General features: G+C 38.1%; 5 protein-coding genes across 5 annotated transcripts; 1 reads left to right on the top strand and 4 right to left on the bottom strand.

The window, feature by feature from the left end:
* Nucleotides 1–632: 632 nt before the first annotated feature.
* Nucleotides 633–3,175, bottom strand: LOC115923187 (chondroadherin-like). The gene is made up of 4 exons (XM_030983530.1): nucleotides 2,722–3,175; nucleotides 2,194–2,304; nucleotides 1,086–1,485; nucleotides 633–1,011 (listed from the first exon to the last, which is right to left on the bottom strand). The coding sequence occupies exons 1-4, from the start codon at nucleotides 3,173–3,175 to the stop codon at nucleotides 633–635; spliced, it is 1,344 nt and encodes a 447-aa protein (XP_030839390.1).
* Nucleotides 3,176–4,768: 1,593 nt separating this feature from the next.
* LOC115923004 (annexin A5-like) lies at nucleotides 4,769–6,194 on the top strand. Its single transcript, XM_030982948.1, has 2 exons — nucleotides 4,769–4,875; nucleotides 5,962–6,194. Exons 1-2 carry the CDS (start codon nucleotides 4,771–4,773, stop codon nucleotides 6,118–6,120), a joined length of 264 nt encoding a protein of 87 aa, XP_030838808.1. The 5' UTR covers nucleotides 4,769–4,770; the 3' UTR covers nucleotides 6,121–6,194.
* Nucleotides 6,195–14,411: 8,217 nt separating this feature from the next.
* LOC115923186 lies at nucleotides 14,412–22,084 on the bottom strand. The gene is made up of 4 exons (XM_030983529.1): nucleotides 21,918–22,084; nucleotides 19,067–19,235; nucleotides 15,788–16,520; nucleotides 14,412–14,926 (listed from the first exon to the last, which is right to left on the bottom strand). The coding sequence occupies exons 1-4, from the start codon at nucleotides 22,082–22,084 to the stop codon at nucleotides 14,412–14,414; spliced, it is 1,584 nt and encodes a 527-aa protein (XP_030839389.1).
* Nucleotides 22,085–42,658: 20,574 nt separating this feature from the next.
* On the bottom strand, nucleotides 42,659–45,483 carry LOC115923003 (slit homolog 2 protein-like). Its single transcript, XM_030982947.1, has one exon. The coding sequence runs from the start codon at nucleotides 45,351–45,353 to the stop codon at nucleotides 43,284–43,286; it is 2,070 nt and encodes a 689-aa protein (XP_030838807.1). The 5' UTR covers nucleotides 45,354–45,483; the 3' UTR covers nucleotides 42,659–43,283.
* Nucleotides 45,484–48,281: 2,798 nt separating this feature from the next.
* LOC582301 (deleted in malignant brain tumors 1 protein-like) lies at nucleotides 48,282–63,302 on the bottom strand. Its single transcript, XM_030983528.1, has 8 exons — nucleotides 63,299–63,302; nucleotides 62,742–63,062; nucleotides 56,503–56,811; nucleotides 54,502–54,825; nucleotides 51,800–52,120; nucleotides 50,582–50,656; nucleotides 49,404–49,485; nucleotides 48,282–48,501 (listed from the first exon to the last, which is right to left on the bottom strand). Exons 1-8 carry the CDS (start codon nucleotides 63,300–63,302, stop codon nucleotides 48,282–48,284), a joined length of 1,656 nt encoding a protein of 551 aa, XP_030839388.1.
* Between the last annotated feature and the right edge of the window lie 8,787 nt (nucleotides 63,303–72,089).

Raw genomic sequence — 72,089 nt, 5'->3', positions numbered from 1 at the left:
ATATTCAAGAAAAAGATTATAAACACCTGTATGTGAGTATACAACATTTACAACAAAGCACCAGCCATGAGCGCACAAAGAACACTGCGTCAAGCGACACCGTGTCCCTATTCGCACCTAACCCTAACCCAAATGCCCTCACATTCGAAATATCACAATAAACAGCTGAAGGGTTTGGACAATTTAACCTGCCATGCCACATATTTGTGTAATCCCATACACACGATTCCTTGACATGGTATTCAGTGCTAGAGGCTTTCAGCACCTCTGTTCGAATTTCTTATCAGTTGTATGATTTCAAAACCTCACAGTTTACACCAATTGTGTGTGTTACCTCGTATAATTATGATCAACCTTTTTAAATCATGCTAATTGCTTCCGGAAAGTTTAATTCACAATGTAATCTTAGGACCAGAACTCAAGCTTCTTCTTAAACGGGTATAACATTGTTCATTTGCCGGTTTGATCTCATGCTCTTCTGGACCTTTGCCCAAAAGACCTCCTGGCCTTCTTCATCCTCTGTCCACAACAAATAAGGCTTGTTCCGACTCAGCAAGAGTCTAACAAGGTACGGTAGATGGTCATCATCGATGTCTTCAAGGAAAATCAGGATGACCTTCTCCAACTTGGTGTCATTCAGTGTGCTCCACTGCCATACGGAGCTTGGTCATGTACCAGGTATCATCTACAGACTGGTTGCTAAGCAACAACATTGTCTTGTGGCTGTTTTCGATGACGTCATAGATGGCGTTCAAGTAGAACAATCCTGGGTGAAGATCGGCATCACCAAATATGACGCGCTCCAGATGAGGCATCCTCTGCTCCAGAAAAGGTTTCATACAGTCATTTACCCACCATTCATCGTCTTCATGGAACATGAGGTTGAGTTGGAATTCAAAGTCCTCCGGATTTCGATCTTCAGTGATCTCATGGTAACCAACGATGGCCAACTTGAGGAGATACAACTTATAGTTTATCCACCAACGGTTGAGATACACGAGAGGGTTAAAACTAAAATCGGCGCAAAACAGGCGGAAACGATAATCATGGTATTGATCCCACAATATTCATCCGGATCGAACGACCAAATTATTTGATTGACCAACACCTTTAAGGAGCTGCTAGAACAACGGGTTTGATTTTTGGGAGCAAGATCTATTTTTCCTTCGACCTCGTTCAACCATTGTCTAAACCAGGCAAGTTGGCAATCGCAGGTCAAGGGATTGCGTGCAATATTGAATCTAATCAAACTTGACGGCATGAAAGTGTTGGAGGCTACGGTCGAAATGTGATTATTTTGTAAGTACAACTGTTCAAGTTCATTTGTGCCCATAAACAGCCCTTGCTGGATGAATTTAATTAAATTATTCTGCAGCTGCAACACCCTTAAATTGTACAAACCTTGAAAAGCGTCCTTGGGAATACTGGTTAAGTCATTGTCTTGCAGACTAAGCTGACGCAGGGTCGTTAAGTTCGCAAATGTTCCTGAGGCAACTTGTTTTATACAACAACTTGTTAAGTCTAGCTCAATAAGATTTGTAAGCGGGGTAAATATGCCAGGAAGAGCGTGCGTGGTATTTAAAGAGTTTTGCCGTAGTTTAAGAATCCGCAAGGAGACCAAGCCTGAGAACAACGATGTCCCTGTCTCTTTATCAACTAAATCCTTAACTTTGAGATTTGACCGCGACATATTGAGAACCCTTAGCGCATGTGCGTTCGTAAACTGGTCACTTGATAAAATTTTCAACGGGCTATATGACATGTCCAGATTAAGTAGATGTTGCATATTTCTGAACGAACCTGTCATGGTAAATTGTTTCGAATTTGACATGTCGAGGAGTTCTAAGGAACTTACTGAAATGAGGGCGTCCTCTGACATCCGAAAAGGATTTGCATTGCCAGAAAAATTAAGTGCTTTCAAATTCGACAACCCAGTGAAGGTTTCATGATAAAGGAAGCCGAAATTGTTTTTTGTAAGAACAAGACTCTGAAGATTAGTTACCTCCCATGGTCTGAACGTGATGATACGGATGCCACTTTGATCTATCACCAGGCTACGAAGAAACAATGATCCGTCAAACCATTGAGGATCCAATGTCACGAGGTTATTACGTGACAAATCAATTTCCTTGAGGTTTGAGGCGCAAGCGAACGAAGCGCGGGGAAGTGACTGTATGCTATTCAAATACAAACTTAGGTTTTCCAGTGCATGTAGGCCACAAAATGATTCATTATTGATGTAAGATATACGATTTCCTCCAAGGCTCAGGACTTGCAGTTTTTCCAGACCACGCAGAGCAAACCCTGGAATATTTTTTAAGATGTTAAAATCTAAAGAAAGTTCTTTAATCAGTGGCTCATTTTCTTTTCGCATCGATGATATGTTCGCTGGATGAATGTACTTAATGCCTGAAGATTCAATCAGAAGTCGCTCGATTTCAATATTGCCCATGAAATACCCGACGTCGAAAGTAGGTAAGCTGATATTGTTCATGTTTAGAGTACCTAATTTGGGCAAATGTCTAAGCGCCTGAGGTTGAAGAAACGTCACATTGTTATTATCTACATTGAACTTATCGACAGAGCAATTTCTCCAAGGTAAAAAGTCATCCTCATTTATAGTTGTAAGTTTGTTGAAGGATAGATCTACTACCGCCATATTCTGCCATTCATACAAGTTTCCACACATTTGAGTACTCACCAATGTGCTGGAGATGTTACTGATCTTGTTGTGCGATAGATTTATTATGTATAGAAGAGCATTCTTCTGAAGATAATAGATGGGTAGAAAGGTAATCAGGTTATGATCTAGTTCCAATACTTGCAACTGTGGTAGAGTTTCGAATGTTCCACTATCAATGAAAGCAATTACGTTGTGACGAGCATACAGTTTTTCAAGTTGGTTGTAATTCATGAACGACGTGTTTAAAAGTTCTGTTACTTGGTTGTCACGGATGAATAATACCAGCAGTTCATGCGGAAGATCTTGGGGAATCGAGGTAAGATTGAGATGAGCACACTTAGCGATGTAACGATCCTTGACTGGGCATGTATAGTTTGGCTGTTGTGAATTGATTGGCATGTCCACTATAACCTTCTGCACGATACCTCCCAAAAAGATTACCATCGAGATCAAGAGTGTTTGCGTCAAGGAATCCATCGTGATTTGAGCCATTATGATCGTTCTCCACAAGTACACTGAGCTTTTTGTTAAAATAAAATCATCGATAACACTGATTTCCCATACTTGATTTCTGGAAGAGAAGGTATACTGCAGGTGCTAGCTTAGGCAACAGTTCCAGCTTTCGTATTCATAAAGCAAATTGTGTTTGTATTAAGAATGAACACCTTTGTTGGCTTAAAGGCTGCATATATGATTTCAGGCAAAATGGGCGTAAAATTTTGCTTCCAATAAACAACGCAGTTTCTTAAGTACCGTCTGAGGGCTTCTTATGTTTTGTTTGATTTATGTACTAGACTATTTCCTGCATGACCTTCCCGTAAGTTGATACTTGTAAGTTAACACACTCCGTGATTTGGTAAGAGCACTTTATCTCATTTAGACCAGGAAATAACTTGTGTCTTATCTCTCTCTCTCTCTCTCCCTTCCCTCCCCATCTTGCCCCTCCGTCCACCCCCTCTCTCTCTCTCTCTTTATTTATCTCTTTCTCTCTCTCTCTTGCATTCATTATTATTTTTCTCTTTCTTGTTCTATTTATCCCTTCAATTATTTTCTACGTTATATCTTCTTCTTTATATTTTGTGGTCAAGTTGGTTGAATAATCGACTGAAATTGGACAAATGGTGCGAGTGGTGGAGATTTAAAAATTTAATCTACCAGATTCTGGAATAGGTGTGCGCACGCATGTGCCTGTGTGCGTGTGATGATGTGTGCGTTCTGACATATTTAGATACTGATCACCTCATGATTTAGTCAGAATCTTCAATCTTTATTCTTTATTTCTGTACGTTTTTTGTCTTCAGATTTGTTATTTTAAGAAAAGAGATCCAATCACAATCAATTTGTATTCTGACATATTTAGGTATTGATCACCTTATGATTTCGTCATAATCTTCATTCTTTGTTCTTTATTGCTTTCTAATCGATTTTGTTTGCAGCAATTTCAGGCCAACAATTTGAGAAAATTGTACAGGACAGCAAAATGGATAATCTTCAAAAAGCTGCCTTCACGGTTATTTGTGAGTTCTGAATTTACTCGTCGTCTTCTTCTGCTTCTTTTTTTTTTCTTCTTCTTCTTCTTCTGCTTCTTCTTCTTTTTTATTTTTCTTCTTCTTCTTCTTCTTCTTTTTTTCTTCTTTTTTTTTCTTCTTCTTCTTCTTCTTCTTCTTCTCCTTATTCTTCGTGTCTTTCCTTTTTCCTTTCTCTCTCTTTGTATCTTCTTTCTTTCTTTTTTTATTTTTTTTTATTCCGTTATCCCTTTATGAAAATCGCAAAAGTCAATTGTTTATTTAAAGTTGTGATGTTAATTAATCCTTATCTCATGAAAATTGGTATCAAAATGTAAATAATAATTATTTCTTTCATATTATGACCTCAAACTCATGGTGGTTTAAGAATTTCTATATTTCTAAAGTATTCTGACAAATTATTCCATAAAACAGTGTCCGCATATGAATAATTAATATGACAATACCCTATAAGATTTTGTCACAGTTTAAGGGACACAAAGTAAAGACATTTTACTGTAATGTACCGTGTCCGTGACTGAGCTGATCTCATCCCATATGATCATATTTACAGTCAAGAGCATGTGTCAACCTCTTGCGTTCTACGTTGACTCGCTGTACTGGGCCACGAAGGGACTAGCTACCGACGATGAGAAACTCATTCGCATCGTCGTAGGCAGATCAGAGTTATAAAGTTGGTCATACGGGAGGGATGAATATTTAAATCAGAAAATAGTTAACATTCTGTCACTCCCCTCTCTGTATATATATATATCTCTCTCTCTCTATCTCTCTCTCCCTCCCCCTCTCCCTCCCTATGTCTCTGTGTCTTTCTCTCCTTCTCTCTCTCTCTCTCTCTTGCATTTTTTTCCCCCTCTCTTTCTTGTTCTTTTTTTAAAGTCAATCCTCTGTTTCTTTGTAATTTCTTCGTCATGTTTCGTGGTCAAGTTGTTTGAATATTCGACTGCAAAAATGTGGAAGTCGTAGGTTGGACCCCGTATAGGGCTTGCAATTACAAAATCACAACATCTCATTTTCCCTACGTTGCTTCTCTTCATCTCGGTCTATAAAGAGGGTATTCGCGATTCATTTTTTTGTGAGGAGGGGGGGGGGGGGGGGGTTGGAGGGACATAATAAAAAGGCCCCAATGGCGGTAACAATATACGACCACTACGCCATCTACGAGGGAGGCTAGTGACTGAGCGAAGAGGTTCATTTTTGAGGTTTCACCATCTTCAAATTAAATTAGCCCTAAATGTATTTCTTTAATATGGTCTAAATATAATTTATTGGAGCGTGGGACATCGTACAATTGTTTCCTTCCCACCCTTGGTTACATCTCAATTGTTGTTACTTTTTTAATAATTTATATACAGCCTTTTAGTACGTAACGTATAGTGAGCCGTATCGCTCTTGGAAGTGTAAAATGGCCGCAGCGCGTGCGAGCCCACTTCAAGCGCTATCACGGGCGGGAGTGGGCGATGATCCGTCCAGGAGGTAGAGGTCAGTGGTTTGTGCTGGCAATGTTCCAGCGAGCGAAAATGAGACAACCGAAGCAATGTGTTTCACCTTATTTCAACCCACTGCCTACTGGAACCGAGTGGTCCATGTATTAAGCCTATAGTGGTGAGAGAATTCGGTGATAATCGGTCAATAAGAAACTTGATCAGTGACCACCTCGCTTATGATATAGGACATTTTATTTTTTTCCCTTGAATATATTTTGTTTCCCTTTTGAATATATCTTTGGCGTTCTCTCTCTCTCTGACCTAGATCGACCTGGCTTCCATCAAGAAAATGTTCAAAGAGAAATACACCACAACCACCCTGGCCGCCATGGTCGAAGACGATACCAGTGGAGACTACAAGAATGTTCTCATTGGTATCATCAACGCAGATGCTGCACCTACCCCAGCCCCCACCACCACCTAAAGACCGGCTGGAGTCATTCCATTCACCAAGTTAACACAGTATTATAGCTGTACCGTATTATAAAGAAGAAGAACGAATTCTTAACGTTACCAAGATCATAATTACTAAGCCACCTTATGAATAGCCCAGACTAGTAACTTTTGTACTCTCATAACATCACAGGCGCTACAAGCTCTAGGGAAGGAGCCAATAATAAAGGTGGCCACTTTAGACAGGTAGATAAATGACCACTATTGTAGGTACATGCATATGACAACACTCACTGCCTGATGAAGTGGCGGTGTTTCCGTTTACATCTACCTTGATGCCATATCATTCCCATGTGAGGGTTTGGGAGTACATGGTTTACTACTGTGAGCTTTTCATAAGCTGGCTCGGGGTTTATAATCTAGGTACGGATATGACTTGTTTATAATACCGTACAGTATAATATCGTCTGAGATTTGTGAAGCGGGTGCTGGAGTACAATCGCATCAAGCGATATTATATATCTATATTGGGCATGTGCAAACAAATGTTACGTATATAGCTTATCAGATATGATGGTTAAACATCATAAAATCCGTTTCTTTTACTATACATATATATATATATATATATATATATATATATATATATAAGTACTACTACTATACAAACCCTAGCAATTCGTATTATTATAATCATACACAGCATATATGTGTACAAAACTATAAAAAAAAAAAATAGTACATATTGAAGAACTTGCACAGTACATAGAAATCTTTGGTTTTAATGGATAAAAGTAGATGAGTATTTAATATAGATGTAAATTAGAATGCACTGTGGTTTGATCTCATTCCTGTTTGTAATATTTTGAAATATTCTGAGGGTGTTGTAGAGTATTGACCTTTGGAATGTTGTGTAGGATTAGGCAATCACACATCCATGACAATAATATGAACACAAGCTTCATAGAACAGAACTTCTACAACTTTCAATTAAGACCCATTTATTGAGATATATGTATGGTCCAGGGCATCTACGTGATTTCAAGGATAAATAATATAGTACACATTCAATCCGTCAACAACAAAAGAAAATTAAAGAAATTTGTCTAGCTTTACCACCTTTTCGGTGTTTAATTACTCAATTAGAGTGGTGATACAACATCTAAAGTGACGGACAAAATAGAGAACATATGCAAGTGAAGATTAGCATATTCATGAGTTTTCATATCATAATATTCATTACTATACATTTGAAATAGAGAGATGAAGTTTTTTAGTATTATATTGTACAGTACAATGTGTGCAGGGATTTCAAATCTAGTTTCTGTGAGAATTTATCTAATCTAATGGTCAGATATTAAGATTTACATTCTAGAAACAGCATTATTATATTATGGTAACAACATTCTTCATTATAATGGTAAAATATCGTAAACTACATTAGAATACTTAGAACTACACTTTTTTGGTTGCTCAAACAGAAAACAAAAAACGTGAAATTACTGACAAGCTCAAACATTTGCAGCATAATCCTATGGTTTGTATTAAACTACGAGTGATTTATCAGAAATAAAAACCTTCTGATAAGTGACACAATGACAAAGTAACCATGGTAACATTCAATCATTGTAGATGCTGTTATGAGTTTTGTCACGCTTAACGTTTGTACCGCGGTTCATTTGTAAACTTAATGGCAATACTGCACGTTTCGATATGACTTGTTATTCGGATTACAATTAATGAAGAGATGTTTTAAACATTACAAGGAAACCTCCTAGAGTTTTCGATACCATAACAGTGTAACTTATTCCTTTCGTATTTGAATTAAAATCTCAGTTCTTGATTAAATTGGTTGAAGTTATTACCATTTTCTATAACTGGTAATGCTGATCACCCTATTATGAACGTATTCTGGGAGCAGGTTGATTACCTTGAGTATCATTTGATATCCCATAGAAATGATCGGATTAGGTGTTGCGGCACTGTATAATGTTTGCACATTCATTTAAATCGGTAATAAACATGGCTATTAAAATTGACTTAGTTTGATTTCTGTTCTCGAAAGTTCTTTGAGATGGTGTTTTCCTTGAACTTTACCATTGTCATAGTAATTTATCCATACGAAATGTTTTGCTATAAATTTCACACTGATCTTGACAATTGTACTATCAATGAAATCATTATTTCAATGCTTACACCTTATATATCTAATTCATTCAGTCTTTTTAAGTATTTTAGATAAAGACAATATATTTAGTTACTTCAGGAGGTGAAGGGGACGAATCGTAAATTGTCATTGCATTAAAGTAAGAACATAAATCATTTTTCTGATTTCTTTTTGTTTGTTTGCTTTTTGTTGCTTTTTAAAATTATTTTATTTACTTTTTTTCACTGTTCATTCAATTCACACAAAATAACAACAGAATGATAATATATACATAATTTGTCATAATACTACAAGATATTTAAGTTATATGTACATTACTTTAGCATAAATGAAATATACGATTACAAAATCGCACATTCCCATTTTTACATCTCCATATCATATTATTACAAAAAACACGCTTAGTTCCTAATTAGTACAGATATATAATAGCCAGTGGCGTACCTGGGGTACTCCGTCAGGGGGGGGGGGGGCAAGCGACCGAAACAAACAAAAAAGGCGATGCTAATTTTCAATTCCGGCGAGCGAGCGAGCAATAAAAAAATCTTTAAGTAACGTTTGGTATATAAACTGGTATTGTTGCAAGTTGGGGGTGGGAACATTCACTTGTTAGCGACGTTAAAATCATTTTTTTGCAAACGAGTGTAGCGAGCAAAAAAAAAAATCACTTCTTTTTTAAGAATTGCCACTTAAACTTGGTTCAATTTTCCCATGCAGGGCGCGGGAACAATATTGTGTTTAGGGTGATTTTATACCCATTTTAGCTAGCGAGCGAAAATACATCTTTCTCTCAATGAATTGCTACATAAAATTTGTTTCATTGTTGCAGGTAGGGGGCGGGCACAATCGTGTTTAAGGCAATGTCAATCCCATTTTGGCGGGCAGGCAACCCCCTACATTTCTCTTTTTAATGATATTGTAGCAGGTAAGTGGTGGGCACATAATTCCACGAGCTAGCGAGCGTAGCGAGCGAAAAAAAATCACTTCCTTTTATAGGGAAAATATGGTACATAAAACTTGGGTTCATTGTTCCATGTCAGGGACGTGATTATTAAAAGCGGTGTTATTTCTATTTTGGCGAGCGAGCGTAGCGAGCGAGCAAAAAAAATCACTTCTCTTTTATAGGGAAAATATGGTATATAAACTTGGGTTCATTGTTCCATGTCAGGGACGTGATTATTAAAAGCTGTGTTATTTCTATTTTGGCGAGCGAGCGTAGCGAGCGAGCAAAATTTTTGTAATGATAATTGGTTCATAAATTTCAGATTTTTTTGTTGCAGGGCAGGGCTTACACAATCATGTCTAAGGTGATGTTAATTCCGTTTTGGCGAGCACGAGCACACCAAAACTTCTTTGAATAACGTTTGGAACATAATTATTAACTGGTTGTTGCAGGTTGGGGCGGGCACGTTTGCGGTGTCAATTCCATTTTGGCGAGCGAGCATAGCGAGCAAGCAAAAAAATAGAAATTAATAAATAAACTTGTTTTTATTGGTGCAGGTCAGGATGGACGCAATCGCGCGATTCAATTCCTCTTTGGCGAGAGGGCGAAAAAACTCTTCCATTTTTAATGATATTGTTGCAGGTCAAGGGTGGGCACAATTGTTTCCAAAGCAATGTCTTCATTTTATTCGCGAGCGAGTGTAGCGAGCGAGAAAAATGAATTAGTCTCTTTTAGTAACATTTGGTACATATCTTGTGTGTTATTGTTGCCATGGTTGCAGGTCGGGGCCCGTCGGGGCAGGCACAATTGCACTCTAGGCAATACTAATCCTTTTCTTTTTTCAGGGGGACGAGCAAGTGAAAACATTTAATACAAAATAGGCTAGCAAGCAGTTCGCGCCAGCGAAGAGTTTCGAATTTGTTATATCACTTATATGTTCCTATTTTAATTTTTTCAGGGCCGTATGCGGAATATTTTTCTGGTGGGGGAGGGGGAAAGATGCGTTAAAAGTTTTCGAAGAATCTCAAAAGCAAAAGGAGTGAAGGGAGTTCGAGCGACCGAACTGGTCATGAGGGTACTTTTGCATTTTCAAAAGTAGAATTGAAGGATTTGGTATAGGCCTACACTACATTTTCAGGAAAAAACTGTACGTTTTCAAAATATCTGGGGTCAACTGCCCCTCCCCCCTGGTGCGTATGGCCATGGTCTTTTTAAAAAAAATTCCCCCATTTTTATTCCTTTCCTTTTCTTTTCCCTTTTTCTTCCTTTTCTCTTCTTCTTCCTTTTTTCTGTCCTTTTTTTCCATTTTTCTCTTTCTTTCCCTTTTTTTCCCTTTTCCTTTTTTCTTCCATTTTCCTTTTTTCTTTTTCTTTCCTTTCCTTTCTTTTCTTTTCTTTCCCCTTTTTCTTTTTTTCCCCTGGAGCCCGTCAGGGGGGGGGGCACTCTGCCCCCCCCTGCCCCCCCCCCCCATAGGTACGCCAGTGATAATAGCATCATATACAGTTGGAAGTTATTACTCATTTATAACAATATAATATGTTGTGCAATGAATGAATAATATTTCAAAAAAGAGCATCCCCACATACACACGCACACACACCACACACACACACACACACACACACACGCACTCAAACGGACAGACACACATACAATGTTACCCATTCACCCAGGGTGCTACAAGAATTTTTTTCACCACTTGCCCTGTCGGGCAAGTGGGTTTTCAATTTACTTGCCCAAACAATATTTCCACTTGCCCAAAACTTTAAAGCGAAAAAGGACTCGAGGTTAAAGCATTTATTATCTCGTAATGATAAGTTAGTGTTTTAGATAGCAAATTAATGCACATACATGTACAGTGTAACTGTACTGAATAATAACCTAATATGTCAAAGAAAATGGTCAACAAAGGATGGTTGAAGGTTTAAAAAACGCATTTTATTGATTCTCCATAAATAATCAGATTCACATGAATCTCGGCAAGGTAGAATGGTTCAAGCAGGTTTAAGTTTTTAATATTCAGTCATGTAAAAAAGCATAATGACCCTGTTGTAAAAAAATATGATACAAACATGTCATTAATGGTAGCCACATGTACCATGGTGCAACATCACATGTGTGTCTGTGCAAGCCGCTGTCATTTGGAAACGTAGGCTAATTTTCAGCTGTTAATAATTTGGGTCAACTCTTCCATCAAGAAACGTCATGTAAATAATGGGTAATCAACTATTTTAAATAAAGTACGGACATTTTTATTTCATCATTCACTGCTATAAATATCATGCCAAAATTTGTAAATTCTTACTAAATAATAATATTGAAGATATTTTACGATAAATCTCGGATAAGTATGCGAAAACTAGACTAAACAACGTCGCTAAAACCATGAAAACAAAACAACAACGGCTTATATTCTGGGGGTCTCGATACTATTATCATAATGACTCGCTCGGTCGGATCTTGAGACCGCAGTAATAAATTGAAAACGAGACAAAAACATTCATCTGATTTATATGAGCAGCGAGTTTTAAATAATATGTTCACAAATCACAATCATTAACAGTCATTATGAATAAATATCAAACATTTGACTTTTTGTACTTACTAGAAAATCCCTGTTGTTTATTCCATTCCGATTCGCACGTGTTCATTTCCCTAGAATAATGACGTCATATTTGGCGTGATTCAACCAATCGGCAATCAGAGAATAGCAAAGGCCTGTCGGTGCGGCCTGCAGAGCTAGAGAGAGAGAGCGCGAATAAGCTCGCAGCTGGTACGATCGCGCTAGCTGTCTCTAGCTAGCTCACGGCCGGCCGTGCGTGGAGGCGGAGCGGCATTCATGGCTTGAAGTGTCACTGTTGCATGCGCGCTGAGCTAGCTGAGCTGGCTAGCTGTCTGTGAAGTTTTTTCGAAATCGGAACGATCGCTTTTTTGCTTCTGGATTTTGACGACGGGTAAGAAGTTGACGGGTGAATGGTAGAGTTCTTGGACACTAGGAAATTACTGTAAAAGTATCACTTGCCCGAATCGGGCAAGTGATAATTTGATTTACTTGCCCGACGGCTCAATTTGGTTGCCCCGGGACGTCGGGCAAGCGGGTTTGTCGCGCCCTGTTCACCCTCCCTCTACATAACAAAAACTTCCCAAACTCCACAATCCCCTCTCCCTTTCCGAACCCAGCCTCATCTACATAACCGTTGGAAATCCAGTCTCTTCCATGTCCCACTGTCCAAATTATATAAAATGTTTGAGTCTGAGATAGAAATATTTGCAATGTTACCGATACAAAAATGATAAAGCAACATAGGAAAAGATAGTTAGATAGACGGACTAAATTTAGTTACAAGCGCATATTACATGCAGGAAACTGTTAAATTAGAAGATGAAACTCGAAATTCATAAATGAATAACACCTTTTGGAAGTCAAAACTTCAAGAATACATTTAAATGTTAATCAGCAGTTGGCCTACACAAACTTTCCCTTTCACAGGCACATGGCAAGGGAAGTAGGATGCAGGGTGTCCAAAGTTAGTTTACATTTTAATCAAACGAATACTATATTCGATCCACAATTTCTCATTTCATACACAAATTTATTAAGATCAATTAGTACAAATGAACTTTCAAATATTAAACTACAATTAGGTGCAATTGGAAAATGTATCGTCCAAAGAATTTCGCGATCTAAAAATTAGATGTCGGATATAAATGCGCTACAACTAAAGAAAATATCATAAAACAACGGTACCTTAATTAGCACACAAGAGTGTACTCAAGTGATTTATCAAAACATGTGATTCATCAAAGGTGAGGTAATTGCGTAAATTGCAAGTCAATATATCATACAATCATTTATATAATAATAATCTAATAGTCCACTCCAAATTTTATTAAACCGAAACGGAAATTCTTTTTGCCCAATTGATCGTGAGCCCGGCAGCCACTGAGCAGCGCCAGATCGACGTTGGTCTATCCCTTATTGTTGAACGCCAAACAAGGTAGCAACAACTCCCATCTTTTAACATCTTTTAACGTCGTTAGTATCACTTTATACTAACAATTTGATGACATCGTCTCTTAAAATGAAGATTTCCAGACCTTTGTCTGTAAAGTTTGGATGCATAAGACTGCAAAAGATTTGCCGATCTTTTGGCAATATTTTCATAATTTGACACCCATTTTTTTCTCACTAGGTACATTGTAGGTTCATGTTCCTCTTTCCATTGGTGATATCAGAATTTCGAAATTTTACCGATTTTTGTATAGATATAGAACTGTCCGCGAATGAAGGTCACGTGCGAACTATGGTCGAACCACTATACGTTTACAAGAGAAGGTTGAGTTTTGGCAAAGATGAGAAAAACTTTAAAGCTCCCCCGTTTTTTAAAGGTACGATGTCCCTTTTGCAGCCAACCTCCAATTATGTAGAACTTTGCAGGAATTATGAATATGTCATGTATGTCCTATCTGTGAAATTTAAACGTTAGAAGTGTCCTAATATTCAAATTATGCAAAGAAACTTGTTTACTTGCTAGATTTCACTGTCAGACACTATTGATTTTTTTTTTCTTCTTTGGTAATAACATAAATAAAATAAGCTGTAAAGGGTACATGGGCATTTGCCTACATTAAAAACCCACTTCTTGTGATGGCCAAAATTAAACTAATTGAATCTTTGCGCAGCATAAAACGTATGACCATTCGGTATGATGGTCTGAAAATCAAGACTATTACTTATTGACTCTATAGCTCCTAAGTCGATTTGACAACTAATAGTCGTTATTTTCCCACTTGAAGTCATTTTCAAGCCCCACCTTTTTTAGGGAAGTTCTAAATTAGTATTATCTTTCAAATGCCATTGTAATTTAACCTTTTCATTTATTTTGGCCTGCAAATGGGACATAGTACCTTTAAATTCATTTTTGGAAGAATATCATTGTTAGAATTATCCTCCGAAAAGAGATGCTCTTCAAATGCCTTCCCATTCGAAACATCACATTAAATAGCTGAAATGCTGGGGCAACTTAACAGGCCATGCCACATAATTTCGTAGACCCACACACACATTTCTGGGTACATGGTATTCAGTGCTACAGACTTTAAGCACAAATTATGTGTGCTACCTCGAATTTGATCACCGTTTTCTAATCATGTTTGCTCCCGGACAGTTTAATTCACAACGTAATCTTAGGACCAGAACTCAACCTTCTTCTTAAACGGGTATAACATTGTTCATTTGCCGGTTTGATCTCATGCTCTTCTGGATCTTTGCCCAGAAGACCTCCTGACCTTCTTCATCCTCTGTCAACAGCAAATAAGGCTCGTTTCGACTCAGCAAGAGCCTAACAAGGTACGGTAGATGGTCATCATCGATGTCTTCAAGGAAAATCAAGATGACCTTCTCCAACTTGGTGTCATTCATGTGTTCCACTGCCATACGGAGCTTGGTCATGTACCAGGTATCATCTACAGACCGGTTGCTAAGCAACAACATTGTCTTGTGGCTGTTTTCGATGACGTCATAGATGGCATTCAAGTAGAACGATCCTGGGTGAAGATCGGCATCACCAAATATGACGCGCCCCAGATGAGGCATCCTCTGCTCCAGAAAAGGTTTCATGCAGTCATTTACCCACCATTCATCGCCGTCATGGAACATGAGGTTGAGTTGGAATTCATAGTCCTCCGCAGTTCGATCTTCAGTGATCTCATGGTAACCAACGATGGCTAACTTGAGGAGATACAACTTATAGTTTATCCACCAACGGTTCAGATACATGAGTATACCGAGGGTTAAAACTAAAATCGGCGCAAAACATGCGGAAACGATCATCATGGCATTGATCCTACAATATTCATTCGGATGGAACGACCAAATTATTTGATTGACCAACGGTTTTAAGGAACTGCTAGAGCAACGGGTTTCATTTTCTGGAGCGAAATTTATTTTTCCGTCAACCTCGTTCAACCATTGTCTGAACCAGGTGAGTTCGCAATCGCATGATAAGGGATTGTTTGCAATATTTAATCTAGTCAAACTTGACGGCATTACAGTGTTGGAGGCTACGGTCGAAATGTGATTGTTCTGTAAGTACAACTGTACAAGTTCATTTGTGCCCATGAATAGCTCTTGGTCGATGAATTCAATTGAATTATACTGCAGCTGCAACACCTGTAAATTTGGCAATCCATGAAAAGCGTCCTTGGAAATGCTGGTTAATTGATTTTGAGGCAGACGAAGCCGTAGAAGGGTCGTTAAGTTTGCAAATGTTCCTGATGCAACTTGTCCTATACGACAACTTGTTAAGTCTAGCTCAACAAGACTTCCAAGCGGGGTGAATATGCCAGTAAGAGCGTGCAGGGTATCTAAAGAGTTTTCCCGTAGTTTAAGGATCTTCAAGGAGACCAAACCTGAAAACAAGTATGTCCCTGACTGTTTATCAACTAAATCCTCAGCTTTGAGATGTGATCCCGGCATATTGAGAACCCTTAGCGCAGATGTGTTCGTGAACTGGTCAATTGATGACATTTTCAACTTGCTATATGACATATCCAGAAAGAGTAGTTGTTGAATATTTCTAAACGAACCTTTCATAGTAAATTGTCTCAAATCCGTCATGACGAGGGATTCTAAGGAACCAACTGATGTGAGGGCGGCCTTTGACATTTGAAAAAGATTGAAATTGCCAGAAACATCAAGTGTTTTCAAATTTGCCAAGCCATTGAAGGTGTTATGAGAAAGAGAATGGAGATCGTTGTTTTTAAGAACAAGAGTCTGAAGATTAGTTGTCTTCCATGGTCCGACCGTGATGCGACGGATGGCACTTTGATCTATCACCAGGCTACGGAGATACAAGGATCCGTCAAACCATCGTGGATCCAATGTCGCGAGGTTATTATGTGACAAATCGATGTTCGTGAGATTCGAGGCGCAAGCGAACGAGGCACGGGGAAGTGAATTTATTTTATTATAAAACAAACTGAGGTCTACCAGTGCATGTAAGCCACAAAATGATTCATTATTGATGCTCGATATACGATTCCCTTGAAGGTTTAGGACTTGCAGTTTTTCAAAACCACGAAGAGCATACCTAGGAATGTTACTTAAGATGTTAAAATTTAATGTAAGTTCTTTAATCAGTGGCACATTTCCTTTTTGTACCAACGTTGTGTTCACTGGATGAATGTACTTTATGCCTGAAGAATCCATCAGAAGTCTATCGATTTCAACGTGGCCCATGAAATACCCGACGTCGAAGGTAGCTAACTTGATATTGTTCATGTTCAGAGTACCTATTACTGTGGGCAGATTTCCAAACGCCTTAGGTTCAAGAAACGTCACACTGTTATCATTTACATTGAACTTACGTACAGAGCAATTTCTCCAGGGTAAAAAGTCGCCCTCCTTTATAGATGTAAGTTTGTTGAAGGATAGATTAACTTCTGACATATTCCGCCATCCATTACATTGTCCACACTTCTGAGTACTGTCCAATGTAGAAGAGATGTTACTTATCTTGTTGTGTGATAGACTTATTATATATAAAAGAGCATTCTTCCGAAGAAAATACATAGGCGGAACAATAATCAGGTTATAATCTAGTCTCACGACCTGCAATTGTGGTCGAGTTTCAAATGTTCCACTATCAATGAAGGCAATTACGTTGTGACCAGCATACAAGTCTTCAAGTTGGTTGTTATTCATGAACGACGTGTTTAAAAGTTTTGTTAATTGGTTGTCACGGATGGATAATACCAGCAGTTCATGCGGAAGGTCTTGGGGAACTGAGGTTAGATTGAGATGAGCGCACCGAGCGTTGCGACGAACCTGGACATGACATGTATAGTTTGGCTGTTGTGAATTGATTGGCATGTCCACTCTAACCTTCTGTACGATACCTCCCAACAAGATTCCCATGCTTTGTTTCTGGAATAGAAGACACTGAAGGTACTAGTTTTGGCGACATCCTCGCAGGCACGTATGAGTCATATCGGAACTAACGAGTCAGCAAGTACAATACTGTATATACTAGCAGGACCCGCGGAAATCCGCGGGATCCTAGAGGGGGGCGGGGGGTGTAAATAGATATATAGAGACTGTCTAAATTAAAACCACCATGAACTTTATTTGCCATTCAGGCCATTAAGAAATATACATGTTAAGCGTCCCCGCCCGCTTCCTTTTTGGGGGCCGCCTCCTATTTTTTTTTTTGAAATTTTTTATAAAGTTTTTTTTTTTTTTTTTTTTTTTTTTTTTTTTTTGAAAGAAAAAAAAAACAGCGTCCCCGCCTGCTTCCTTTTTGGGGGCCGCCTCCTATTTTATTTTTTTTGAAAGAAAAAAAATATGAAAAGCACTGCTAAAATGTATTTCTGATTTTAAAAAAGAAAAAAAAAATTGTCGGCCGCCATCTTGAAAAATAGCCTGAATGTCAGGAAAAATGTACGGAGCGGCCATTTGAAAGAAAATAAAAAGAAAAAAAAAGGGCCTCCTCCTTCCCATTTTTCGAAAAAACAGGAAGCTAAACATGTTTTTTTTTTTAATTTGGCCTTATATAAAAATAAAAAAAACGATCCAACTGTACCGGTAGTTATTCTTTAAGCCACTGGAACTGCGTAGAGTTCCGTAGTGTGGCGTACCGACTACGCAGAAATTAGGCTGCGTATTAATGGGGAAATAGTCCCTGCGTAGGTTATGCGTAGGCTGGCGAAAAAAATTTAACAGGTTGAACTGTTTTCGTTCATCTTGCGTACCCCTTTCCGTCCCTCAGCATATAGTAACGTAGGCCAGCGTAGTTGTTACGCAACACTACGCAACTCTACGTATTGACCCCACGCCAATTAGTGACCCGCAAGTGTCACAAATAAAGTATTAAAAATATGCTCATCTGACCCTATACGCCTAAAACCCCCGAGCTTTCGGGGGTTTATGGCCCCTTGAAACCCGTGGACCCCACGCCTATATCAATCCGCGGGATTGTAGAGGGGGTGCGCAGGCAAAAAATTAAGTTTTTCATTTCGGGGGCTCTTATTTGCCATTCAGGCCATTAAAAAAATATACTTGTTTATCAACTTTCGGGGGCTCTTTTTTCTGGGGCTACCTTTTCATTAATTCATAAAAAGATAGGCCTACACTTTGTTGAAATTTGTTTAGTAGGCCAAGGTTTCAGGCTTCCTACTTCATAATTGCCTATTTAAAAAAAAAAAACATTTTTCTAGTTCAATAACTAAGTTTTCATGCATTGATTTGATGCAAGAACTGTAACATAATAGACCCTAGATTGTGATTATTTCTGACCATGAATTTCGATAATCATTTTTCAAAGTAAATTTTCACAAGATTTGATGCAAGAACTGTAACATAATAGACCCTAGATTGTGATTATTTCTGACCATGAATTTCGATAATCATTTTTCAAAGTAAATTTTCACAAGAAAATCAGACAGTCGTTTAAAAACGTAGACATTAGTAATACTTTTACTAATTCTAAGCTCAGGTTTCGTAAATCTATTCACGAAACTATATTGAAATCGCGGCAATAATGATGCAAACCAACAGATAACAATTTCAAAGTGTCAAATCTCTTCGACTCAGCTCAGGTGAACTCACACACACTACAGCGTAACTCCAGAGCTCGAACACCGGCGCCGCAGGCGTCGGACGCCTACGGTGCGCGGTGCCGGTTAGGAGCTTCCTGCAAGCTCATTTCAACTCACACACCGCACACAGCAGCATTGCACTGTGTGTTGACTGAAGGCAGCTTGCGACTGAATTGTCAGTCCAATGGTTTTCTTGTGAAAACTTTCCTTTAGAAAATGATAATCAAAATTTAGTTAGCATGGCCGTAATAATCACAAAATAAGCTTTTATTTCATACCTCCATTCACGAAAACTATACACAAATCGCGGCATTCATGACGGAAATGGGTCTCTAAGTTTGGACGTCGACGGGAAGCCCCGCGTATCCCCCTGGCTTGTGCAGCGCTACTATACAAAGGATATCCTATAGAAAGATGCTTTACTCGGGTAATCCCGACCCTGTCCATCGTGCATTTAATACGCAACTTAATGTGAGTGGATGGTCATCGGTCGTGTGTCTACGGATGCAATGTTGAATATCCATGAGGTATCTCTGTCGTCACGCATATCCTGCATTATGCATGTCGCGTCTGTTTTCGCCCTGGACGTCGACACGGAGGAGGACCTCGGGCGGAGTATAGCCAATTCCACAGAGTAGGCTCTCCCGCGGACGATGGCACCGGGCACGGGTACCCCGAGGGGAGGGTTCAGGAGGAGATAGCCGCACCAACTTGGGTCGGCGATCTCATTAAAAAACAATAGAATACAAAGGTTCGCCGAGACGTCGCGCCCCCCGCGGAGCCTTAGCGTATTACTTATATAGATGTATCAAAGTCAATCAAATATACCACAAGCAGTTCAACGTCACATTGTTATTATTTACGTAGAACTTATCGACAGAGCAATTTCTCCAAGGTACAAGGTCCTCCTCATTTATAGAAGTAAGATTGTTGAAGGATAGATTAACTTCCGACATATTCCGCCATCCATAACAGTTTCCACTCTTCTGAGTACTCACCGAAGTGCCGGAGATGGTACTGATCTTGTTGTGTGATAGACTTATTATGTATAGAAGAGCATTCTTCTAAAGAAAATAGATAGGTAGAAAAGTAATCAGGATATGATTTAGTTCCAAGACCTGCAATTGTGGTAGAGGTTTGAACGTTCCCCTATCAATGAAAGCAATGATGTTATGAACAGCATTCAATCTTTCAAGTTGGGTGTAATTCATAAAAGACCTGTTTCCAAGTTCGGTTAATTGGTTATGATGGATGGATAAGACGAGCAGGCCATGCGGAAGGTCTTGGGGAATCGAGGTAAGATTGAGATGAGCGCACCTAGCGATGCAACGATCTTGGACTGTGCATGTATAGTTTGGCTGTTGTGAACTTATTGGCATGTCCACTTTAACCTTCTGCACGATACTTCCCAAAAATATTACTATCAAGATCACGAGTGTTCGCATCAAGGAATCCATCGTGAGACGAGCCATTTTGATCGTTCTCCACAAGTACACTGAGCTGTTTGTTAAAATCAAATTAGCGATGACACTGATTTTCAATGCTTCGTTTCCGAAATAGAAGGTACTACAGCTGGCAATATCCTCGCAGGCGCGGAAATCATATCGGAAAAAATGATTTAGCAAGTAAAATACTGTATATATGTACATCAAAATCAATCAAATACACGACAAGTTCAATTCCAGCTTTCGTATTCATGAAGCAAGTAGGATTTTTATAACGCTATTGGCTTAAAGGCAGTATATATGGTTTCAGGGGAAATGGGCTTCAGATTATTGTTACAAATAAACGATGCATTTTCTCAAGAACCCTCTGTAGGCTTCTTATGACTTTATTGCACAGTCTTATTTAGACCAGGATATAGCTTGTTTCACACACTTGAATTTAATTGATTAGTATAATAAGCTAGTCATTCGTCGGTTTGCAATCGATATGTGATATGGGAATAATTATTACCATTAATCAAGTGAAGTCCTTGAATTTTCTTATTATGTTCTCCTTTTCTTTGTATGATTTCTTTTCTTAATTTCTTTGTTCCTTTATTGCTGAAGTATCAATAAAGTGATGTATGGTAGAAAGTGTATTCATTCACAACACTTGTTGAAATATTCAAGAGGCATGGATTGAAATTCGCAAGCACTTTTTAAGACCTGATGAGAATAAATCGAAAGTGCTTGTGAAGTTTAATCCATGCCTTTTGTGTATACATGTATAATCCATCAAGCGCTGTGAATTGAATTGTTTTTACTATTTTCACTCTGCATCTCGTTGGACAGCTCTTTTAAGCATTTCCAACATACACACACACACACACACACACACACACACACACACACAAGCGCGCGCACACACACGCACACGCATACACACACATATATTCACATTATTAAGAAAAATGGTGGGGGGGGGGGGCGGGGAATGAGCAATAATTTCTTGTTTTCCCGAAATTTGAAAATCGCGCCAATCGTTATTTCGCTCAGTGAGGAGGAGGTGGGTGGGGGGGGGGGGGGGGGGGGGGGGGGGGGGGGGGGGGGGGGTAGTGAGAGCATTTGTGTGTTTTTTACAGCAAAACAAAAAGATGAGGGGGGATTAACCCCCAAAACACCCACTCCTTCCCCCCCCCCCCCCCCCCCCCCCCACTGCGTACGCGCCCGGTAGTAGTAGTAGTAGTCACTATGAATATGACTGACAAAGAAAGCGGACAAAATATACAGTTCCTCAGGTAGACAAAGGAACATCCCTTCACTGCTATTATGTAAAAATGTGTAGAACAGGTGTCACAAGCATATTCACTTTCAGTTAGGCCTAAAAAAAAAAATTGATGACTTGGCGTAACGGGTCACTGAAAATTAGGGGAGGTAGGGCGATTTTTTTTTTTTTTTTTTTTTTTTTTTTTTTTTTGGTTGTTGTTGTTGTTGCTTATATTTGCATGCATGAAATTAGCCATTCATACACATACATACATACAGTGGCGTAGATAGGTCCTCAGACCTTGGGGATGATCTGATGAGAGGGGTAGACCACAATATGTTCAAATAACTCCACGCACACACACACACATATATGGACACACACACTGTGTAATAGTGACACTGTTTCAGACAACAGCAAATCAGAAAACGGATCACAGTTTTCCTTAGATGCCTTGATGTTCTTAACCACAAAATTATCAGCGGCCAGATCTTGAACGATTTCTCCGATTGTTGCTTCAATGTCCACCTTCCGAAGAACGCTGAATATAACGTGAGCACCAAATTTACCCGTGAACTGAACGCCATAGGACGCCATGTTGGGGATACAATCGCCTAGCGGTACTATGGCGTACCTGCCCGCTGCATGCACTCAGCGCGCGAGCTGGCCCAAACACGGCGCGGCAAAGCCCAGAACGAAAGCAACAAACATCCGGGTTTTCCCCACTGCGATATCGATATTTACGCAATCGCAATCGGATCAAAAAAAAATAAAAAAGCGTAGGGTCGGCGATAAAAATAGGGTCGGGCGGGTTACGCCAAGCAGGCGCGGATCCAGGGGGGGGCCGAGCGTGCCTTGGCCCCCCCCCCCCCGCAAAAAAAAAAAAAAAAAAAAAAGGAGAGGAAGAGAAGGAAAAGAAGGGAAAGAGGAGAGAAAGGGAAAAAAGAAGAGGAAGAAGAAAAGAAAAGAGAGAAGAAGGAGATCGGGGGAAGGACTTGCCTCCCCCTCCCCCCCCCCCCCAATAAAAAAATAAAAGAGAAGAAAGGAAAGGGAAAGAATAAAGATAAAGAGGAGATAAAGGGAAGGACAAAATAGGAAGAAGAAAACAAAAGAAGGGGGATATAAGTTGTAATTTTCCCGCCAACAAGGTGTAGATCGGAGGGGGGGGGGGCACTGGCATACTGATAGGGGAGGGGGGGGGGGGTTGGAAAAAATAGAATTCAAACGTGGTTTATTTATAATTCCATAACGGTGGTTTATAACAAATAATGCTGAAATGAGATAATTTTCCTCACTTCATGCGTTTGTTGGAAAATGACAAATTCCTAAATTTACAGCCAGGCAAGAAAATGCTTCTTGAGATGCCTACATATCAGGGCCCGCGGAACGGCGGGTATCGGGATCCTCGAGCCCCTCCCCCACACTTTCTTTGAAAAGGTATATTAAAGAGAAATAGAAAGAAAGAGAGCGAGAAAGGGCTCTGCCCCCTGGATTCCACCTAGGGCCCTAAGGCGGGCCCTTAGATGCTCATATGACGGTCATTTAATGCCTAAAACCCCTGATTTCTGGGGGCTCTGCCCCCTGGACCCCACGCCAAATAGTGTCCTGCTAGTGTCACAAATAATAAGGTATCAAAAATGCTCATCTGACCGTAATTAAACGCCTAAAACCCCTGAGATTCTGGGGGATCTGCCCCCTGGACCCAACCAAGAGCCCTTAGGCGGGCCCCTCGATACTCATCTGACCGTAATTGAGTGCCTAAAACCCTTGAGATTCCGGGGCTCCGCCCCCTGGACCCCAAGCCAATTAGTGACCTGCCATTGTAACAATTAGGTATAAAAAAATGCTCATCTGATCGTAATTAAATGCCTAAACTCCTGAACTTCCGGGGCTCTGCCCCCTGGACCCCGTCTAGGGCGCTAAGGCGGACCCCTGAATGCTAATCTGACCGTAAATTAAAACCTTAAACCCCTGAGCTTCCGGGGCGGACAAGGTATCAACATATGTTCATCTGACAGCAGGCGCGTAGCCAGGGGGGCGGTGGGGTGGTCCCCCAATAAACGCCGGCCAAAAAGAGAGGAGTGAAAAGGAAGAGGACGTAGGAAGAAAAGGGAATAGACAAAGAACATATTTGAAATTCAGACAAGGATTAAGAGTCGAGAACGGTACAACGAATCGTCTTCTTTCTTTAATGAATTAATGAAACGTCCAAGCTTCCGCGCTTCGCGCGGGGGAGGGCAGGGGGAACTTAATTCAGACGAGGATAATTTTCGGGAACGGTACAACGAATCGTCTTCTTTCTATAATAATTTAATGAAACGTCGAAGCTTCCGCGCTTCGCGCGGAAGGGGGGGGGGGAATTGATTTAGACAAGGATTAAGAGTCGAGAACGGTACGACGAATCTTCCTCTTTCTCTAATGATTTAATGAAACGTAAAAGCTGTATTCAGACGAGGATTATTTTCGAGAACGGTACAAGGAATCGTCTTCTTTCTCTAATGATTTAATGAAACGTACAAGCTTCCGCGCTTCGCGCGGGAGGGAGGAGGGGAAAAACTGAATTCAGATGAGGATTAAGAGTCGAGAACGGTACAACGAATCGTCTTCTTTCTCTGATTTAATGAAACGTAAAAGCTTCCGCGCTTCGCGCGGGAGGGGAAAAACTATTTTCAGACGAGTAGTCACGTACGGAAGGGGGGGGGGAGGGGGTTAGGGGGTTGACCCTCCCCCTTCGGTTTTTCATGTGTGTATTTTGGAGCAACCCCCCCCCCCTCTTCTGTGATTTTTTTTTTTTTTTTTTTAATTAAAAAAAAAAAATATGCCAATGGCTGACCTAAAAAAGGTGACCTCACCCCCCCCCCCAACGGAACAAAATGTCAAATTTTCAAATTTCGAGACCAAAAAAAAAAAGGTCCCCCCCCCCCCCCCGCTTATTTAGCGGCTGGCTGAGTCGTTACGATTTTTTGTTCGGACCAAAAAAAAAATGTGGGCCCCCCCCCCCCCCCCTAAGAAATCCTGGATCCGCGACTGACGCCAAGTCATCAATTTTTTTTTTAGGCCTTAAGGCCCATTCATTGAGATATGGTCCAGGGCATTTACGTGATTTCTAGGATATATAAACATCGCACACATTCACTCCTACAGCAACAAAAGAAAATAAAAGAAATTTGTCTAGCTTCACCACCTTTTCGGTGTTTAATTACTCAATTACAGTGATTATACAACATCTAAAGCGACGAACAAAATGCAAGTGACATATGCAGGTGAAGATTACCATATTCATGATTATGTAAATGATATTCATTACATTTGAAAAAAGTGAGATTATATTGTACAGTTCAATGAGTGCAGGGATTTCAAATCTAGTTTCTGTGAGAGTTGATCTTATCTAATGGTCAGATAGTAACATTTATGTTCTAGAAACAAAGTGATATTTTTGGCATTATTATGTTATGGTAACAACATACTCCACTATCATTGTAAAATATCGTTATTAAACTTCCAATACTTAAAAATACAATTTTTTCTGGGTTGCAAAAACAGGAAAAACAAATTACGTGTTCTTATTGATAAACTGATACACATGTAGCATAATCCTTTGATTTTATCAAAAGTATGAACTATTACTCCTGATAAGTGACACAATGAAAAAGTACGTGCAACTGAAGATTACCATATTTATGATTATTCATAGTATCATATTCATGAGAGTCATTACATTTGAAATAGTGAGATGAAGTTTTTTAGTATTATATTGTACAGTACAATGGGTGGTAGGGATTTCAAATCTAATTTATATGAGAGTTGATCTTTTCTAAATGGTCAGATATTAAGAATTAAAATTGAGAAACAGAGTGGAACTGGTTGCATTAATATCGTATGGTAACAACTTTCTTGACTATAATTGTAAAATATATCGTACCTAAGACTCTACTTTTTTTTTTTGCACAAACAAAAAATAAATTACGTGAAATCACTGGCAAGCTCATACAATTGCAGCATAATGAAACACAATGAAAAAGTAACTATGTTAACGTTCAATCATTTTAGGTGCTGTTATGAGTTTTGTCACGCTTAGCGTTTGTACCGCGGTTCAATTGTAAACTTGATGGCAATACTCCACGTTTCGATATGATTTGTCATTAGGATTACAATTAATGTAGAGATGTTTTTGACATTACATGGAAACTTCCTATATGGTTTTCGATACCATGAAAGTGAAAGACATCCCTTTCGTATTTGTATTAAATCTCAGTTCGTGTTAAAATGGGTTAAAGTTATTACCATTTTCCATAACTGGTAATGCCGATCACCCTATAATGAACGTATTCTGGGAGCAGGTTAATTACCTTCAGTACCCTTTTATATCCCATATAAATGATCGGATTACGTGTTGCGGCAAGGTATAAAGGTTGCACATTAATTTAAATCGGTGATGAACATTGCTATTAAAATTGGCTAAGGTTGATTTTTGCTCTCGAAAGTTCTTTGAGATCGAGTTTTCCTTAAAATTTACCATTATCATAGTAATGTATTGCTATAAATATCACACTGATCTTGATGATTGTACTATCAATGAAATCATTCATTCCAATGCTTATAACTTAGATATATATGTTATTCAATCTTTTGAAGTATTTTTGATAAAGACGATATTTCGTCACTTTAGTAGGTAAAGGGGATGAATCGAAAGATGTCATTGCATTAAAGTATGGACATAAATATTTTTTCTGATATCCTTTCGTTTGTTTGTTGTTCCTTTTTTTTTTATAGTTTAACAAAAAAGATATCATTGTTCATTCAACTCACAAAAATTAATAACAGAATGATCATGTATACATAATTTGTCATAATACTACAAGATATTGAAGTTACATTACTTTAGCATAAATGAAATATATGATTAAAAGATCGCACATTTCCATTTTTACATCTCCATATCAAACTATTACAAATGCATAGCAAAGCATATATACGCTTGGTTCCTAATTATTACAGAAATATAATAGAATCATATACAGTTAGAAGTTATTACTCATTTATAACAATGTAATATATTGTGCAATGAATGAATAATATTTCCAAAAGAGCCTCCCACACACACACATACACACACACGCGCACACACTCACACAGACAGACACACATAACATGTTACCTATCCACCTCTCCCCTTCAAACCCAAAACTTCCCAAACTCCACACCCCTTCCCTTTCCGAACAAAAATGATAAAGCAAAACAGGTAATCAGATATATGGTAACAGGGTAGGAAAAGACTCGCCGTACTTCTTATTGTACGTATCTTATGATGCACTAAATTTAGTTACAAGCGCATATTTCATGCAGGAAACTGTTAAATTAGAAGATGAAACTCGAAATTCATCAATGAATAACACCTTTTGGAAGTCATAACTTCAAGAAGACTTTTCAATGTTAATTGGCCTACACAAAATTTCCCTAATCACAGGCGCATGGCAAGGTAGGTAGGATGGGGTATCCAAAGTTCGTTTACATTTTAATCAAACGAATATTATATTCGATCCATATTTTCTCATATTATACAAACAATTATTAAAATCAATTAGTAAAAATAAACGTTCAAATACTAGACTACAAATAGGTTCAATTAGAAAATTTATCGTCTAAAGAATTCCGGCGATTTCCCGATCTCAAAATTAGATGTCGGATGGCGCTACAACTAAAGAAAAGGTCATACAAACAACGACACCTTAATTCGCACACAAGAGTTTACTCAAGTAATTCATTAAAAAAACGATCCATCAAAGGTAAGGTAATTGCATGAATTGCAAGTCAATTTATGATTCAATCATTTAATATCACTTTTTACCAACAATTTTGACGACATCGTCTCTCAAAATGAAAATTTCCAGACCCTTGTATGTAGGTTCCTTTTTTTCGGAATGGACGCAATAAACTGCAAAAGTTGTCGATCTTTTGTCAGTATTTTTATTCTTTCACACCGAATTGCCTTATTAGGTAAGTTTATGTTCCTCTTTCCATTGGTGATATCAGAATTTCGAAATCTTACCAAATATTTTGAGATATGGAACTGTCCGCGAATGAAGCTCAGGCGCGAAATATGGTCACACCACCATACGTATGTACAGTCCAAGAGAAGGTTGACTTTTGGCAAGATGAGAAAATAGTTGCAAGCTCTGTCGTTTTTTGAAGTCAGTTTTGGAAGAATATCATTGTAGAATTATCCTCCGGGAAGAATTGCTCTTCAAATGCCCTCCCATTCGTAACATCACATTAGATAGCTGAAATGCTTGAACAACTTAACAGGCCATGCCACATATTTTTTGTAGTCCCACACACACATTTCTGTGTACATGGTATTCAGTGCTGAGACTTTCAGCACAAATTCTGTATGCTACCTCGAATAATGATCACCGTTTTGTAATCATGCTTGTTCCTGGACAGTTTAATTCATAATGTAATCTTAGGACCAGAACTCATCCTTCTTCTTAAACGGGTATAACATTGTTCATTTGCCGGTTTGATCTCATGTTCTTCTGGACCTTTGCCCAGAAGACCTCCTGGCCTTCTCCATCCTCTGTCCACAGCAAATAAGGCTTGTTCCGACTCAGCAAGAGCCTAACAAGGTACGGTAGATGGTCATCATCGATGTCTTCAAGGAAAATCAGGATGATCTTCTCCAACTTGGTGTCATTCATGTGCTCCACTGCCATACGGAGCTTGGTCATGTACCAGGTATCATCCACAGACTGGTTGCTAAGCAACAATATTGTCTTGTGGCTGTTTTCGATGACGTCGTAGATGGCGTTCAAGTAGAACAATCCTGGGTGAAGATCGGCATCACCAAATATGACGCGCTCCAGATGAGGCATCCTCTGCTCCAGAAAAGGTTTCATGAAGTCATTTACCCACCATTCATCGTCGTCATGAAACATGAGGTTGAGTTGGTATTCATAGTCCTCCGGATTTCGATCTTCAGTGATCTCATGGTAACCAACGATAGCCAACTTGAGGAGATACAACTTATAGTTTATCCACCATCGGTTCAGATACACGAGTATACCGAGGGTTAAAACTAAAATCGGCGCAAAACATGCGGAAACGATTATCATGGCATTGATCCTACAATATTCAAACGGATGGAACGACCAAATTATTTGATTGACCAACGGTTTTAAGGAACTGCTAGAGCATAGGGTTTCATTTTCTGGATCGAAATTTATTTTTCCTTCAACCTCGTTCAACCATTGTCTGAACCAGGTGAGTTCGCAATCGCATGATAAGGGATTTTTTGCAATATTTAATCTAATCAAACTTGACGGCATGAAAGTGTTGGAGGCTACGGTCGAAATATGATTGTTCTGTAAGTACAACTGTACAAGTTCATTTGTGCCCCGAAATAGCTCTTGGTCGATGAATGTAATTGAATTATACTGCAGCTGCAACACCTGTAAATTGTACAATCCATGAAAAGCGTCCTTGAAAATGCTGGTTAATTGATTTTGAGGCAGACGAAGCACTAGCAGGGTCGTTAAGTTTGCAAATGTTCCTGACGCAACTTGTAGTATACGACAACTTGTTAAGTCTAGCTCAACAAGACTACCAAGCGGGGTGAATATGCCAGGAATATTGTGTAGGTTATCTAAAGAGTTTTTCCGTAGTTTAAGGATATGCAATGAGACCAAGCCTGAAAACAACGATGTCCCTGTCTGTATATCAACTAAGTCCTCAGCTTTGAGATGTGATCCCGACATATTGAGAACCCTCAGCGCAGATGTATTCGTGAACTGGTCAATTGATGACATTTTCAACAGGCTATATGACATATCCAGATAAAGTAGTTGTTGCATATTTCTAAACGAACCTTTCATAGTAAATTGTCTCAAATCCGTCATGACGAGGGATTCTAAGGAACCAACTGATGTGAGGGCGTCCTCTGACATTTGAAAAAGATTGAAATTGCCTGAAACAATAAGTGTTTTCAAATTTGCCAAGCCATTGAAGGTGCCATGAGAAAGAGAATGGAGATCGTTGTTTGTAAGAACAAGAGTCTGGAGATTAGTTGCCTTCCATGGTCCGACCGCGATGCGACGGATGCCACTTTGATCTACCACCAGGCTGCGGAGAAACCAGGATCTGTAAAACCATTGGGGATCCAATGTCGCGAGGTTATTACGTGACAAATCAATGTTCGTGAGATTCGAGGCGCAAGCGAACGAGGCGCGGGGAAGTGAATTTATTTTATTATAAAACAAACTGAGGGCTACCAGTGCATGTAAGCCACAAAAAGATTCATTATTGATGCTCGATATACGATTCCCTTGAAGGTTTAGGACTTGCAGTTTTTCAAAACCACGAAGAGCATACCTAGGAATGTTACTTAAGATGTTAAAATTTAATGTAAGTTCTTTAATCAGTGGCACATTTCCTTTTTGTACCAACGTTGTGTTCACTGGATGAATGTACTTTATGCCTGAAGAATCCATCAGAAGTCTATCGATTTCAAAGTGGCCCATGAAATACCCGACGTCGAAGATAGCTAACTTGATATTGTTCATGTTCAGAGTACCTAATGTGGGCAGATTTCCAAACGCCTTAGGTTCAAGAAACGTCACATTGTTATCATTTACATTGAACTTACGTACAGAGCAATTTCTCCAAGGTAAAAAGTCGCCCTCCTTTATAGATGTAAGTTTGTTGAAGGATAGATTAACTTCTGACATATTCCGCCATCCATAACATTGTCCACACTTCTGAGTACTGTCCAATGTAGAAGAGATGTTACTTATCTTGTTGTGTGATAGACTTATTATATATAAAAGAGCATTCTTCCGAAGATAATAGATGGGTAGAAAAGTAATCAGGTTATGATCTAGTCTCACGACCTGCAACTGTGGTAGCGTTTCGAATGTTCCACCGTCAATGAAAGCAATGAAGTTGTGACCAGCATACAGTTCTTCAAGTTGGTTGTAATTCATGAAAGACATGTTTACAAGTTCTGTTAATAAGTTTTGACGGATGGATAAGACCAGCAGGCCATGCGGAAGGTCTTGGGGAATTGAGGTAAGATTGAGATGAGCACACTTAGCGATTTGAAGATCCTGGACTGGGCATGTATAGTCTGGCTGCGGTAAAACGAGAGGTATGTCCACTCTAACCTTCTGCACGATACCTCCCAAAAATATTACTATCAAGATCAAGAGTGTTCGCGCCATGGAATCCATCGTGAGATGAGCCATTATGATCGTTCTCAACAAGTACACTGAGCTTTTGGTTAAAATTAAATTAGCAATAACACTGATTTCCCAAGCTTGTTTCCTGGAATATAAGGTACTGCAGGTGCTAGCTTTGGCAACAGTTCCAGTTTTCGTGTTCATAAAGCAAATTGTGTTTGTATTAAGAATGAACACCTTTGTTGGCTGAAAGACTGCATATACGATTTCAGGCAAAATGGGCATAATATTTTTGCTTCCAATAAACGACGCAGTTTCTTAAGTACCGTCTGAGGGATCCTTATGTTTTGTTAGATGTATGTACTAGACTATTTCCTGCATGAGTTTCCTGTAAGTTGATACTTGTAAGTTAACACACTCGTGATTTGGTAAGAGCACTTTATCTCATTCAGACCAGGAAATAACTTGTATCTTACCTCTCCCTCTCTCTCTCTCTCTCTCTCTCCCTTCCCTCCCCTTCTTGCCCCTCCGTCCACCCCCCCCTCTCTCTCTCTCTCTCTCTCTCTCTTTATTTCTCCCTTTCTCTATCTCTTGCATTCATTATTATTTCTCTCTTTCTTGTTCGATTTATCCCTTCCATTCTTTTCTACTTTATATCTTCTTCTTTATATTTTGTGTTCAAGTTGGTTGAATAATCGACTGAAATTGGACAAATGGTGCGAGTGGTGGAGATTATGAAAAATGTAATCTACCAGATTCTGGACTAGGTGTGCGCACGCATGTGTCTGTGTGCGTGTGATGATGTGTGCGTTCTGACATATTCAGATACTGATCACCTCTTGATTTCGTCAGAATCTTCATTCTTTGTTCTTTATTTATTGTTTCTTTCTTTCTGTACGTGTTCTGCCTTTAGATTTGTTATTAAAAAATCGATTTAATCCCCGTCATTTTTTCACCACCAACTCCCTTGGTCAGGAATTGAAAACTTATGATAATAAAATAAATAATGGTAATAATAATAATAATCATAATAATAATGACAATAATAATGATAATAATAATAATAATAGTAATGATAATAATGATGATAATAATAATAATACTATTTATATAGCACATATCATAAATATGTCCCGAAGCGATGTAGTTGAGAGAAGGAAAGAAAAGGAATAGGCTAGTCATCAGATAACGTTTGAATTTGTTTCTGAAAGGATATTGACCGCGAAGCTACTGTCATCGGAACATGTGTAGTACAACCATTGGGACTACCCATAAAGATGTGAACATTATATAAGATATCTCATTGTTTTCTTATCGATTTTGTTTGCAGCAATTTCAGGCCAACAATCTGAGTTTGGAGAAAGTTATGCAGGATAGCAAAATGAATGAAACTCAGAAAGCTGCCTTCACTGTTATTTGTGAGTTCTAAATTTAGTCGTCGTCTTCTTCTTCTTCTTCTCCTCCTCCTCCTCCTCCTTCCTCACCTTCTCCTTTTTTTAGCCTCCTGCTTCTGCTCCTTCTCGTCTTCTCCTCTCTCCCTTCTCCTTATTCACCCTCTTTGTGTCTTTCTGTTATCCTTTCTATCTCTCTGTATCTTCTTTCTTTCTTTCTTTCTTGTTTATATTATTCTTTAATCCAGTTATGAAAATCACAAAAATCAATTGTTCTCTGAAAATTGTGATGTTAATTGATCCTAGTCTCATGGAAATTGGTATCAAATGTAGATAATTACTTTTCTGTCATGTCATGACCTTAAACTCATGGTGCTTCAAGGGTTTCTATAGTTCTATGGTATTCCGGCAAGTTATATCTTAAAACAGTGTCCGCTTATGAATTTTGAATATGACATTTCCCCTTAAGATTTTCTCACAGTTTGAGGGACACAACATAAATACTTTTTACTGTAATGTAATGATAATGTAAATTGAATGTAATGAAACCGTAACTGAGCTGATCTCATCCCATCTGATCATATTCACAGTCAAGAGCACGTGTCAACCTCTTGCGTTCTACGTTGACTTGCTGTACTGGGCCATGAAGGGACTAGGTACCGACGATGACAAACTCATTCGTATCGTCGTAGGCAGATCAGAGGTAAATTAGTCATACAGGAGGGATGAATTTTTAAATCAGAAAATATGTAACATTTTGTCACCCCCTTTCTTTATCTCTCTCTCTCTCTCTCCCTCCCTATCTCTCTCTCCCCTCCCCCTCCCTCCCTATCTCTCTTTATCTTTCTCTCCTTCCCTCTCTCTCTCTCTTGCATTTATTTTTTCCCCTCTCTTTCTTGTTCTATTTGTAAGTCAATCCCCTCTCTCTCTATCTCTCTCTCCCCCCTCTCCCTCCCTATGTCTCTGTATCTTTCTCTCCTTCTCTCTCTCTCTCTCTCTCTCTCTTGCATTTCTTTCCCCCTCTCTTTATTGTTCTATTTGTTAAGTCAATCCAGATTATTGCTTTCAAGAGAGATGGACGTGTTTTTCGCGAGCTCCTGATAATTGCACTTTTCTGCAGCCAAATAATGGACTCAAAGGAACTTTTTATACCAAACTGACGACGAAAGGACAGTGGTGAGATTTGTGTAATTCATTTTTCACAAATTTTTAGACTTTTAAAGATTTTGGCCATTTTATACTGTTATTTTGGTCAATTTTTAAATATTTATTTTCTTGATTTTTGAACATTAAGCGCAATATAATCACTTTACGCAGAATTCATCTTGGATACAGCGCAAGTGAGCGCAAAGATACAACGCAAGTGTGCGCTAGTGAGTTATCTCAGTATTTATTACGCACTGATGTTAACGCAGTACTTTTCAGCAAACAGGTGAACAATTATATTAAATGACGTCACAATGACCATCGTTAACGTAAGAAGTCTCCGTGTGAAGGAACTCAAAGCTGAACTGCAGAAACGTGGTCTAAATAAAAATGGTGTAAAAGAAACTTTGGTAAATAGGCTGCAAAGTGCAATCAATGACAATATCCATCAAGCGAGTAATGACAAAAGAAATCAGGAGACGAATACTGAGCAAGCTGATCTCTATGACCTATTCAATCTAGTTTTGTCGTCAGTTCATGAACTAGCCGACAGGCTTATCCATCTTGAAGCTAAGTTCGATAGTGCTGATCTGGTAAAGGAGAAAATAGATCTCAATGAGATAGTGGGAACTATCTCAAGCGTTAATCCCGCGAGGTATGATAATCGACCAGGAAATGTTTATACCGTCCCGACGAAGAATAGGTTCGATGTCCTTGCGGATAATCATGTCACTGACGCTGAGCCTGCTACTTCGATGTCGACTAGTGACCAGATGAAAGAGTACCGAGATGGGCATCGCCAGCGCCGCTTGTCTGAGCTACATGAATCTGTCCTCGAAGGCACAGACGTCGAGCCTCCTACTCCGATGTCGACGAGCGAACAGATGAAAGAGTACCGAGATGGGCATCGCCAGCGCCGCTTGTTGGAGGTACCTGCTGCTGTTTCCAAAGGCACTGACGCAAAGCCTTCGACTTCGATGTCGACGAGCGACCAAACCAATGAGTACCGACAAGGGCATCGCCAACGCCGCTTGTCTAAGCTACCTGATGTTGTCATCGAAGGCGACTCGATGATTAAGCACATCGAGGGCCGACTCCTGAGCCGAAAACATCGAGTAGTCTGCCATCCGAACCCAGGGGCAACGGTGGCTGATATCTCCTCTAAGAAGGCTACTGAGGGTGTAAAGGCGAAAGGAGACGTCATTCTACATGTTGGGTCAAATGACTTGTCGAAAGGTAATGGTAGTACATCCACCGCCGATGACATCATAGCATTAGCAGACGTGATTGCAGCAAAAGGCTGTGATGTATGCTTGTCTGGTGTTATACACCGCAGATGGGAATCGGTTCACCAGAGGCGCAGTGTCGATGGGGTTAATGGGCGATTGAGAAGAGCTGCCCGTGAAAGGAGATGGGGTTTCGTTGACAACGAAAACATAGGTGACAGGCACCTCAGCAGAGATGGGGTCCACATCAATAAGGCAGGACAAGCTGTTCTTGCCTCTAATCTACGCCACTTTATTGAGCGACCTCAAGGGCCACCTACACCTACTCAGCAAACGTCCTACGCTGAAGTTGTTGGATCTTCAACGCAGGATTTCGAGATGATTGCTCCGAGAGGAAGGCTAAAGTCTGCACCTGCTCTTCCAATGTTTCCACTGACAAAAGCTCAACAGGGGTGGGACGAGCATCTACGTCTTGTCATGGCAACATGCTGTTAAACTCTGTCTCTGATACTGGCATACTACATCATAATCTTCAGGATCAATCTCATGAACTGAATAAGAGTAACATTAAACAGTTGAAAGGTGGTTCAGTTCCTCCGTTTAGAAACAGGGGCTTAAAATTTGCCCATTTGAATATTCATAGCTTAGTTGCTAAGATTGACGAACTTAGATTACTTCTGAGAAATGCATCATTTGATGTTATTGGTTTAAATGAAACATTTTGCGACTCCATGATTGATGATTCTGAATTGTATATAGATGATTATATTTTATTACGTAGAGACCGTACGAGACATGGTGGTGGTGTGGCTGTATATATATCCAAGAGGTTCAATTATAAAAGAAGGGATGATTTGATTTCATCTACTTTAGAATGCCTTTGGTTTGAATTGCATTATCCAAATAAGTCTCCCATCCTGGTTGGAGAGTTTTACAGACCTCCAAATTCTCACGTTGATTTCTTTGAAGAATTAGACGAAAATTTGGACTCTGCTCTCTCGGAAGATATGAGCTGTATTATTTTAGGTGATTTCAATTGTGATTGTATGCCACACCAACTTGATCTGAATGCTGAAAAGTTAATGTTTTATACAAATATGTACGGGCTAAGTCAGCTAATTGATACTGCCACAAGAGTTACAAATACCTCTTCTACTTTAATTGATTTGATATTTGTATCAGACAAGGAACTTTACAATGAATGGGGAATATTTGAAACTAGCATAAGTGATCATTATTTGGTGTATACGGTTCGCGATTTTAGTGCAAAGATCCATAACAAATCTGAATACGCAGAATTTCGCTCGTTTAAAAATCTTGACGAGGAGAAATTTTACAATGAATTGAGAAGTACTCCTTGGCAGGTCATAAAAGATATAGATAATGTTGATGTTGCATGGGATATGTGGTTGACTCTATTCAATAATATAATCAACAAGCACATACCAGTATGTAAAAAGCGGATAAGAAAAAAGGCATGTTCATGGATATCTGACGAGATTGTTAAGCTTATGACGGAACGTGATAAAGTTCTCAAAGCTGCTAAAGCTAACAAAAGTGATGATCTTTGGGACACCTACAAATATCTAAAGAATACAGTTATTCATCTCATGAGGAAAAGAAAAAGAGAATATAATGCAGACCAGATCTCGCAAAATCATAACAATAGTAAGCAAATGTGGAGATGTTTGAGAAACCTGGTGCCTAAGTCATTACCTATATCTCCCAATAGCATAAATGTTGATGGTGCTAATGTGTCAGACAATGCAAATATTGCTGAAGCTTTTAATGACTTTTTCATTTCTAATGCTACTAAGATTACAAAGGACCTGCGAAGGAATAAGTCTCAACTGAAAGTAGACGAGGACAATAATATTGGTCCAACTCATTCGCAATTTAATTTGAATTTGATTACTGAGGATTTTGTATTGAAACAGATTGATAATCTGAGTATAGATAAAGCAACTGGTGAAGATCACATCAGCTGTAAACTTTTAAAGATGACGAAGAATGTTATCGCAGAGTCTCTTTGTGATATCATTAACAAATCCCTGTCTACAGGAGTAGTTCCACGTGAATGGAAAAAGGCTCGGGTAGTACCAGTATTCAAATCTGGAGATATTTCTTCTTTGAATAATTACATAGAAAGGGCCGTCCACCAACAACTCAGTGAATTCTTGGACGTGAATCAATTATTACACCCTAATCAGTCTGGATTTAGACCTAAACATTCAACAGCTACTGCCCTTGCAAAACTTGTAAATCAATGGTCGTTGAATATTGATAACAAAAAAAATTCTGGAGTTGCCTTCATAGATCTTCGTAAGGCTTTTGATACTGTTGACCATGAGCTACTTCTACATAAACTAGCTTGTATAGGTTGTAGTAATAGGACTATTTATTGGTTCAAATCATATTTAGGGGATCAACAACAAGTGACCCAATTCAAAGGAGCCAAGTCGCATCCATCAACCATCAAATTAGGTGTGCCACAAGGTTCAATTCTTGGTCCCCTTTTATTTTCAATATATGTTAATAGTCTACATGAATGTACTCCTGAAGGTATCATAGATATGTATGCTGACGATACGACACTTACCGTCAGTGCAAATGATGCAACTGTTGTGGAAGAAAAATTAACTGTTGCGTTAAACAGAGTCATGGCATGGATTAAGGAAAATCGTCTTGTTCTTAACACTGAAAAAACTTGTGTCATGTTAATAGGCTCTCCTGCTAATCTCAAGAAAATTGAATCTTTTACCATTTCATTAAACGGCAATTTGATCAAAAGAGTTCAATTCACCAAATGCTTAGGACTTTTGATAGATGACGAATTGAAATGGTCTAAACAAATCGAAAACGTAAGTAAACTTACCCAGAAAAACATTAGCATGATAAAGAGAGCAAAAAGTTTTTTGCCTCAAAAATCCTTAAAGTTACTTTATAACAGTCTAGTGTTGCCACGATTAGATTACTGCTCTGTTGTATGGTCGAACCGATTTCATTCTCATACAACTAAGCTGCAAAAAATTCAAAAGAGGGCCGCAAGAATAATATTGAACAAGACATATGACACACCGTCGGCTGATTTGTTCACAAGTCTTAAATGGATGACACTAGACAAGCGGTTTGAGTTAAGTCGCGTTATGATGATATATAAATGCGTTCATAACTTAGCACCTTCTTACCTTCAGGTAGGCTTAATCAATCCTAATGATGTACATGAGCATCATACAAGGCAAATAGACAGTGGATGTTTACGTGTGCCTAGATTTCACACTGATTGTTATAAGTGTAGCCCAATTGTTTCTTCCATATTTGAATGGAATAAGCTAGATAATTCATTGAGAACGGCTTCCTCTGTCAATTCATTTAAGAGATTGTTTAAACAAAGTTGTAATTTGTGAATGGCTCAGCCGTACATACACTACGTGCATGTTCTGTAATATTTACATGACTTATTCACATAATTGCGACTTAATTAATATTTTCCTATTGACATTACTGTTTACTAGGTTAATGATTATATTTATTTTGCAAACGAGTATTATTTTTGTAACTGTTCTGTATAAATGTTATAAACGATGTAAATATGTTCATTCAGGGCCCCATGGAAGACCACTACTTGTTGGTGAATGGGCTACCCTGTCAAAATATTAGAAATAAATAAATAAATAAAAAATCCCCTCTCTCTCTATCTCTCTCTCCCTCCCCCTCTCCCTCCCTATGTCTCTGTATCTTTCTCTCCTTCTCTCTCTCTCTCTCTTGCATTTCTTTCCCCCTCTCTTTCTTGTTCTATTTGTTAAGTCAATCCTTTGTTCCTTTGTAATTTCTTCGTCATGTTTCGTGGTCAAGTTGTTTGAATATTCGACTGCAAGAAATGTGGAAGTAGTAGTAGGTTAGACCCCGTAAAGGGCTTGCAATTACACAATCACAAAATCTCATTTCCCTTCATTGCTTCTCTCCATCAGGATACTCGTTATTCCCTAGCAAATTGTTATTGTACGATCGGCATATTTTTTTATCTATTTATTTATTTATTTATTTTTGTTTGTATTTATTTATTTATTATATTATTATTATTATTTTATTTTTTATTCATTTATTCAGTTAGGTGTTGTTGTGTTTTGTTTTTGTTGTTGTTATTATTTATTTATTTTTTTATATTTTTTTTTGGGGGGGGAGGGTTGGTCTGAAGAGGCATAATAAAAAGCACAAATGGCGATAAAAATCTACGACTATTACGCCATCTACGAGGGAGACTCGCGACGGTGCGAAAGGGTTTAATTTTTAAGTTTCACAATCTCGCTGACGGATTAAATTAAATATATTTCTTCAGTAGATTGGTGTAAATAAATTTATTAGGGCAAGTGGGACATCGGACAATCGTTTCCTTCCGGCCCTTGGCTACGCCACAATTTAAAAAAATGTTTTACCACCTTTTTCAATCAGAGCAAATATTTCACCTTATTTCAACCCACTGCCTACTGGAACCGAGTGGTCCATTTATTAAGCCTATATTGGTGAGATAATTCGGTGATAATCGGGTTAATAAGAAGCTTGATCAGTGACCACCTCGCCTATGATATAGGAAATTTTATTTCTTCCCTTGAATATATTTTGTTTTCCTTTTGAATATATCTTTGGCGTTCTCTCTCTCTCTGGCCTAGATCGACCTGGCTTCCATCAAGACCATGTTCAAGGAGAAATACACCACCACCCTGGCCGCCATGGTCGAAGACGATACCAGTGGAGACTACAAAAATGTTCTCATTGGTCTCATCAACGCCGATGCTGCACCTACCCCAGCCCCCACCACCACCTAAAGACCGGATGGAGTCATTCCTTACGTATTATGAAGAAAATAACTTTACCACGATTATAATTACTAAGCCACCTTATAAATAGCTGACATTAATAAACCGTGTACTCTCATAACATCACAGGCGCTAAAAGCTCTGGGCGAGGAGTCAATAATAAGGGTGGCCACTTTGGACAGGTAGATAGGTGACCACTAAGACTACAAATGTTAGCTACATGCATCTGACAAAACTCAATGTCTGATGAAGTGGCGATGTTTCCATTTATATCTACCTTGATGCCATATCATTCCCATGTGAGGTTATGAGAGTACACGGTTAATTACTGTGAGCAATTCATAAGCTGGTTTAGGGATTATAATCTAGTACAGTTAGAATTGTGACTCTTTCACAATGCGGTACAGTCTAATACCGTCTGGAAGTGGTGAAAAGGGTGCTGGAGTACAATAAAACCAAGGGATATTAGATATTAAGTATATCGGGGCATGTGCAAATAAATGTTACGTACATGTATATAGCCCATTATCATAAATTAACTGTGCTTAAAACAGTCTTAGATCCCTTTCTATTGTTATATATGACGCTAGCGATTCGTATAATTATAATCAAAACTCTTGACATAATAGTATACTATTGAAGAACTTGTACAGTACATAGAAATCTTTGGTTTTATTGGATAAAAGTAGGTGAGTATTTAATATAGATGTAAATAAGAATGCACTGTGGTTTGATCTCATTTCTGTTTGTAATATTTTGAAATATTCCGAGGGTGTTGTAGAGTCTTGACCTTTGGAATGTTGTGTAGGATTAAGCAATCATACATCCATGGCAATAATATGAACACAAGCTTTATAGAACAGAAGCTCTAAACATTTCAATTAAGGGCCATTCATTGAGATACATGTATGGTCCAGGGCATCTACGTGATTTTAAGGATAAATAACACATTTAATCCGACAGCAACAAAAGAAATGAAAGAAATTTGTCTAGCTTCACCACCTTTTCGGTGTTTAATTACTCAATTACAGTGATTATACAACATCTAAAGCGGCGGACAAAATAGAGAACATATGCAAGTGAAGATTTCCATATTCATAAGTATTCATATAATACTATTCATTACTGTACCTTTGAAACAGTGATATGAAGTTTTTTAGTATTATATTGTACAGTCCAATGTGTGTAGGGATTTCAAATCTAGTTTTTAGTGTGAGAGTTTATCTTTTCTAAATAGTCAGATATTAAGAATTACAATTGAGAAACAAAGTGGAACTGGTTGCATAAATATATTATAGTAACAACATACTTCACTATAATTGTAAAGTATCGTACCTAAAACTATACATATTCTGTTTGCACAAACTAAATTACGTTAAATTACTGACAAGCTTATACAATTGCAGCATAATCCTATGTTTTTTTTTATCAAACTACGTGTGATTTATCAGAAATATGAACTAAACCTTCTGATAAGTGACACAATTAAAAAGTAACCATGATAAAGTTCAATCATGTTAGATGCTGTTATGGGTTTTGTCACGCTTAGCGTTTGTACCGCGGTTCATTTGTAAACTGTGTCAACTCGATATGATAAGGATTACAATTAATGTAGATATGTTTTTGACATTACGAGGAAACCTACTAGGGTTTTCGATACCATCAAAGTGTAACTTCTTCCTATCGTATTTGTATTAAAATCTGAGTTCTTGTTAAAATGGGTTAAAGTTATTACCATTTTCCATAACTGGTAATGCTGATCGACCTATAATGAACGTATTCAGGAAGCAGGTTAATTACCTTCATTTCCCTTTGATATCCCAAATAAATGATCGGAATACGTGTTGTGGCACTGCATAATGTTTGCACAATAATTTAAATCGGTGATAAACGTGGCTATCAAAATTGGCTTAGAATTTTTTTTTTTTTAAGTTCTTTGAGATCGTGTTTTCCTTAACATTTACCATTATCATAGTAATTTATCCATACGAAATATATTGCTATAAATTTCACACTGATCTTGATAATTGAACTATCAATGAAATTTCAATGCTTACAACTTATTTATCTAATTCATTCCGTCTTTTTAAGTATTTTAGATAAAGACAATATATTTCGTTACTTCAGGAGGTGAAGGGGACGAATCGTAAATTGTTATTGCATTAAAGTAAGAACATAAATAATTGTTCTGATTTTCTGTTGTTTGTTTATTTATTGTTGCTTTTTTTGGATTAAAAAAGAAGATATTTTATCGTCATTTAAATCACAAAAAATAACAACAGAATGATAATATATACATAATTAATCATAATACTACATGATATTGAAGTTACATTACTTTAGCATGAATGAAATATATGATTACAAAATCGCACATTTTCATTTTTACATCGCCATATCAAACTATTACAAATGCATAACAAAGCCTATATACGCTTGGTTCCTAATTATTACAGAAATATAATAGAATCATATACAGTTGGAAGTTATTACTCATGTATAAAAATATAACATGTTGTGCAATAAATGAATAATATTTCAAAAAAGAGCCTTCCGCAAACACACATACACGCGCGCACACACTCAAAGACACACAGACAGACAAACATAAAATGTGACCTATCCACCCTCCCTCTACATACCCAAAACTGTCCAAACTCCACAACCCCCCCCCCCCCCTCCCTTTTCGAACCCAGCCACATCTACACAGTCGTTTGAAATCCAGTCTCTTCCACGTCCCACTTGGAGTCTGAGATAGAAATATTAGCAATGTTAACGATACAAAAATGATAAAGCAAAAATAGTAATCAGATATATGGTAACAGGGTAGAAAAAGATAGTGAGATAGACGGATTAAAACTAATGCTGTTGTCACAACTCGCCGTACGTCTTTTTGCACGTATCTTAAGATGCACCAAATTTAGTTACAAGCGCATATTACATGCAGGAAACTGTTAAATTAGAAGATAAAACTCGAAATTCATAAATGAACAACACCTTTTGGAAATCATAACTTCAAGAATACTTTTCAATGGTAATCAACAGTTGGCCTACACATACTTTCCCTTTCGCAGGCACATGGCAAGGGAGGTACGATGGGGTGTCCAAAGTTCGCGGACATTTTAAAGAAAAGGAATACCATATTCGATCAATATTTTTCTCATATTCTACACAAATTAATTTAGATCAATTAGTGCAAATGAACGTTCAAATATTAAACTACAAAAAGGTGCAATTAGAAAAAGTATCGTCCAAATAATTCCGTCGATTTTGCGATCTCTAAATTAGATGCCGTATTGGAATGCGCTACAGCTAAAGAAAAGATCATAAAAACAACGAGAACTTAATTTGCACACAAGAGTTTGTTCACTCGAGCGATTAAAAAAAAAAAGCAACTCAACGAAGGTAAGGTAATTGCATAAATTGCAACTCAGTATATCAAACAATCAGTTGGTGTCACTTTCGACAAACAATTTTGATGACATTGTCTGTCAAAATGAACATTTCCAGAACCTTGGTGATATCAGAATTTCGAAATCTTACCGATTTTTTTTTTGAGATATGGAACAGTCGGCGAATGAAGTTCACACGCGAACTATGGTCACACCACCATACGTATGTAAAATCCAAGAAAAGGTTGAGTTTTTGCAAATATGAGAAAATGATTGCAAGCTTTCTTGTTTTTTAACGTAATTTTGTGAGAGTATCACCGTAGAAATGTCCATCGATAGGAGTCGCTCTTCAAATGCCCTCACATTCGAAATATCACAAAAAACAGCTGAAGAGTTTGGACAATTTAACCTGTCATGCCACATATTTCTGTAGTCCAATACACACACTTCTGTGTTCATGGTATTCATTGCTAGAGACTTTCAACACAACTGTTCGATTTTCTTATCATTTGCATGATTTCAAAACATCACAGTAAACACCACTTATGTGTGCTACCTTGTATAACGATGATCAACCTTTCCCAATCATGGTAATTGCTTCGGACAGCTGACTTTACACTAAAGTCTTAGGACCGGAACTCAACCTTCTTCTTAAACGGGTATAACATTGTTCATTTGCCGGTTTGATCTCATGCTCTTCTGGACCTTTGCCCAGAAGACCTCTTGACCTTCTTCATCCTCTGTCCACAACAAATAAGGCTTGTTCCGACTCAGCAAGAGTCTAACAAGGTACGGTAAATGGTCATCATCGATGTCTTCAAGGAAAATCAGGATGACCTTCTCCAACTTGGTGTCATTCATGTGCTCCACTGTCATACGGAGCTTGGTCATGTACCAGGTATCATCTACAGACTGGTTGCTAAGCAACAATATTGTCTTGTGGCTGTTTTCGATGACGTCATAGATGGCGTTCAAGTAGAACGATCCTGGGTGAAGATCAGCATCGCCAAATATGACGCGCTCCAGATGAGGCATCCTCTGCTCCAGAAAAGGTTTCATGCAGTCATTTACCCACCATTCGTCGTCGTCATGAAACATGAGGTTGAGTTGGAATTCATAGTCCTCCGGATTTCGATCTTCAGTGATCTCATGGTAACCAACGATGGCCAACTTGAGGAGATACAACTTATAGTTTATCCACCATCGGTTCAGATACACGAGTATACCGAGGGTTAAAACTAAAATCGGCGCAAAACAGGCGGAAACGATAATCATGGTATTGATGCCACAATATTCATCCGGATGGAACGACCAAATTATTTGATTGACCAACACCTTTAAGGAGCTGCTAGAACAACGGGTTTGATTTTTGGGAGCAAGATCTATTTTTCCTTCGACCTCGTTCAACCATTGTCTAAACCAGGCAAGTTGGCAATCGCAGGTCAAGGGATTGTATGCAATATTGAATCTAATCAAACTTGACGGCATGAAAGTGTTGGAGGCTACGGTCGAAATGTGATTATTTTGTAAGTACAACTGTTCAAGTTCATTTGTGCCCATAAACAGCCCTTGATGGATGAATTTAATTAAATTATTCTGCAGCCGCAACACCTGTAAATTTTGCAAACCTTGAAAAGCGTCCTTCGGAATACTGGTTAAGTCATTGTCTTGCAGACTAAGCTGAAGCAGGGTCGTTAAGTTTGCAAATGTTCTTGAGGCAACTTGTTTTATACAACAACTTGTTAAGTCTAGCTCAACAAGATTTCTAAGCGGGGTAAATATGCCAGGAAGAGCGTGCGTGGTATTTAAAGAGTTTTGCCGTAGTTTAAGAATCCGCAAGGAGACCAAGCCTGAGAACAACGATGTTCCTGTCTTTAAATCAACTAAATCCTTAACTTTGAGATTTGACCGCGACATATTGAGAACCCTCAGCGCATGTGTGTTCGTAAACTGGTCAATTGATGAAATTTTCAACGGGCTATATGAAATATCCAGATTAAGTAGATTTTGCATATTTTTAAACGAACCTTTCATGGTGAATTCATTTGAATGCGACATGTCGAATAATTCTAAGGAACCGACTGAAGTGAGGGCGTCCCCTAATATTCGCAAACGTTTGGCATTGCCAGAAAGATTAAGTGCTTTCAAATTTTCCAACCCAGTGAAGGTTTCATGATAAAGGGTTTTTATAAAGTTTTTTGTAAGAACAAGAGTCTGAAGATTAGTTACCTCCCATGGTCTGAACGTAATGCTACGGATGCCACTTTGATCTATCACCAGGCTACGAAGAAACAATGATCCGTCAAACCATTGGGGATTTAATGTCACGAGGTTATTACGTGACAAATCAATTTTCTTGAGGTTTGAGGCGCAAGCGAACGAGGCGCGTGGAAGTGACTGTATTCTATTCCCATACAAATTTATGTTTACCAGTGCATGTAAGCCACAAAATGATTCATTATTGATGTTAGATATACGATTTCCTCCAAGGCTCAGGACTTGCAGTTTTTCCAGACCACGCAGAGCAAACCCTGGAATATGTTTTAAGATGTTTAAATCTAACTTAAGGTCTTTAATCAGTGGCACATTTTCTTTTCGCATCGACGATATGTTCGCTGGATGAATGTACTTAATGCCTGAAGAATCAATCAGAAGTCGCTCGATTTCAACATGGCCCATGAAATACCGGACGTCGAAAGTAGCTAACTTGATATTGTTCATGTTCAGAGTACCTAATTTGGGCAAATGTCCAAACGCCTTAGATTGAATAAACGTCACATTGTTATCATTTAAATTAAACTTATCGACAGAGCAATTTCTCCAAGGTAAAAAGTCATCCTGATTTATAGTTGTAAATTTGTTGAAGGATAGATCTACTGCCGACATATTCCGCCATCCATAACAGTTTTCACACTTCTGAGTACTGACGAAAGTGTTGGATATGTTACTGATGTTGTTGTGTGATAAATTTATTATACATAAATGAGCATTCTTCTGAAGATAATAGATAGGTAGAAAAGTAATCAGGTTATGATCTAGTTTCAAGTCCTGTAATTGTGGTAGAGGTTTGAATGTTCCACTATCAATGAAAGCAATGATATTATTACCAGCATTCAATGTTTCAAGTTGGTTGTAATTCAGGAAAGACCTGTTTCCAAGTTCTGTTAATTGGTTATGATGGATGGATAAGCCCAGCAGGCCATGCGGTAGGTCTTGGGGAACTGAGGTTAGATTGAGATGAGCGCACTTAGCCGCGAAGAAATGAAGCTTGACTGGGCATCTATAGATTGGCTGTGGTGAACGGAGTGGGATATCCACTTTAACACTGTGCACGATACCTCCCAAAAATATTATTATCAAGATCAAGAGTGTTCGCGTCAAGGAATCCATCGTGAGTTGAACCATCATGATCGTTCTCCACAAGTACACTGAGCTGTTTGTTAATATCAAATTAGCGATAACACTGATTTCCCATGCTTGGTTTCTGGAATAGAAGATACTACAGGTGCTAGTTATGGCGACATTCTCTCAGGCTCGTAAGTCATATCGAAACTAACGAGTCAGCAAGTAAACTACTAAAGTCAATCAAATATACCACAAGCGCAGTTCAAGCTTTTGTATTCATGGGGCAAATAGGTGTTGTTATTACGAATACATACCATTGCTGTCTTAACGACAGTATCTATAGCTCATTCAGACCAGTAAATAACCCGTATCGATCACGCACTTAAATTTAAGTGATAAGTTATAATCAGCCAGTCATTAATTGGTTTGACAATGGAAATAAAAAGGGTTATAGGACAATTATGACCACTATTCAGGTCAAGTCCTTGAATCATCTTATTATTTTCTCCTTTTCTTTGTGTAACTTTCTCATAATTTCTCGATTCCTTTATTGCTGAAGTATCAATAAAGTGATGTTTAGTAAAAAATGTATCCTTTCACAACGCTAGTTGGAACATAAAAGAGGCTTCAAAGGCACTTTCTTTGACCTGATGAGAATACATCGAAAGCGCTTGTGAGTTTAATCCATGCCTTTTGTATATACCACCAAGCGTTGTAAATTGAATTGTTTTACTATTTTCACTTTGCATCTCGTTTGTCATAGTTTCTCTAAGCATTTTCAACACATACACATACACACACACACACGCACATGCACACGCGCACACACGCACATATATATGTATATATACATACATTATTAAGAAAAAAGTAATGCAAAAGCATATCAAGTCATAATATAAAACGTTGTCCTTAAAATGCATACATTGTATAAACTAACCCCATGAATCGAGACCAGCAGCAACAATATAGTTGCAGCTCATAATGGGCTACCAGCCGTATTTTGTTCTTTTTCTCTGTATGATTAATTTGTATTTATTTTATCTCATTTTATTATACGGAAATAATAACAAAAACACACAATAACAAAGAGAGAGGGATGCAGAGAATTAATACTACTCTATGTCATGTCTATTAAAGAATTTACATCTACTCTAAATAAAACCAATCTTGATTAAAATATTATGATAGAAAAGGGATAAACAGCAGAAACATAATAACTATTGGCACATATTTTTACCTACAGCTAAGTGATATCCATATATTCATTTAGTCAAGACTTGCACTAATTAAGAACACAATAACAGAATGTTGATACTTCTAAAATTATTTTACATTACAATAATTGAGGCTTCTTCAATTTATAGCAGACATTACAAAAATCAATAGCCGACGGCCAAAAAATTAAAGAAGCGCTGTAAAATAAATGTACCCATTAACATCTGGGTGGAGAGTGGCAACTATGAACAAACGAAACCTTAACCATTGGATTGGGAGTCAAGTGAATGAACCACTATACTAAACACATCCACATGAACATCTTACCCTTGAACATCTTACCCATTTAGCAAGATTTTCATGATAACTTCCAAACATGAGGACGCCCTAAGTGGATATGATGCGTATACGAAATTTATGCAATGTCAGTATCTATCCTTAAGTGCTGTGAATAAGTGGTTTGCAATGAAGCAATAGTCGGAGAAGTGGTAGTAGAAGTAGTAGCAGCAGCAGTAGTGGTAGAAGTAGTTGCAGCAGCAGCAGTAGTAGTAGTAGTAGTAGTAGTAGTAGTAGCATTAAAGGTAGAAGTAGCAGCAGCAGCATTAGTAGTAGTAGTAGTAGTAGTAGTAGTAGTAGTAGTAGTATAGTAGCAATATTAGTAATGGTTCTTTAAATATTCATCTGGAGCCAACTGGCGGAATTGAAGAATTTCGTACAAAGTAGAAAGAACATAATTAACATAAACAAATTGAACAATAACAATAATGCTTTGTAGCAGACATAAAATGCATTTAAATTGAATTCAATCTTGGGGGGGGGGGGCTTTAAATAAACAAATATACAGGTGAATAAATTACACATCGGTTGACAATATGTGATCACAGAATTACGTCGTTCTTCAGAAATTATATTTATTTTTAGATGAGCGAAAGATAACTAGAGGACAGAGAAAACTTGGTAGAACATGAAAAATGCAGACGGGTAGAGAGAGAGAGAAAGTGTGTAAGAGTAGAGAGATGGAGAGGGGAGAGTTAGAGTGAGGAAAGAAGAGTAATGGTAGATTTATCATTAAAATGTTCCCCCTTCTTACATCTTCATATTTTCGTAAGCATCTTCCTTGTCAGCAGGTCGTGGCGTTTCGAATACTTCACCCCGATCACGTGAAGATCCTTTTGGTAGCTTGTGAGGGACAGCGTCAAGTTCCATGTAAGCTTCCCCATCCTGTTGTGGTCCGTTGTAACAGTTCTGATTGGCTGTCTGAGGATACTTCCCTTGTTGCTGACTACTAGCTTCTTTTGCTGATCTCCTGCAGATGTAGAGACCCAATTAAACATGACAGATAAATAAACCATATCATATTTCTTAACTGCATTTAACAGTGACAACAAGATGACAGTGAAAGAGAGTTAGCATTTTCTCTAGTTACCTGAATTTTTATTTTAAAATACATGTATAAATGAATGAAATTGACATTGTGGAAGAAACTGTCTGGGGGCAATTGAAATAAGGTTGATTACTTAGAAGAAGGGAATCGGTGTATAATACAGGTTTTGTAATCACCATTTAGAAGGAAATCGACTTTGTCAGTCTTGTTGAAATTAAGTCAGCTGTGCATGCACTGCACACGGAAATGCACAGAGCTATAGTGAACTGCACACATTATAATGAATATTATATCTCGAAAGTGAAGTCCAGGGCCTGTATTCATTAAATTTTTCAATCACGACAATGTTTAACTATCTCTTATGTTTTTGCATAGAGAAAGGTCTTTGCATTGGTAAAGGGCATTGGTGGTAAGGATTTTACCCTATTAAAGGTTTAGTTGATATTCTAAGATTCTGTCTGAGTTAAGCCCCCATCATACCAAACTAGTTTTCACTACGTTCTGGAGAATGTTGCCAAACGGGCTCATACTGTGTGAAAAACGAGTGAACGTAGTAACATCTGTTTAAAAATGTCTTTGAAGTTTATTGAAAACGCGGCCGAGACTTTTAAGTTTAACTCGTATTGTTTCGAAAATAAGAGTATTAAGCGAAGAGTCATCTCTTTTAGGTGCCATACAATAGTCTGCCAACTTAACTTGACAAAAACGAGCAAAGCTCACAAACAAATGTTTAACAATAACAGCACTCAACTTTCACATTATTCTACAAAATAATAACAAGCTAGATGAATTCTCAATGTAACGTGCTTTGCTATGATACATACCTATACTTCCGCATCATTACTGTCACGATGATACAACCCAACAGGATACCAATAACTGCAACAGAGAGGAACCCTATTAAACCTGGGAAAGAAATGATATTGGCATTTTTTTTTAAATCAACCGCCAACATACAAAGAGCACATCAATGTGCATCGTATAAAGGAAGGAATGTTTAGGAACCGTACGAAACCCCAATTCTGATAGACCTATAACAATGTGAACATTGTACATGTATATATTAATGTTATTCGTATCGTTGTATTAAACATTTACAACAATTGCAACTAACTGGTTACTGGAAACTAGAATAATAACTGATCCTAAATAATTAAATACAATTGGAACAGACTGTGTACCTCGTAATTATAGCAGTTTTTTTCCTAATTCTCTTCATATAAAAACATCTATCACTGTCCGACAGGACCCAAAATCAATGTATTTTGTTGAACTATAAAAATGTTTCATTGAAACTCTCCATATTTATTTTCTTATATTTGTTTTATACTTCGAAGTTTATATATTGCATACTTCTAGTAAAAGCGAACAAAGAAAAAACAAATCTTTTTTACCACAAGCTGCTTTTTATAAAATAAAAACAAATCAGAAAAAAATACACAATAAGTCTGAAGAAAACCAAACAATGTTTATGTCATTTTAAAGAGGTAAAAAACTTTATGGAGATCACTATCGAACGTTTATTCGTGATGTCTGTTTGTGATGTCATTCCCCTAGTATTGAACAACATATTTTTTACATTTACATCGTCTTATATTTCAAATCTTTTTTCAAGTCCATTGTATCACTCGTCAAGTGAACATTTTCTTTCACCGACCGGTGTCAATAATACACTGGCCACGAGGGGAGAAACTTTCAATAAATGAACTTGAGGAGAATTTCAATACCTCATCGTTATATATTCAATAAGAAATTATGTTCTGATTACGCAATACGTGATTGTCATGCACCACGGTCATTAATAGGTAACACGCAAAGCTAATTGCCTTATGATGGTCCGTCGGGAGTGTTCGCGATCGTGTTACTGACTTATAATTAAATCCGTCCAAGACACAACGGAAATGAATGGAATATATAACATTTAGTAGAATTTAATAAAAGTTAATGATATATACATGGTAAGCATTTGTAGGCTAATATAATAACTTGAAACTAAACTGACCATATGTGGCAGGCTGGGATAGACCAATCTTACTGCCATTCGTTGTCATGGTTGTAGAGGATTCCTGGCTCACTTCTGTTAATTCAATGAATGAATATGAATCAGGCCTTTAGTTACGTGCATATCGTTAATTAATTATTTTACAACTCACTCGTATATCCTAATCAAATGATTGGTGAAACGCGGTAACATGTGATTCGTTTACTGAAACTATCCGACGGGTTTATTGTGCATGTATTGACTACAAGAAGGCATTTGATTTGGTTGACAAGAGTTCTCTTTAGAATAAAATACTTTAAAATAATGTTGATGGTAACTATTTCCATGTAATTAAGCATATGTACGCTCAGGGTAACTCATGTGTACTTTTAGGTTCAGAAAAATCTTTATTCTTTATTTGATTGTAACATTGGTGTGCGACAAGGAGAAACTTTATCTCCGATGCTATTTGCCCTTTTTATAAATGGTTCAAACAATCTATTTGCGAAAAGTTTAGAGGAGTAGATGTTCTACCTGACTGCGTATCAAAACGGTATATATGTATATCGTCCTCAGACTGTTTACAATACTGTATGCAGCTGGATGGACGATGGCTCTTCAATGAGCTCATACGCCCTTAGAGGTATATTTCTGTTTGTTTATTTCTACCGGGGTATCCAGCTACCCTCCTAATCAGACCCCTCGTGAGCTCTTAAAGAGATGTTGGTTTTAAATAGCAGCTGACAGCCCGGCCCTGGAACAGGTAGTACTGGTTTACAGGGTACCAGTAGCAGATCGACAGAACTGACGGTCAGCCCAGATGACCTGCCTTTGCAATTTACGAGTTGTGTAGGTTCGCATGGTGAAACAGACAGAAGTGTATATACATGTACAAGTTTCCCGAAGCATATTGCTTATAGTCACTGGTGTGGACTGAAAGAAGAGTCATAACGTTTCAATAACCATTCTCTGTGTGGAGCATTAAGATTATTCTTTCCTAAATAATTATTTTCATAACTTTTGCCGAAAGATCCACACAAGTTATTTTAAGGACTACGTACACGGTGTTTTTTGAAATACAATGCAGAATTGTCTTGAAGAATTCCTTGGGATAAACAAAATTTATTTAACGGAAATAAAATTTCATATTAAACAACAATTAATTGCTAGTAATATATTAACGTTGTTGTTGCTGTTCTTGTTCTGTCTCGTTTTGTGTTGTGTTTAAACTGCAATTACCATGTCCGATGCACAAGACGCCAACATCCTCCGAGTGATCACAGTCATGGGCTTCGTAGTCACTTCTTCGACAATGGCCTATGTTTGCTTCTGTACCCTCGCATTCCACTTCATCCAGAACAATAGGTCCAGGTCCTGGTCCAAAGGCACCGCAGCAGGAGAAGTTCTCCGCCCGTTCGTAGCCGAGCATTCGGCAAACTACGTTTGCATCACTTAGGTCCCAGTTGTCATCACACACTGTCCCCCAAGTACCAAGGTATAGAATCTCAACACGGCCTTCTTTGTCAGATTTTCCGCCGACCAAACGAACCCGAAGATCATCTGAAATAATGTGACAACAATATCAAGGTAAGGGTTATTACATATTGTGTTCATAATTTACAGGGCTAATCCTATTGCTAACTGTATATATTTGTATGAATGTCAAATAACGTGTTCAAATTAACGCCAAAGGGCTTCCCGGGAGGTTTCATGGTAGATAAGATACAAACAAATATTAAAAAATTGGCACGCGGAATGCGCATCGGCACGGGCGTAAATCTGCAATTGATACCTATTGTTCAGGGGGGGGGGGGATGATCTATTCATTCATCCCCCCTGAACAATAGGTATTACGTAAGGATTTACGCCCATGCGCATCGGTATTGCGTGCGTCCCCCCCCCCTTCACTCAGTGTTATTTAGGGTACGCATATGCATGTTCCCTCCTTTTGAAATCACCCCCCTAAGTCCGGTGTTTCAAGTCAATACGGGCCGGATTTTTGTGTACTACGAGCCGGACTTTGGTGCGTAAAAAAGTACCCCTTTACCGGACATTTTTTTAACACGCATGGTATCCCTCCGTTCACGGAGTGGGAGGGGGGGGGGGCTGTCGTCGCTTTGTATTTGGATGCCCCGTGTTTCAGATAAAAACACAAATTGTGAACACCGAGAACTGCCAGCAAATACTTAGAAAACAGCTTATAACGTACAGTAAATATAGTGCCCTCATCGTTCACTGCGTTGAGGAGTGTTTAAAGGGTTCTAGGACACCTACCCACTGGACATCCACCCCCTGGATAACCACCCCCAGTCAACTACCCCCTAGGGCAACCAACCTCTAGACGACTACCCCGGGACAACTACCCCCTAGGACAACTATCCCATTATCGGAACAACTACCCCCGGACAACTACCCCCAGACAACTACCCCCAGACAACTACCCCCTAGGACAACTCCCCCCGGACAACTTTCCCAGGGGTTAGTTGATCCGGGGTATTTCTCCGGGTGGTAATAGTCCGGGGGCAATTGTTCTAGGGGGTAGTTGTTCAGGGGGTAGTTGTCCGGGGGACAGCTGTCCCACGGGTAGTCGTCTTAGAGGGTGGTTGCCCTAGGGGGAAGTTGTCCTAGGGGGAGTTGACTGGGGGTGGTTATCCGTCGTGTGGATGTCCAGGGGTAGGTGTCCGGATATGGTATTAAAAAAAATGCATAAGGAAAATCTTCGTAAATCAATCTGCTGTTGATAAATATTCTTTAAAAGTATGTTTTTGATATATTTTGTTTGTATCTTTGCTTTTGTGGAAGGTATGTTTACATAATCAGATTAAGTACTGGACTGCTGGACAGGACATGCTAAACATGCTTTCTACAAAATGCAGTTGTTCTGTATCTTTCTTCTTCAAATTCAAATGATTTTATTTCTCATGCAAAACAATACAATGAATATAAAGTATATTTTTAAAAAAAGTAATGAAACAACAAATATAAAAGAAATAGCACGAGAAAAGAGGAACTAGCTTGTAGCAGAGCTTGTTGAAGTGTTAGTTCCTCAGATGCTGTTTGACAATACAACTTGAACAAAGTATACTCAGAAAATCAATAAATATACAAAATATGTAGCAAAAAAATTATCGAATTTTAGGGGGGGAAATTAAAAGAGAGGAAAAATGGAGGAACTTGAATAGTAGAAGGTAAAAAGAAAGAAAGATACAAAACAAAACGAAAATGTATAATTGCGAAAGCTCTAGAAGGAGGTTAGATCAGTTAAATGAGGGAGAACGAGAACTGAGTTTTAATTTAACATGGATTGTTCAAACATTATTATGAAGCCCTTGCTTGACTCCTGTTGAGTGATTTGGTGCCTCCTAGAAACGTTGGAAAAGTGGTATAATTTCTGACATTTCAAACTTGTTTCTTGAAATCTACACTACACTTCGCCCGGCCAAGTTGTAAGTGCACCATACTCAAGTTTGCTCATCCTTGACTCTACTGACAATACCGTTTTGGACACTCCATTATCAATTGAACAATGGATCTGCTTTGTCCTTTCATAATTGTTCTCAGCTAAGCTGCCTGCTCTATAGGTACTGAATGCAATTACGGAATATATTGGCAGGTGATGTTGACCCAAACCCGAGGCCAAGAGATCCTGGTCCTATTCACCAACAAAAAATTAAGGGTGTTCTTGAGAATGCGTGTAGTTTAGTGAAACGCCATGAGAGAGGCTCGTAGGCTTAGCGTAGGGGTATGGTTCATATCAGGGTTTTCTGCTTCTTCTTTTTGTTGTACGTTGCTTCTCTACTCGACTGTCCTCCTACTTAACTCTTGCTCATTTTATTTTTTTCGCGATTGTACACATAGGGGCGGTACGTGACTTTTAGTCCTGTTATACCTTGGGAAATCCTCTCGAAACTCTTGACTATTAAATATGGTTTAATTCTTACCCATTTTTAAGCATGAAACTCCGAGATCGTATGTATGTCCACACCCAGTGTTACCCAGATCATAATATGGATCACACTCAAGAAGACTCGATTCTTTTCCAGAGCATCTCGGCCAACGTAGTAACACTTCCCCTGTCCCACGTCCGTATGATGAGGAGGTTGAATATGCTATAGCCCCGACGAATCCTAACATTCTGCAGACCACTTCTGAGTCCAACGAGGTCCAGCTGTAATGGCAGACAGTACCCCATGACCCGAAGTAGAACAACTCAATACGACCTTGGCTCTCATCCGGTCCGTCTACGAGGCGAACCTTGAGTTCAGCTGCAAGTGGAAATCACAAAATGAACGAAATGGATTTCATTAAGAATGTTTAAATCATCATTACGAAATAAGGAAACAAAATTACCCAAACAATGTTACAGCCATGGCTTTAGATAATAATTTGGCCAATTCATGTTAAAGAGGCGACAGATCGTACGCCTACTATAGCAAGTTCCTTAAAACGTTCAAGCCTGCGCACTCAGTCGGCGCCGTATTAGGCCAGATTCTGTTTTCGTTTGTGTTAAATTGGTCCAGCTGCCTTCTTTTGAAATGTGTTATCTTGGTTTGTACAAATTACTCACTGTTAACTGTCTAAAAATTCCTTTTTTAAACGTTTGCGAATTTATCTGAATGTGCATGTAGGCGCATTCTCATACTTTATAAAAGCATTGAAATTTTCGCTAAATAGTCCCCATTTGCGGCTGGATATGTACAAGTAGGGCTTTTATGTATATGAAGACTTTTACATGATATACATGAAGCGCTGGTTCAAATCCGCCACTGAGGGAATAAAAAGTAAGCAATAACATTAGGATGATGGTATACAAAATATAATCACACTTGAAATTAAACCTTCGAAGTAGAAAATGATGAATTTTGTGCTTTTAAGTACATGATTCACAAGCATTTTCTTTCTGTAGCCGCTTTAAAAAAATATAGACAAGTCATTGTCATGCGATTGCATTATGAAAGAAACGTTGGGGAATCGATCAGAAAAAGTTGATCATCTAGCATATAAGTATTGGTGTGTACTGCAAGGTTCTGGAATCATCAACATGATAACAAATTTGGCCCAGTCTTGGTAAGGTTACATGCACTGTACACATAAAGATGTATATGGGACTACCCTATATCTATCCAGTCCGGATAGATATAATAATTTACCAAATATCAAAATAAATCAAATCAATTCTGGTTTATTGTAAATAAAAACATACTAAATAAAAAATCCGGAGACTCATACAATTAAGTTTATAAATTATAAATACATACAAGAATAAAGAAATCAATACTTTTAGCAATCTTTATATTATTAATGATTCTAATGAACTAAACAACTGATATATATCAATTAGTAGGCAGTTTCCCTTTCAAGTTTGTACTATCACGTAGTAGTCAAAACTTATTCTTTCACATGATTGATAATTAGAGTTTCCATTTCATTTTTTTTTGAGAGGGGGGCGTTTCCAAAACTGGTCTTTACCTTGAAAGATTAATTAGAGTTTTGGTCATGCGATTGCATTGTGAAAAAAACGGTGTGGAACCGATCAAATAAGTTGATCGTGTAGCATATAAATATTGATGTGTACTTCATGGTGGTGTGTACCGCAAGGTTCTGGAATCATTAACATGATAAGAAATTTGGCACAGCCTTGATAAAAGTAACAAGCACTGTAGTACTGTACACAGAAAGATGTTTATGGGACTACACAACAAGAGGCATACAAACGTGTTCCTTATTTTTAAGCTGTTACATGTCATATTTAAAATATGAAGGTATTTGAAGAGCCATGCTTTTCAGGAAAAATTTGTCTCTGATGTTTTTTTTTCACCTCCCCAGAACTCAACCTTCTCTTTAAGTCGCCGCCTTTAATACGGGGAAGATTTTAAATGCACGTTTTTACTTTCCTTTTTTTTTTTAATTGATAATCACGTTTTCGTAAATTGTAAGTTTACCTGCTCCGCTGCATATAATACCAACGTCTCTAGAATGATCACAGTTGTGGATCCCATAGCCGCCATGTGTGCATTGTGCGATGTGCGTTTCTGACCCTTCACATTCGACGTCGTCGAGGAAGATATCCCCTGTGGCTTCTCCGAAGCGCACCAATGCATAAGAGACTCCAGGGTAACCTATCATTCGACAAACGACGGTAGCGTCGTTGATATCCCAAGAGTCATCACAGATTGTACCCCATGATCCTTGGTAGTTCACCTCGACTCGGCCTTCATTAGGCGAAGCCCCATCAACAAGACGCACAGGAACTGATCAAAACAAAATAATGGTGTATATATGTGGTCTGAATGTGGCCGATATGGCAACAAAATATATAGAAAGGTACATAATTAAATATATAAGACCAACCGGAGTAAAATACCTCAAAAGGAAGCAGCAAAAATACAGAAACAGATTGGTGAAAGTTTAAATGAAATTGGACAAACAATAAAAAGTTAAGATTTTTTTTTTAAATCAGTAATTGCTATACGTATAGGCATATCAAATTGGTCGAATCGGTAGTGTCAAAGTGCCGTAGTACGGAATAACTTCCCTACCCGTTTCAACACTAAAAATTACTAGCCTTTCAATTTTTTTTTTAAATGTACGACTCAGCACGAAAATTTGATGGACAACTTTTGTTGAACACTTCGCAAACTATGATTAGGGTAGGTACAGCGAATTGAAGACCCTTAAGCACATTTACATAATTTACATAAACATGACAAATTTTACGCATACAGAAAGTTTTGTATTTTCTTCAGTAACTTCTTCTCTACATTTGGTAACAAAACTATGGGCATGATTTAACTGATTAATAAGATAACAATGATTGATGACGTCAGCACCAAAGGTCTCTCTTTACCTGCATGTGCAGGTAATTAGAGACCGTTACAAATCAAGACATTTTAAATACAATTTAAATGAAAATGGGATTGTTATGGTTAGTTCAAACACTTTTTGAAAGAGATATATGCAGCCAATGAACTTACTGTAATTTTTAAACGATTTTAAAACAATGCGGCCCAAAATATGCCTGTGCAATGACAATTGACCAACCAGCATCTGGTCATTGACTGTCCTCGGCATACTCGACATTCACAACAAACGCCCACATCTCTCTCTCTCCCTCTTTTTCTCTCTTTAAACTTCTCTCCTTCTTTTTCTCTTTTAACCTTCCCTTTTCTCTCTTCTAGCATCTACTGGACTTATGATGATTATTGTTGTCTCGCCGAAATCTGACTCTCTTAATTTTCATTAATGTATTACATGTAATTAGGAATAATATGTTTATTTAATTATGATCATTCCAATCCCGGCTCTCTCTCCCTCTCTCTCTTCCTTTCTCTCTTTGTACCTCCCCTTTTCTCCCATCCCCTCTCTCTCTCTACTCCATTCGCTTTATCACTCTCACTTTCATGAGCCATTTACCTTCCCCTGCTCTTGTATATCATCTGCTAGTACATCATTTTACGTTATGTACATAAGCAAACGCAATATGATTCTGCTTTATTGTCATTATGTTACAGATTTATTTACTATTTGCAATGACGAATATCGTCGATCCTTGTTTTCGTTCACATTCTGCACCATTAATATTCTTCTTCTTCTTTGCAGAAAATCGCATTCGTTTTGCACATAGTGTTTGTTATTCCTAGTTAGGTGCTTTTCTAATGTCCATTTTTGTTCAAATTTCATGGGCATAGTCTCTAACATCTCATCAAGGTCACCTAGTTTTTCGATTTTCGAAATCACTCATGCATAACCATCCAGGCGCCATTTTGTCCGTTTCTGGTCCATTTTAAGGCCTTTCTTCATTCCTTCCTATCTCCACTATCCTAGATCCTACAAACTTCTAACAAATTCCTTTAAATAGTCTAAGAGATGTTCTTTCATCTGCGACGCATAACTTGACCTTCAAAATGCCATCTTCGTACTCAAAATTCAAATCTGAAACCTACTCCGTCAAAAATCTCTCAAATTCTTGAAAAATCGACCCCTAAAAATCTTAAAACTGCCATAACTTTCTCATCTAAATTTCGTTTTGTATTTAAGTATCACCGTATCCTTATCCCATAATTGCACTTAGCCATGCCAAATTTCATGCTCCAATGGCTATGCAAAACATAAATAGCGCCCTCTAAAGTTCTGGGAATTGGCTTTCTTTCTGTGGCCGTATCTCCATTATGGCTTGGCAAACCCGTACCCTTTTTTGGATTTAGATACTTGAAGATATGCCCTTTCCAGCCATATACGAAATTATATACCCTATTATTGACCAAATTTGAGAAAATTGCCCTCCAAATATGCAGTTTTCAAGAAAATTGCAAAATAACTTCAACTTGCTCTAAACTTACGATCCTTAAACCTACGACAATGAAACTTGACAGACATATGTATCTATATACGTGACAACGGTCTGCCAAGTTTGGTAAATTTCAATGACGTCAGCACAAAGTTATCGCTAAAAATGAGGAATTTACTGTGCATTACGTAATAGCGCGTCTAATGCGTGCAGTACATTGCGCGCAGATGACAATGGTGTCAAACTGACCGCAATGAAGTGCCCTTCTGAATGATACCAAACACGTTATACGTTATCACAGAAAATTGTGAGTAAATCGCATTTGTACAAGGATCACTATACGAATTCCGCCGAGTTTCCGCCCAATTATAACACGTATCGGCTATGACGTCATTTTTTCAGACTGCTTTTCGCCCCCTAAACGTCATTCTTTTTCCTTGAAAATTGGCAGTGACATTACGAGTTGCATTACGCAGGGCACCCTAAGGCCGGATTTTTAAAATTGGTCAAGGGGGCCATTTAAGACGCCATTTTGTCCTGTAAATCTTTTTTTGCATCACGTGTTTCAATAGGATTATCATAGCAAAGAATAAAGTGGTTTACAATAACCACCATGAAATTGTCTTTCCAATAATCCCAAATACGGTCTATAAAAAAGACATAAAGAGTGAAAAAACAAAACAATTTAAATCCGGTCACAATACAGATCTTGTACGTTTTCCGCCCATGCATTACTCGCATTGTCTATGGGGCATATCGGGTTTACGCTTTCGGCCCCCAGAACGATCTATATTTTTCTTGAAATGTTTTTATAATTTGTCAAGGGGGCATTTTAGACCCCATATTATACTGTTTATGATAATGTTAGTATAGACGACCGTTAGTGCCAATTCGCCCGTCATTGCACGCATATCGTTGTGCCACGATTGCAGGTCTAGTGTTCGTAATACTATTGTGCATGTATATAATTGACATCACTGTACCTTTGTAAAATGACTCTTTCAGCCTTGTGCTGCTGGTCGATCATTATATACCAATAAATGAATAATAATAATAATAATAATACTAATAATAAATCTTTGACCTGGTGTCCCCCATTACCTACACACATTTCTTATCAGACACCATTCATAATGTGCTGTGACTTTGATGTTGGCTTCTGTTATTAATAGTATTTTTAGTATTATCATTCTTACGTTTGATGCACGTTACTCCTACATCATCACTGTGTTCACAGTTGTGCGTTCCAAATGGATTCTGTATACAATGTCCAATCGTCACTTCCTCTCCCGAACATTGGAGATTATCCACGAAAATGTCACCAATCCCTGGGCCGAATGCCGCACAGCATGAAAAGGACTCCGCGAAGGTATAACCTAGCATTCTACAAACTACATGCGCATCAGTCAGATCAAAGCCATCGTCGCAAACGGTACCCCGTGTATTTTGATAGAGAACCTCGACCCGACCTTCTCTACTACTGCTCCCGTCTCGCAAATAGGCGTCCACTTTTGTAGATAAAAGAAAAAGAAAAGCGATTAGGAAATGTGAGGAGAGAGGGGAAAAGGGGTAGTAAATCATTTTAAAGCAATAAACAGGCTACCATATAGATAACGTAGAGTTAATTCATATGTTTGAATTTTTAATAAAAGTCTAATTATTTGTAGGCCTACCGAAACATGTTTTGAAACTATTTCACTTCTCAAAGTTATGTAGTTTTCTTTTTGTAAAGCACATTATCATTTAAAACTAGCTTCACCGCATTGTTCTTATTTCTGTTTCCAGCGTTGAGGTAATTATGTAATATTGGAATATGGCCTCGAGTGTATAGGCGGTTATATCGCACGAGTTATAAACATGTTTTAGGAGTTGGCACGACGAGTAAAATATTACCAAAACAAGTGCCTTTTTACCTTTGTTCACCACCCAAAAAATGCCATACAACTTTATTATTTACAATTATATGAAACCTACTACCATTGACGAAGTTCACTATTAAATCCGAGAGTTGTTTGTATTTACTTACACAGTAAACAAAGTAATAAATAATTTGTCCTTAGCTTACCCAGGGATTTTGTACTGGTTACCCTTACATCCAGTGTCTTAGCCCTTGCGTATTTAACGCGTTTTCACGAAACCATGAATGTTTTAAAAGTACACCGTCATCTGAACTAGCGTTGTTTAGAGCTCTTCATCACGCATAAAGTAAGATACGGTCACAATGGTTCGTACGAACGATGCGTTCATACGAATTCCAAAGTTCGTAGAGATTCATAGATGGGGCATAGTTTCTTACGTCCTTCTTACGGAGTTCGTACGAACGCCGTTAAATTTTTCGTTTGTTTGTGTGGTAAGAATGCCTTGAGTTTTTTTAACGTCAGAATTACGACTATCGTACGAGTTTCTGTTCTCACAAGATGGTCGCACGTGTAACTTACGGCATTCTCAAGTCATTCGTAAGAACATCTTACGATGTGTGTATATATTTCGTCGGGTTGTAAAAAAAGCGCTGCATAAATTGTGTACGTACACCTTACAAGCACCTTGCGATCGCCAGGAGTCGTACGAACGAAGGCCGTACGAATCTTCATTCGAAAGGCGTTCTTATGAACGCCGTAAGAGCCCTCTATGAACAACTTAAGGCGTTCTTATGATCATCAGAAGAATTTGAGGCTTCCAGAAATTGTCTCTCGACCCTACAAAATGTACGCGATCTTGCTTAGTTTTTACGATGTTCTTATGACGTTCGTACGTCCACCTTATGAATATATTCTTTAGTACGAAGTTGAAAAATCTTTGACAAGACCATCGACCAGTCTGCGAACTTACGAACGGTCTACGAACGCTGTTTTTGTACGGTCTCCTTAAGAAGATCTTACGAAATGGTCTAAAAAAATGTTCGTATGGCGTTCGTAACCGTTCCTAGCCGTTCGTTATGATATTTGTGACCGAGGCATTAATTGCATAAATTCGACGAAATCTACGAAGAGCTTGTGTGGTTCTTGCGGTGTTATTACGACGTTCGTACGGCCGCCGAACGAATAAAAGGGTTTCGTCCATCGACCAGTCTGCGATCTTACGAACGGTCCACGAACGGTCTACGAACGGACTACGAAAGCTGGTTTCGTACGGCCTTCTTAAGAAGGTCTTACGAAATGGTCCGACGAAAATCGTTCGTACGGTGTTCGTAGTAGTTAGTAATGGTATTTGTGACCGAGGCTTAATACACGCGTGTAGAGCTATGCCCAGTTAATATATTTCCTTTTACTGCCCAGCCCTTAACAGCAAATTTCTATACTGCACTTTTGACCAATCAGATGCCTAGAATCTTCACATGCCGGGGTTTATAAAATGAATTATATACCTCACTTAAGAAATCCAGCCATCTGATTGGTCGAAATTGCAGTCATGGTTTTAGCCATTCCCGTAAATAAATGAAATATGCCACGTCCATGTGATAGTTCGAGGGTAAAATTCAAGTTACCAGGAATAGTTGAGTCTTGCTTAAAAACTGGTTTAAGCGATCGCGGATACCCGCGGATACCATACATTGTGTGTGTGCGAAGAATTGGTCGCTAGACATCAATAACACCAAAAGGGTAGGCCCTACGTTTCATTATTAGCCGTAGATCTAAGTATTGCTTGCGATAACGGTGATACAGGTATTGAAGATTGTATAATGCAAGTGTTTGAATTCATGTGGTGGATGAAAAGTTGAATTCTACGCCGTTTTGTGCGTCATTGCAGCGCTGAATTTGGGGTGTTTGTCGCTAACAAACTTGATTACCATGATTGGTAAGTCGTACTTGTATTCTATGGCCCTTTTCGGTATATACAAGTATTAATGACTGCTTTAATTTTCGAAACATAGTTAAAATAAATGTATACAGTTACCAATGCCGTCACACGTGACTCCCGCATCTTGACGATGCTCACAGTTGTGAGATATGTAACCGCTATGTTGACAGAAGGCGATGTTTGACTCAGATCCCGTGCAATTCACATTATCCAGGATAATTTCCCCTGTCCCTTCGCCAAAGGTTGCGTTGATGTAATAAGCAGAAGCACGTGGATATCCCAATGTGTGGCAAACGACGTGGGCGTCATCTAAATCCCAGTCATCGTCACACACTGTACCCCATGCACCTTGGTAGAAAACCTGAACTGTACCTTCAAAGGATCCTCTCCCACCACGCAAAAACACACGTAGAGGTTCTGTTAATATCAAACAATAGTCATTGACATTAGCATGTGCATCAAATATCTTATAAATACCCCAGTCATACCAACGAGACCAACGCCAGACCGAAGAAATCACTGAACGAGTAATTGCAGTGCTTCAAATGGCAAAGAATCGGTTGGTTTGGTGTTTGTTTGTTATTGGTTTGGCCGTGTGACTGTATATTATCCATTAGGGTCACTTTCCAGCTAAACGTCGTATGGTCACTTACGCATTTTCAGACTAATACATCAAAGGCAGAATATACTCGGAATAAAGAAGAATGATATACATTCAAAGTTCATTGCATTGTGCATGAGTTGTCATGTAATTCGCTTAAAGGTATAGGCTAGACCAGTTCTGGTCATGCGATTGCATTGTGAAAGAAACGTGTGGAATCGATCATAAAAGGTTGATTATGTAGCATATATGTATTGGTATGTACTGCAAGGTTCTGGAATAATCAAAATGATAAGAAATTTGGCCCAGTCTTGGTAAAGTTACAAGAACTGTACACATAAAGATGTATATGGGACTACGCGATATCTATCCAGTTCGGATAGATATAATAATTTACCAAATAAATCAATTAGTAGGCGGTTTCCCTGCAAGATTTGTATCATCAATGTATTAGTCAAAACATATTCTTTCACATGATTGATAATAAGAGCTTCCATTTCATTTTTTTAAAGGGGAACTACAGGGACAACTAAAATGTTGACCTTTGACATGCCATAGGTTTTGCATTGGATGCATTATGTCCAATTTGAACGACGATTTTGGATTTGCAATTGTTATTAAAGGGCAATGACGTCAAACATGTGCTTATTGTTTGTTGATTAGCCAGTAACAACATAGATTATGTAGTAGATAAACATTTGTTTTCATTCCCTCAAACCCCTACGACATGTCCACAAGAGTCTGAAAAATGTTGGTTGTATGACCTGTACAACTTTGAAGCTATTCAAACACAAACGATGAAACAGTTTCAATTTAAGGGGATTTCTATTCCAATATAAGTTTGTAAGTAGTGAAGCAGAACATTTTCAAGGGAACATCGACATCGAAGTGAGGCCATATGATAACAAGAAAAGTAAGTAATGATCCATTTTCTGTGAAGATCTCTGTAATGATTGTGATTTTTTTCGTCGTGGCAGTCAGTGGGCTCTGTGCATTGTCACAACGAAATACCCCCTATCTCATTATCTTGTAATATTGTCTTACCAAATAATATCAACTGATTCAATAAACTCTAATTTAAACCGTCGACGTTAAAATGTATATCTAGAAACGATCAGAAGTTTATCATAGATTATTATCCCCTGATTGTACCTTAACCTTTGATATGTATATGTACATTCGCAAAGCAGAGTGTAAGGTTTATAATGGAATCATGTAACTTGAACTTTGCTTTGTATAATTATGTACATTATGATTAAAAAGATACGATTGAATGATTTTAGAAAAACATTGTGGATTTGCCAGTGGCATAAACCTTCTAATGAGCAATTATGACTTGAGTGTTTAGTCATAGTGATCCAGGTACAGATGTAGACTAGCTCTACCCCCCCCCCCCCGCAAAAAGAGTCTATTCCTAGCTTCCCAATCCTACACCCCCCCCCCCCACCAAACCTGATTGTGTTTTTATGGTACTGAGTGCCTTGTTTGAAATGTTTAGAAGAAGAAAACATATTTATAAAAATTATGTATTCTTACATTTTTATATTACTATTTTTTAGGACTTCCGACCCCTTTTTTTTCTTTGTAGTTCTTGAGAATTCTAAATCCAATCCTACATATCGCATAGGTATTTCTGTCTAACTGTAAATGACATACACATACATATAAAGTGATAAATTGTGCATGGCATGTATTTGATCTTAGCATGAACCTTCTAGCTTTTTGTTGTCTTTAAATCTTAAATTCTATGGTACTAAGAAGCAATTAATGACCACAGAAGTGCAACAGAGAGCACCAGGACCTGATCGCCAGATGTTACGATGAAGATCTAATCAGGTACAGGACACCTGAGTTGAATTCTGGCAAGGTATGTGTGTATGAAGTTCGAAATTATTCAGGCTGTATGCGAATATTGCTCTCATCTTGAACTTACATTACTGTGTGTGTGTGGGGGGGGGGGGAGCTACAGCCCTCTTGACTAGAAGTCTAAAATTACCAATATTATGTTGGTTTATATCTTTTAATTCTCATTTATTCGGTAGCTTTTTAATATTTCGATGACAAATTACTGTGTTGCTAAATAGGCCGACTAGTATTCACTTATCATGATATCAAAACACATGCTCATAGCCATTTTTTTCAATATCAAATTATTTCAAACTTGTTCTCACAACATTTAACAACTATACAGTAGATAACACTTTTATTTATAAGCAGCGTTATAAGTAACAACCATTTACCTCTACTAACAATGGACTTCCTGTTATTGTATGGCGCAAATGTAAAATAACAAAATAATGATTGAATAACAAAGAATTTTAAAAGTTACATGTACAATTTTGGAAAAAAATATTAAGCTTTATTATACACTTTAACACACGACCTTTCACATTGACATAGGTCTATAATTTTAAATAAAACTAATATGTAAGACATAACAAGATTATGTCGATAGCAACGTAAGCACTTTTTTTTTTGGGGGGGGGGCAATAGTTTGAGCTAGAACACAGGGGAGAAATGGGGGGAGGGGCATGAACTGAGAAACAGGACTAATTTTGGAAGGAGAATAATGAGGATATTGAAATAGAGAAAGGGATGATAGAGATAAAGGGAAATATGAGATAGGGGTCATACAGAGAGAAAGGGGGGGGGCGATAGAGACAGAGAGTGGGTGGAGGGGGAGGGGGCATCAAGATAGAACAGAGAGAAAATGAGAGAAAAGGATGACAAGGGTAGACCCATATAATTATTCATCTCCTATTGCCACTATCAAGCTGTGTCTGATCCCAGTAAAAAATACATTCCCATCTTAAAATAACAAAATGGTCCACAGTTTTCAGTCGTGATTTAAAAAGAAGGTTGAGTTCTGGGGAGAGGTGGAAATTTTTTGGCTTTATCACTGTTATTATGCAGGTGTGTGAGAACGTCAGAGGACAAATTTCCCCTGAAAACCATGTTTTTTTAAATCCTTTCTTATTCTAATTATAACAAATAACAGCTTAAAGAGAGGCCCGATTTTTATGCCACATGTTTGTGTAGTCCCATATACAACTTTCTATGTATATACAGTGCTTGTTACTTTACCAAGACTGGGCCACATTTCCTATCCCTTTGATGACTCCAGAACCTTGCAGTAACACACCAACACTATATGATCAACTGTTTCTGATCGATTCCACTCTGTTTCTTTCACAATGCAATCGCATGACCAGAACTCAACTGTATCTTTAATGGTACATTGAATTTGAAGCATTTATGTATGTTTAAACATGCCAATCATGTTGGTATCCGATTTTCTCATCAGCGCGCCTCTAAGACACAAAAGTCTATGATGATTTGCGCACAATAATCAGTGGGCCTCATTATTTTTTTTTGTTAAACCCACTATATTGAGAGATGTTTATTTAGCTGGCTGTACTGGTACCATTTGTCAATATAAGTAAAACTTTCTACATCAAACCAGGGAGGTGAGACTTTAACTCACATGCCCTGATCAAACCAAAGATTTCATGGATTGCGCATGAGGAACCCTGTTTATCAACTAGATAACGTAATGATATAGTTTGTTCGGTTTGACGTCATTCTCGGGTTAGTCTCATTTATGTCACTTAGCATTTGAACATAATTTATGGCAAAGTTTTCTAACCCATAAATCTCGGGAGGATAAAAAACAGTCCAGTTGAAACGAAAAACGATTACTATAAAGCAAAAGTATACTTTTTATTTCTCTCAATAGCTATTCATTTTTCTTGTACATATTTCACTTGCTAACCGTAGTTATTGCTAATTTCGGTTCTGACTTATTTTTAAACATAACGTGTCTCTTTCCGCCCCGCCCTCCTTGATAAATAAAAATGTATTTAACTTAAACAAAAAGTAAAAGGCTTCATCGTCAAAACAAAAACAAGCACAACACGTGATTCTTGAAAGAAAACATGTAAGGTAGAAGGAAACCAAAGGACTGTACTTTACACGGTGATCTGGTATCCTGGGTTTGTTGGTACAAGTCATGAATAAATTACTAACGGTGTACATACACACTTAACAAGGCAAGCCGTACCATTGCTCTGTAATTCCCCATATTGTAAGCTTGATAAGCTTTGTAGTTTGTGCTGGATTTTACAAACCCAAAGTAGTTGTAACTCACCAACAGCATATGCGGATGCCATCACGTGCATAAACAGAAGCAAACCAATAATTCTGAATTCATCTGGTTTCTTCATCTTGTTAGGATTAATTGAAGCCAATCCCGACATACCAGATACTCGAATGTCTAGAATTTATGTGCCTTCTATTTCCTTGTTGTTGTGATTATTCCATATGTTGACGCGCGATTGATTAGCAACCATGCTTTGAAGCAATACATGCATACGGGCATTTCGACTTTTTATGGGAGATGAGCTTTATAGGGGCGGAGTTGTTTCTTTTGTCTGAATGCCCATGCGTAGATGTGTCAACGACAACAAAAACAATGAATCGCCTTGTGAAGGGGTTGGGAAGGCAAAGGAGGCAAAGTTCCGCACAAATTTCGAGCCTCAAATTTCACAAAATTCCTATTTAGCATCATTTACATGAGATGATCTTTCAGGAATAAGACGTATAGAGAAGTCTTTTAAAAAGACTTCTTGATGCGTCTTATTCGTGTATAGATTACTAGTGATTTTGCGGGACTGGGCAAGTATCTTCGCTTCTGTCGATTCTACATCTACACAAAATTCAATCAAATGACAACAATGGCCCTGTAGCAGAGCTCTGCCTTGCAAAAGCTTAAGAGCACATTATTTTATTTTTTTATTTCGAAAATTTGAAGATTTGGCAGACAAATATTTCGTTCAGTTGAGGGGGGGGGGTAAGGTCACCTTTTTTTGGTCACCCTTTAGCACAATTTTTAATTTTTTTAATTTTTGTTTTAATTAGAGGTTGTTTTTCTCATCCAAAACACACATATACAAAACAAGTTGAGGGGGTTCGACCTACCCCCCCCCCCCTAGTCTAGTTTTGGACCCTTTTAATGATTTTTTGTATTCGCCGGCTATAAGCGTTAGGCCGAGTGATGGCGGGATCACGCCGTCACTAAGGATCGCGCCATCACTCGGCTTAACGCATATAGTCGGCGAATAAAAAAAATCTTTAAAAGGGTCAAGAACTAGACTACCCCCCCCCCCCCCCCCCCTGCGTATGCGCCTGATGTTCGGTGCTATGCAAATAATCGCAGTTATAGCAAGGTTAAGCGAGCGGTAACCAGCGACTGCAACCTAAAGCGAACAGCGTACAAGCTACACTCTCAGCGTAACAAGCGGCAATCGCAACGGTTCTTGCTGCTGCGAGTTGAAGGCGAGCAATAGCGCAACAATACACGCAACCATGCGAATGACAACGAGCTAAAGCGAAGTTAATCATGCAGGGAACGCAGCTTTAGGCAGTGACACACGCTCCAAAAAAGGAGGTGCGTATGATTGCGTAATTTGACCTTGCGTTTACTTGCGATAGTTTAGAAAAAAAATTAAACTAGCAAGTGACCAACGCAGGCCTTTGCGCTATATCCCGGTATCATCAACGCCGATGCTGTACCTACCCCAGCCCAGACCCCCACCACCACTAGGCTGGAGTCATCCAATTTACCAAGTTTGCACGGTAGTATAGCTGTTACGTATAATGAAAAATGTCACAGTTTTAACTATATACCAAGTTTATATTCCCTAATCCACCTTGTGAATATTTTACACTAGTAAACCGCGTACTCCATAACATCACAGGTGCTACAAGCTCTGGACAAGGAGCCAATAAAGATGGTGGTCACTTAAGAAAAGTAGATAGATGACCACCACTAAGACTACACATGTTAGGTACAGGAATATGACAAAACTTACTGCCTGATGAAATGGCGGTGTTTCAGTTTACATCTACCTTGATGCCATATCATCCACATTTGATGTTACGAGAGTACAAGGTTAGCTAGTGTGAGCTATTCATAAGCTGGTTTAGGGATTATAATCTAGTACTATTAGAATTGTGACTATTTCATAATGCGGTACAGTCTAATACCGTCTGGAAGTGGTGAAAAGGGTGCTGGAGTACAATAAAACCAAGGGATATTAGATATTAAGTATATCTGGGCATGTGCAAATAAATGTTACGTATATAGCGCATTATATTATAAATTAACTGTGCTTAAAACAGTCTTAGATCCCTTTCTATTGTTATATATATATTTACTACTAATATAATACTGATGACGCTAGCGATTCGTATAATTATAATCAAAACTATTAACATAATAGTATACTATTGAAGAACTTGTACAGTACATAGAAATCTTTGGTTTTATAGGATAAAAGTAGGTGAGTATTTAATATAGATGTAAATTAGAATGCACTGTGGTTTGATCTCATTCCTGTTTGTAATATTTTGGAATATTCCGAGGGTGTTGTAGAGTCTTGACCTTTGGAATGTTGTGTGGGATTAAGCAATCATGACAATAATATGAACCCAAGCTTCATAGAACAGACGCTCTAAAAGTTTCAATTAAGGCCCATTCATTGAGATACGTGTATGGTCCAGGGCATCTACGTGATTTTAAGGATAAGTAACATAGCACACATTCAATCCGACAGCAACAAAAGAAAATTAAAAAAAATTGTCTAGCTTCACCACCTTTTCGGTGTTTATTTACTCAATTACAGTGATTATACAACATCTAAAGCGACGTACAAAATAGTGAACATAATTATGCAAGTGAAGATTTCCATATTCATGAGTTTTCATATCATAATATTCATTACTATACATTTGAAATAGTGAAATGAAGTTTTCTAGTATTATATGGTACAGTACAATGGGTGAGGGGATTTGAAATCTAATTTCTGTGAGAGTTTACCTTATCTAAAAGGTCAGAATTTAAGAATTACAATTGAGAAACAAGGTGGAACTGGTTGCATTAATATATTATGGTAACAACATACTTCACTATAATTGTAAAATATCGTACCTAAAACTATACATATTCTGTTTGCACAAACTAAATTACGTTAAATTACTGACAAGCTTATACAATTGCAGCATAATCCTATGTTTTTGATCAAACTACGTGTGATTTATCAGAAATGTGAACCAAACCTTCTGATAAGTGACACAATGAAAAAGTAACCATGATAAAGTTCAATCATGTTAGATGCTGTTATGAGTTTTGTCACGCTTAGCGTTTGTACTGCGGTTCATTTGTAAACTTTGTAAACTCGATATGATAAGGATTACAATTAATGTAGATATGTTTTTGACATTACGAGGAAACCTACTAGGGTTTTCGATACCATCAAAGTGTAACTTCTTCCTTTCGTATTTGTATTAAAATCTGAGTTCTTGTTAAAATGGGTTAAAGTTATTACCATTTTCCATAACTGGTAATGCTGATCGACCTATAATGGACGTATTCAGGAAGCGGGTTAATTACCTTCATTTCCCTTTGATATCCCAAATAAATGATCGGAATACGTGTTGTGGCACTGCATAATGTTTGCACAATAATTTAAATCGGTGATAAACGTGGCTATCAAAATTGGCTTAGAATTTTTTTTTTAAAGTTCTTTGAGATCGTTTTTTCCTTAAAATTTACCATTATCATAGTAATTTATCCATACGAAATATATTGCTATAAATTTCGCACTGATCTTGATAATTGAACTATCAATTAAATTTCAATGCTTACAACTTATATTTCTAATTCATTCCGTCTTTTTAAGTATTTTAGATAAAGACAATATATTTCGTTACTTCTGGAGGTGAAGGGGACGAATCGTAAATTGTTATTGCATTAAAGTAAGAACATAAATAATTGTTCTGATTTTCTTTTGTTTGTTATTTATTGTTGTTGTTTTTTTTATTAAAAAAGAAGATTTTTTATCGTCATTTAAATCACAAAAAATAACAACAGAATGATAATATATACATAATTAATCATAATACTACATGATATTAAAATTACATTACTTTAGCATGAATGAAATATATGATTACAAAATCGCACATTTTCATTTTTATATCTCCATATCAAACTATTACAAATGCATAACAAAGCCTATATACGCTTGGTTCCTAATTATTACAGAAATATAATAGAATCATATACAGTTGGAAGTTATTACTCATGTATAACAAAATAACATGTTGTGCAATGAATGAATATTATTTTAACTCTTAAGCTGCCCCCATTCAATTCACCCAGTGCCACAGTGCTAATCCCCATTGTGCCAGCCCCTAATCCTCTGTGTGCCATGTTAATTTAGGGTTGGTTCAATTAGCGTGTGTACTTATGCACGAAAATGTGTCCGTGGCACGCGAGCGAATGAGCGTTTATGTGTGCATGGCAAGCCACCAGAAACCCAATTATGTGAGCGTGGCACGCCAGCGCATGCACAGAACAGTGTTCTTGGCACGATAAGAGTTAAAAAAAAGCCTCCCGCAAACACACATACACGCGCGCACACAGACAGACAGATAAACATAAAATGTGACCCTCCCTCTACATACCCAAAACTGTCCAAACTCCACAACCCCCCCCCCCCCCCTTCCCTTTCCGAACCCAGCCACATCTACACAGGCGTTGGAAATCTAGTCTCTTCCATGTCCCACTGTCCAAATTATATAAAATGTTTTAGTCTGAGATAGAAATATTTGCAATGTTACCGATACAAAAATGATAAAGCAACATAAGAAAAGATAGTAAGATAGACAGACTAAATTTAGTTACAAGCGCATATTTCATGCAGGAAACTGTGAAATCAAAAGATGAAACTCGAAATTCATCAATGGATAAAACATTTTTGGAAGTCATAACTTCAAGAAGA

Source organism: Strongylocentrotus purpuratus, unplaced genomic scaffold (genome assembly GCF_000002235.5).
Source record: "Strongylocentrotus purpuratus isolate Spur 01 unplaced genomic scaffold, Spur_5.0 spur5_scaffold_13, whole genome shotgun sequence".
Taxonomy (NCBI): domain Eukaryota; kingdom Metazoa; phylum Echinodermata; class Echinoidea; order Camarodonta; family Strongylocentrotidae; genus Strongylocentrotus; species Strongylocentrotus purpuratus.
Note: the sequence above shows the minus strand (reverse complement) of the source record. Positions and strands in the feature narration are given on the sequence as shown.

What these genes read in the sequence shown, in the direction of transcription:
- LOC115923187 (XM_030983530.1), bottom strand. Translation starts at nt 3,175, where the DNA reads ATGGCTCAAATCACGATGGATTCCTTGACGCAAACACTCTTGATCTCG. An exon ending in ACATGCACTGGAAAACCTAA is followed by an intron (nt 1,486 to 2,193) that starts GTTTGTATTTGA and finishes AAGTTGCCTCAG; the next exon opens with GAACATTTGCGAACTTAACG. An exon ending in TTGGTCAATCAAATAATTTG is followed by an intron (nt 1,012 to 1,085) that starts GTCGTTCGATCC and finishes CGCCGATTTTAG; the next exon opens with TTTTAACCCTCTCGTGTATC.
- LOC115923004 (XM_030982948.1), top strand. Translation starts at nt 4,771, where the DNA reads ATGTGTCAACCTCTTGCGTTCTACGTTGACTCGCTGTACTGGGCCACG. An exon ending in TCGTCGTAGGCAGATCAGAG is followed by an intron (nt 4,876 to 5,961) that starts TTATAAAGTTGG and finishes TCTCTGACCTAG; the next exon opens with ATCGACCTGGCTTCCATCAA.
- LOC115923186 (XM_030983529.1), bottom strand. Translation starts at nt 22,084, where the DNA reads ATGGCGTCCTATGGCGTTCAGTTCACGGGTAAATTTGGTGCTCACGTT. An exon ending in TCGTGAATGGAGGTATGAAA is followed by an intron (nt 16,521 to 19,066) that starts TAAAAGCTTATT and finishes CTTGAACCTAAG; the next exon opens with GCGTTTGGAAATCTGCCCAC. An exon ending in GAGACAATTTACTATGAAAG is followed by an intron (nt 14,927 to 15,787) that starts GTTCGTTTAGAA and finishes TCCTCAAGTTAG; the next exon opens with CCATCGTTGGTTACCATGAG.
- LOC115923003 (XM_030982947.1), bottom strand. Translation starts at nt 45,353, where the DNA reads ATGAACAATATCAAGTTAGCTACTTTCGACGTCCGGTATTTCATGGGC.
- LOC582301 (XM_030983528.1), bottom strand. An exon ending in AGTCACGTGTGACGGCATTG is followed by an intron (nt 56,812 to 62,741) that starts GTAACTGTATAC and finishes TGTTTTGATCAG; the next exon opens with TTCCTGTGCGTCTTGTTGAT. An exon ending in AGTTTCATGCTTAAAAATGG is followed by an intron (nt 52,121 to 54,501) that starts GTAAGAATTAAA and finishes ACATTATTTCAG; the next exon opens with ATGATCTTCGGGTTCGTTTG.